The sequence below is a fragment of the Neomonachus schauinslandi genome, chromosome 12 (genome assembly GCF_002201575.2).
Source record: "Neomonachus schauinslandi chromosome 12, ASM220157v2, whole genome shotgun sequence".
NCBI lineage: Eukaryota > Metazoa > Chordata > Mammalia > Carnivora > Phocidae > Neomonachus > Neomonachus schauinslandi.
Window position 1 is genome coordinate 96,012,749 of NC_058414.1, and position 72,089 is coordinate 96,084,837.

The following is a 72,089-nucleotide window of genomic DNA, read 5'->3' on the forward strand; positions in this document are numbered from 1 at the left end:
GGGGGAGATGAACCATGAGAGACTATGGACTCTGAGAAACAAATTGAGGATTCTAGAGGGGAGGGGGCTGGGGGGCTGGGTTAGCCTGGTGATGGGTATTAAAGAGTGCATGTATTGAATGGAGTACCGGCTGTTATACGTTAACAATGAATCATGGAACACTACATCAAAAGCTAGTGATGTAATGTATGGTGATTAACATAACATAATAAACAAAAGAATATTTATAATAGAAAAAATATATCGAAAACAAAATAAGGTCCATCAACAGAAAAATAAATTGTCGTATATTCAAGTAATGGAATTATAAATAGCAGTTTGTTACAAGGGTAAATCCCAAGTGTTGTCACCATAAACGACAGAAAGGAAAGAAAGAAAGAAGGAAGGGGTAACTATGAGAAGTGATGGTAATATTAATTAGCTTGACTGTGGTGAGCATTGCACATATATATGCATGTTGTGCAATTCATGTTTATGAATGTCAAACCATGAAGTTGTACACCTTAAAATATATACAATTTTTATTAATTATACCTCAGTAAAACTGAAAAAAAAAAACAGCAGTAATAAAGTGAATCAACTACATAATTACATGTCAACATAATGGAGCTCAAGATTTTTTAATTTTGAAGGAAAAGAGCAAATAAAGCTATTTAAATATTGCATTTATATAAAGTTCAAAATTAAGGAAAATATGAACATTGTAGTCTTTAGTCTTTCATATGTGTTTGTACCACAAAGAAAAGCAAGGAAAATGTCACAGGGAAAGAGCATGTGCTATGCTCTATTTTTAAAACTGTTGAGTGATGTTATCAAGATGGTGATGCACGTTCCTCCAGACTTCAGTCCTCCACTCAAGAAGACCAACTAGCAGCTATCCATGGACAAAACACCGGAATGAAAATCTGAGAACACAGGTGTGGGACTGAACACCCCCTGCCCAACAAGACTGAGAAGCACCACAATGGATGGAGGAAATTGGGACACATAGATACACTCAGAAGACAATGTGAAGACACATGGGGAGAAGATGGCCCCTACAAGGCAAGAAGAGAAGTCTGGAAGAGATTCTCCCTCACAGCCCTCAGAATTCAACAACCTTGATCTCAGACTTCTATTCTCCAGAACTGTGAAAAACCCTGCATGTAGTATCCATGAGGGTATATTGTTAATCTTTCTAACATGTTAGACATACCATTTTAAAACATTCAATATTTCATGGAACATTTTAGATCAATTGTATATAGGAGGAAAAAAATAAAGAGAAAATATTCCTCCAGCATGGGTTCAAGGAAGTCCTATATCAGCATTCTGTGTTAACCCCCAAAAGCAGAATAGTTTTGAACCTACAATTCTAGAGTAGGACATGCAACAATATGTCATTGCTAGACAAAAGGAGACATGTGAGCAAATAAAATTAGCCTCCAAAGGCTGAGGGAAATTTTTTAGCTCATTACTCAATCTTTTTTGTGGAATATTTGTCAATGGGTAACCTCCTTACTTAGCATTCAAGAAGTAATTCAAAACAAGAAATAACTCTAAACATCTCTACTGATGTCTCTTCATCTCTGAAGAACAAGCATCATGTATGATCTCTGTGTTTACATTAAATTAAAACCAGCATATATAAGTGGAGTTAAATAAATGTTTTGATTCTTCACATTATCTTTTTTCAAACTATGTATAGCCACCTACTATAAATATCTGTAAAAACTTTGTAAATTCTAAATTCAATTTTGCTCCCTCTTTTTCTAAGCCTACATCAACACTGCTCTTGGGCATCTACTTGAAAAACTACAAATTTAAATCCCTATTTTGAGCAAATAAAAATGCTCCCCATAAAGTCCATAAAAATTCTCCATCATAGTATGTATTAATTATATCTAAGTGATAGCATTTTTGTAGATGTAAAAGTTGGCTCTTATGTCCATTCTTCAAATTTTGAAAGCTTCTTAAAAGTTTATCTCAAATACCTGTAATCTTTCTGTTTGAGCATTGGTTCAGAGATAGTTCTCTTCTCTTCAAACAACTCCAACACTGATTTTGAAATAAAAGGTTCCCAATGGGACTCAGAAGGTTTTACAGTGACTCAGTGTGAAGCAATAAACCTAACATTTTAGGAATTTATTTTATAACCTTGAGGTGTCTTAGACATACATGCTTGTAACCCTGGTTGATAGATCCTGTTGACATTGAAGCATTCAATTTATCTTTTTTCTTTAGGGGACCAACCTGATTCACCCCGAGAAACAAGTTTATTTGATTTAGCTGGATCTTATTGCACCTTATATTTACAGGTCCAAACACACACAAGCAAGTGCCTTTTATTTTTATGTTTTGCTTTTATTTTTTAAATTTTTTATTGTTATGTTAATCATCATACATTACATTATTTGTTTTTGACGTAGTGTTCCATGATTCATTGTTTGTGCATAACACCCAGTGCTCCATGCAGAGCATGCCCTCTTTAATACCCATCACCAGGCTAACCCATCCTACCCCCCCTCCCCTCTAGAACCCTCAGTTTGTTTTTCAGAGTCCATCATCTCTCATGGTTCGTCTCCCACTCTGATTCCCCCCCTTCATTCTTCCTCTCCTGCTATCTTTTTTTTTTTTTTCTTAACATATATTGCATTATTTGTTTCAGAGGTACAGGTCTATGATTCAACAGTCTTGCACAGTTCACAGTGCTCACAATAGCGCATACCCTCCCCAATGTCTATCACCCAGCCACCCCAACCCTCCCACCCCCGCCCCACTCCAGCAGCCCTCAGAACTGGAGGGTGTTATGCTGAGCAAAATAAGTCAATCAGAGAAAGACATGTATCATATGACCTCACTGATATGAGGAATTCTTAATCTCAGGAAGCAAATGCCTTTTAAATAATTGTGACCTTTCAGACAATTCATCTTGGTCTCAATTGCTTTAACAATTTAAGCCTATAAGAAAATAACTATCTCAACAATCATCAAGAAGATGAACCAGACTAAATAAATCCATCAAGATACATTGGAGATGCCACCATTGGCCTCGGTAACAATTCAGGACTTTACATGCCCTTCTAATGCCACAAGGTTATAAACATTTTCCCTGTAGCTCAGAGAGAGGGATAAAAGGAACGATTATTAAGAGGGGACAGTATCTCTTAGAGTAAGTTTAAATTTTAAATTGACTAAGTTTAAATGCAATACTGATTGAGAAATTAACCTTAAGAGACTGTTTTAACTTGAATGGCATAGGGTTTCCTTAAAGAGGCCAGATTCTATTTTCCTGCATTGAGTGGAAATGAGAGTTTAGGAACGAGTTGATTGCAATTATAGGGAAAAAAGTAAGAAAATTGCAGTTCTGCACATCAGAATAGTAGTGTATAAATTTAAAACACATGGTTCATGTAAAAAGTGGAAAGTGAGCACTTGGTATGGAAACTTGCTTTTTGAGTTTAACTGAATGTGAGATTTGGTTAACAAATCAAGAAGGGGAGCTTAGATAAGCTAGTCAGAATAAATTATAAAAGACATATGTTATATGGTAGAATGTGGATTTCATTCTTTGGGCAATGGAGAATCGTTTAGGATTTTAAAGAGTGGAATAACCACATTATTTAAGAGTCAAGTTTATTGAGATATAATTTCCATAACACCACATTTTACTTTTACTGTACAGTTGTATGAGTTTGTACAAATGGATAGAGTCAGACATACCACCAGTCAAAATACAGAAGAATCCCATCCCCCAAGAAGTCCCTTGTCCTCTCCTCCATCCCCAGGTCTTAGTACCCAATGACCCATTTTCTATAGCTATAATTTTGCCTTTTCCAAAATATTTTATTAATGGACTCACACACTATGTAGCCTATTTAATCAGGCTGCTTTCACTCAGCCTGACACATTCGAAATTCATCCATGTTGCTGTGTATCACTAGTCTGTTTCTTTTTCTGCCGAGTAACACTCGATTACATTAATACACCACCAGTGAAAGGCACTAGCTTGTTTCTAGTTTTTGATACAATGGATATAACTATAAACATGTGTGTGAACCTAAGTTTTCATGTCTCTTGATTAAATATATAAGATTGGGACTGCTGGATCATATGTCAATTATATGTTTAGTAGCAACTGCCAAAATATTTTCCAAAGTGGCTATGTCATTTTGCATCTGCACCAGAAATATATGAGAGTTCCAGTAGTCCTGGATCCATGCTATTTGAATGTGTTTTTGATTTTAGGTATTCTAATAGGTTTGTAGAGGTATTTTATTGTGGTTTAATCTGTATTTTCCTAAAGACTAGTGATATCAAGCATCTTTATTTTGTTATTATATTCCTTTCCTGTATAGTGTCAATATTATTAATATTATTAATGTAGATGCTATTATATGCCATCCATATATGGTTTTGCTGAAGTGTCTTCACACCTTTTGCATATTGTATTGGGCTATTTGCTTGTCCTGTTATTGAGTTTTTAGAGAATCTTTTTTTTTTTTAAAGATTTTATTTATTTATTTGACAGAGAGAGACACAGTGAGAGAGGGAATACAAGCAGGGGGAATAGGAGAGGGAGAAGCAGGCTTCCCGCGGAGCAGGGAGCCCGATGCGGGGCTCGATCCCAGGACCCTGGGATCATGACCTGAGCCGAAGGCAGACGCTTAACGACTGAGCCACCCAGGCGCCCCGAGTTTTTAGAGAATCTTATATATTCCAGATGCAAATCCTTTTTCCTCTTTGTCTTTAACCAAAATTTTCTCCAAGTTTGTGACTTGTCTTTTCATATCAGATATGTGTTTGAAAGAGCCTGGCTTTGGGCGCCTGGGTGGCTCAGTTGGTTAAGCGACTGCCTTCGGCTCAGGTCATGATCCTGGAGTCCCAGGATCGAGTCCCGCATCGGGCTCCTTGCTCAGCAGGGAGTCTGCTTCTCCCTCTGACCCTCCCCCCTCTCATGCTCTCTCTCGCTATCTCATTCTCTCTCAAATAAATAAATAAAATCTTTAAAAAAAAAAAAAAAAAAAAGAGCCTGGCTTCAAGTTTTACAATCAACTAAAATGGACAACACTGGAGGCAGGAAGACTACATGGTTGCATTTAATTGGAAAAACTGAACAGAATAAAATGATATTAAAGAGAGAGAATAGAAGCTGTTAATTTGGACTTCCTGGGAGATAAAGGAGGAATAAAAATATAAACTAAGCCTTTTTCCCCAAGCAAATGGAAAGAAAATTTATGAACTTAATAAACATATCCCAAAAAAGACATTTTTTTCATTTCTTTATTCTATTTTCATTTTTTAAAATGCAAGCTATTATATGAGCATTCATTTACTAGTGTCTAACTTTATTTTTACCATGATGCTTGATATGGTCAAATTTTTACCTGCACCATGGTTATTATCCTATTCTAGAATGTGAAAACTCCCCAGTCAATAAAATGTAATTTTCTTGATAGTCAGTCTTATTTGTGCATTTCACCTCAGTGTGCCAGTTCCTAGAAGAATACTTAGCATATTGGAGGTACTATGTGATTAATGAAAAAAATGTGAATCTATGATTAATGTCATGTATTGATAGGTTTCCACTCTTGACCATGTCCTGATCAATATTCTGATATCTACATCAATCCCAGCTAATTCCATGTACATCCCCTATCCTATTTCTTCAACTTGGCTTAAATTTACATAATCCTTGTTCTTCTTTCCAATGCCACTAGATCTATATAGTGTCCTAAACTAATACTCATTGTTTCTCCTAAAATTTGCTTTTATGGATGTTAAATACAATTATAAATCTATCTGAGATGAATTTTTATCAGTTTCTGAATATGTTAGTCACTTCACCTATAGCAAACTTCATCTAGTATCCAAAAATCAACTCACTTTGGACAGAATACAAAAATTAAAAAAAGAAAAACAAAGAGAAAATCTCTAAGACTGTTTAATGTATTACCATGTGTTTCTGTCTTATCAGAAAAAAAACAGTCATTATATTTCATTCATGTCAAAGGAGCTTATGTTACAAGGTAAGAATTATGGCCTACTCTACATTTTAAAGAGTTGATTGAAATATATTTGCAATATTTTTTTCACCAAATTATCAGTGCATACTCTATTTGAATGGCACATGTTTTGAGAATTGTATATAAAGAAGTTTTAAAACAAATCTGAAGTCACAAAAACATCCCCTGAAAACACTAAAATTTTAACTCAAGATCAAGTGCTTACAGAACTTTCCTTAAATTCCAATCTCTTAAGTTAGTTCTTTGGTCTATTTGATCAAACTATAAACTATAATATTCAGGAACACATGGCAAAATCAAATTAGCCAAGTAAATTCAATGGAGATTAGGGACATAAACATACTTAATAAGTAGCACAGATTAAAACAAATATGAGTATCTTAGAATCAAGGCATAATTACAATTTATTCTGTTTAGTCTTGTGTCTGTAGCCTAATCCATACTGTGAAATATTATTGACACATTTAACATTAAAAGAGAAAGGAAAACACATAAATATTCTGTTGAATTATCCCACTATTTTAACTTGATGGATTTGATAAATGTTTCCCGTTAAAACTGTAAAATTGTGTTTATTCAGCTTTCCAGTCAAAATAAATGTTGTTCTCAAACTTACAGGTTCAGTGAAGCTTAGGGAAATCAAACAAAATCCTGCCTGCTTCATAAATTATAACCAAAACCTGTGAGGTAATGGAAACCGTATCTTATTCTGGAATGATTCGTGGTGGCAATGTGAAATGCCCATGCAAACAGAAGTTGAAAAAGAGCACAGTCTTATTTTCATAAACTAGGTGGGCCCTCTCAGGGTAAGGATAACCTTACCCTGTATTAACAGAGTATCAAAGTCAGGAGTGGAGCTATCTTTAATCATTTGTTCAAACCTTTTTCACATAATCTGCTCTGATACTTTGGAAGTGCATCTGCATTACATTCATAAATTTTTTAGTTCATAAAGATACAATGACTTTTATCCTCAATATTCTAGAATACACCATAAAGAACATGAATGCCAGAGTTATTTATTTTTTAATACATTACCAGCCTCTGGAACTGTGTCTGGTGGATAGGTGTTAAATAATCATGTGATAATGAATGAATGAGTTTTATCTCTGATTGAGGAATCTTAAGAAAATCTCCCTATTTTTTAATTACACATCATGCAATTATCATTAATTAATTTACTATGTTAGGGTAAATTTTTTAACCTTTGATTACTTTTTTATCAAAAAGGCAAAACTCAGGTGCCTGGGTAGCTCAGTTGGTTAAGTGTCTGCCTTTGGCTCAGGTCATGATCCCATGGTCCTGGGATCGGTTCCCGCGTCAGACTCCCTTCTCCACAAGGAGTCTGCTTCTCTCTCTGCCCCTCTCCCCACTCGTTTTCTCAATCTCTCTCTCAAATAAATAAATAAAATCTTAAAAAGAAAAAAGCAAAGCTCAGTTATCAATGAAAATGCCCACTACTACCTGGCACAGCAAAAATACAAACTCCTAAGTATATTCACTTAGGGGCTTATTTATATCCATGTCCATAACATATATGCAGCTATGCAAGTACAATTTCTTTTTTATTTATTTATTTTTGTTTGTTTCAAAGTTTCACAAGATCATAATTGTCTCAGATAAATTAGCAAGTGAAAATAAGAATTGAAGCTGAATATTGAGCAAAATTCACTCCTGGTGTTGATTCCTACTAAAATGTCTAGCACGGATTAGAGGAAAAAAAGAAAGATAACTATATGAATAATTAATGTACTTTTTAATATAAGCAATAGATACTTGAACAACTAACTAGAAAACAGCATTTCATGGGCAAGAATGGATGAACAACCAAACTTCAGAATTTATGCAGCTTAATTAATTTGCACCAATTGATTAATTTGTGCTGAGTAACGTATCTGGGAGAAGAAATATAAGAGAGGGTTCCATGCAAAAGTTTAGGCCTTAGCAAAATTGTAAAGATAAATAAGATAGAAACACAATGGTATTATTAAGTTTGGAAAATTAGATACTATGCAATATTGCTAGGAAATAAGAGTATAAATGGAAGTAGTATGAAATTGCCCTGGAGTCTAGGTAGTGGTAAGATGATGGAGAAAGTTACGTATCTCGTTACAAAATATGGATTTTCAATATGGATATTTCATTTTCAAAAACTAAACATAAAAACAACTATATAGTATGCTAGAATGAGATGAATGCCATTGAACGTGTTTTTATGAAAGGAGAGCAAAGGGAAGGTAGATGGATAACACTAATGGTTACAATGTCCCTGCACAGATTAAAATTTTAAGAAGGTTGATTAGAGCAGGGTTTTTTGACAAGGTGACATTTGACCACTGATAGGAAGTGAGGTGGTTAGCTATGAAAATGCTGCTGAAACAGTATTCCAGAAAGAAAGAACAAGTGCATAGTGCAAAAAACTCAAGTTCAAACTCCCTAATGTCACATGTGCCTGGTATTTTTAGGGATAGCAAGGAGGCTTGGGTAACTGGAGGAAATTGAGTAGGGAGTATTAAATAATCTGGTTTTACTAGGAACAATGAAGCCAGATCATATGGGATCTTGTAAACCATAGTAGATATTTAGGAATTTATTCTAAATTAAATAGGGAACTATTACAGGTTTTTAGTAGAGAATGTTTAGCTTTTGATTTAAAAGAACTGTTCTGATATGTTAAGAACCAACTGTACAGAAGCAACTCTAAAAGCAGAGAGGCCAGTTAGGAGGTCTTTGCAGAAAATCAGGGGAGATGATGGTCTCTTTGAACTAAGGTGTCAGCAGTGGAGATGGGAAGAAATGTGCAGATTCTGTTATATTCTGAAGGTAGAACCAGAAATATTTTCTTACAGATTGGATGTGGTGTGTTAGGCACTAAAAAGAGTCCAATTTGAGTACAAGGTTTTTAAGCCCCTCCAAATGAATGGATGGAATTGCCTCAATTGAGTATAAAATGTCTGCAAGTAGAATGCACTTTGAGTTAGAATATCAATGTGGGGCATGTTATGTTGCAAAGACCTCTTAGACATGTAATTAGAAATGCTGAATAGGCACTTGAATATATATGCTGGAGGTCCATAGAAATATGGCCTGGAGATAGAAATTTCTGGGTTATTTGTATATGGATGATAAGGCTGATGATATTACCAAAGAAGTACATAAATATGTGAATACTATCAAGGTCTGAATACAGAGCACTTCAACATGAAGAGGTCGTGGAACAGAGGAAAATCCAGTAAAGAGGTCTGAAATGGAGTAAGAGGAAGAGAAATACAAGAGTGTGGTATTCTGGAAGTCAACTATAGAATGTGTATGAGGGAGAACAAAGTGTTTAACTGGGTCAAATGCTGCTGATAGGTCAAACTAGAAAAGGACTGGACCCTGAGAGTTGGACTTAGCAGATGAAAGTCATTTGTCCCTCTGGCAATGCATGTTTGGTGGAATCCTATGAGTGAAATATTACTGATTTGGATTTAAGAAAAAAAGAGATATTTCCCCTTCCCTTCCTGAAATCATTAGGAGGGGCTTGACAAGGTAAGTATCTACATTGGTAGGAAGATAGTTACAATGGCTGAGATCAGGGTGGCAGATCCTGATCAAGGTGGAAGAGGTGTTTTGTGAGAAAAGGGTCTAGGGTACTGGAGCATGTGTAGCGTTTTGAGGGCATCCCTGGGAAAAGGCATCCAGCACTAAGTGTCAGCCTAAGGGTGGAATGAGGAAAACAGTTATATATTTGACAGTAGAAATAGCCTAGGGAGGGTGTTAAAGCCAAGTGGCATGAGGAGGGCATATATGCAGGGGAGGAAACAATGATGGTTAGGAGAGATAGGACACATACAAGGGGACTGCTAAAAAAATACTTTAACATTCATGGGAACCAGGTTCCTCACCATCAGAAAATGAGTAACAAATAACCCTAGAATAAACCCTGGTATTAGATTGAAATTGTAGGTATTAGTGTGAACTCACAGTTTTCAATATACAGCAACAGATATATAGAGAAATAAAAAAAGCATAAAAAGGTGTACACATATGCACATGCACACACATTCCAGTTCTATCTGCTGAAGGGGCTTGGACAGAAACACCCGTATAAAAATGAGGAGACCTAGCACCTGGATCTTGGTCTCCTAACATTTTCTACTAAAAAACAAAGAGACAGCTTGAGGAAATAGGTAATTTAAGGGCTGAAGCAGTTAAATGATAAGATGAGCCTGGAACATCTTGTTCTGGAAAAGAAGCCCTCAAAGAAGGAAGGGACCATGTGAAAAGGACACAGAAGCCAAATCGAATGCACACTCATTGGCTGATTTTGGACAATTTGAGATTAAAGATAAATAATGATAGTAACAAATTGTAATCATTTTTTTAAAAAATAGGAACCCATAGGCCAGTTTGAATATATTGAATTGAATATATTGAACATTTGTAAGGGACAAGATATTTATACAGTCTCAAGGTAGTTACCCACAAAATACTTACTGACTGACAAGTAAGAAGTCTAACAACTGAGAACTCTGACAAGGGATTAGTTAGTGTAACCAATAAGGGAACCAGGAAATTAAAGAAGAAATAAAAAACACATGGAAGCAAATGAAAATGAAAACATGACAGACCAAAACCTTTGGAATGCAGCAAAGGCAGTCCTAAGAGAGAAATATATTGTAATACAGGCCTACCTCCAGAAGCAAGAAAAGTCTCAAATACACAGCCTAACCTTACACCTAAAAGAGCTAGAAAAGGAACAGGAAATAGAACCTAAAACCAGCAGAAGAGAAATAATAAAGATTAGAGCAGAAATAAAAGATATAGAAATAAAACAAACAGTAGAACAGATCAATGAAACTAAAAGCTGGTTCTCTGAAAGAATTAATAAAATTGATAAATGTCTAGCCAGACTTATCAAAAAGAAATGGGAAAGGACCCAAATAAATAAAATCATGAATGCAAGAGGAGCGATCACAACCACCACAGAAATACAAACAATTATAAGAAAATATTATGAAAAATTATATGCCAACAAGCTGAGCATTCTGGGAGAAATGGACAAATTCCTAGAAATATACAAACTGCTAAAGCTGAAAGAGGAAGAACTAGAAAATTTGAACAGACCCACAAGAAGCAAAATGTTGAATCGGTAATCAAAAATCTCCCAACAAACAAAAGTCCAGGGCCAGATAGTTTCCCAGGGGATTCTACCAAACATTTAAAGAGGAGTTAATACCTATTCTTCTCAAACTGTTCCAAAAAATAGAAAAGGAAGGAAAACTTCCAAACTCTGTCTACAAGGCCAGGGTTACCTTGATTCCAAAACCAAAGACCCCATTAAAAAGGAGAATTATAGGCCGATATCTCTGATGAGCATGGATGCAAAAATTCTCAACAAAATACTGGTAAATTGATTCCAACAGTACCTTAAAGGAATTATTCACCATAATCAAGTGGGATTTATTCCTGGGCTGAAAGTATGGTTCAATATTTGCAAATCAATGTGATATACCACATTAATAAAAGGATAAGAACCATATGATGCTCTCAATAGATGCAGAAAAAGCATTTGACAAAATTCAGCATCCATTCTTGATAAAAACCCTCAACAAAGTAAGGATAGATGGAACATATTTCAACATCATAAAGGCCATATGTGAAAAACCCACAGCTAATATCATCCTCAATGGGGAAAAACTGAGAGCTTTTCCTCTATGGTCAGGAACAAGACAGAGATGTCCACTCTCATTATTACTATTTAACATAGTACTGGAAGCAATCAGATAACAAAAAGAAGTAAAAGTCATCCAAATTGTCAAGAAGAAGTCAAACTTCCACCCATTTGCAGATGACATGATACTCTATGTAGAAAATCTGAAAGACTCCACCAAAAAATTGCTATAACTGATACATGAACTCAGTAAAGTCACAGGATATAAAATCAATGTAAAGAAATCTGTTGCATTTCTATACACCAACAATGAATCAGCATAAAAAGAAATCAAGGAATCGATCTCATTTGCAATTGCACTAAAACCATAAGATATCTAAGAATAAACCTAGCCAAAGAGGTAAAAGATCTATACTCTGAAAACTATAGAACACTTATGAAAGCAATTGGAGATGATACAAAGAAATGGAAAAACATTCCATGCTCATGGATTGGAAGAACAAACATTGTTAAAATGTCTATACTCCCCAAGGCAATCTACACATTTAATGCAATCCCTATCCAAGAGCCACCAGCATTTTTCACAGAGATAGAACAAACAATCCTAAAATTTGTATGGGACCACAAAAGATTCCAGATAGCCAAAACAATCTTGAAAAAGAAAAGCAAAACTGGAGGCACCACAATTCTGGACTTTAAGCTATATGAAAATACAAGACTGTAATCATCAGGACAGCATGGTACTGGCTCAAGAACAGGCACATAGATCAATGGAAAATAATAGAAAACCCAGAAATGGACCCACAATTAATGATCAACTAATCTTTAACAAAGCAGGAAAGAATATCCACAGTCTCTTCAATAAATGATATTGGGAAAACTGGACAGCAACAAGCAGAAGAATAAAACTGGACCACTTTCTTACACCATACGCAAAAATAAACTCAAAATGGATGAAACACTTAAATGTGAGGCAGGAATCCATCAAAATCCTAGAGGAGAACATAGGCAGCAACCTTTTGACCTCAGTCATAGCAAATTCTTACTAGACACATCTGGGAGGCAAGGGAAACAAAAGTAAAAATGAACTATTTCTATCAAGATAAAAAGCTTCTGCGTAGCAAAGGAAAGAACAAAACTAAAAGGCAATCTGCAGAATGGGAGAAGATATTTGCAAATGACACATCTGAGAAAGGGTTATTATCCAAAATCTATAAAGAACTTTTCAAACTCAACACCCCAAAAACCAAATAATCCATTAAGAAATGGGCAGAAGACATGAATAGACATTTCTCCAAAGATGATGTCCAGATGGCTAAGAGACACATGAAAGATGCTCAACATCACTCATCATCAGGAAAAACAAATCAAAACCATGATGAGATACCACCTCACACCTGTCAGAATGGCTAAAATTAACACCACAAGAAACAACAGGTGCTGGCGAGGATGTGGAGAAGGGGAACCCTCTTACACTGTTGGTGAGAATGCAAACTGGGGCAGTCACTCCAGAAAACAGTTTCCTCAAAAGTCAAAAAATAGAGTTTCCTCAAAAAGTCAAAACTAGAACTACCCTATAACCCTGCAATTGCACTACTAGGTATTTATTCAAAGAATACAAAAATACAGATTCAAAGGGGTATGTACAACCCCAATGATTATAGCGCATTATCAAGAATAGCCAAACTATGGAAAGAGCCCAAATGTCCATGGGCTGATGAATGGATAAAGAAGATGCAATAGACAGACGGACAGACAGACACACACACACACACACACACACACACACAATGGAATATTACTCAGCCATCAAAAAGAATGAAATCTTGCCATTTGCAATGTTGTGGATGAAGCTAGTGTGTATTATGCGAAGCAAAATAAGTCAGAGAAAGATAAATACCATATGATTTCATTCATATGTGGAATTTAAGAAACAGATGAACATATAGGAAGAGATAAAAAGGGGAAAAAAAGAGGGAAGCAAACCATAAGAGACTCTTAACAACAGAGAACAAACTAAGGGATGATAGAGGGAGGTGGACAGGGGGTCAGGCTAGATGGGCAATGGGGATTAGGAGGGCACTTGTGATGAGCACTGGGTGTTATATGTAAGTGGTGAATCACTAAATTCCGCACCTGAAAACAATATTACTCTCTATGTTAACTATCTAGAATTTAAATAAAAATTTGGGGAAAAAAGCAGAGTATCACTTTCACAGTGGAAGAAACCAACTTAAAGGAATGCAACTGGAAACTAACCATGAGAAACCTCACACAAGCACAAGTTGAAAAAACATTCTGTAAAATTGGTCTGTGTATTTACGAGTGTCTAGGTTGTAAAAGTTAAAGAAAGACTGAACAACTGACCCAGACTGGAGAAAACTAGAGACATGAACACTCAGTAGTACTTGCAGTTCTGAATTAGGTATTTTTGCTATAAGAACTTGAATGGGATCTGAAGATTAGAGGGTAATAATGCACCATGGTAAACTTCCTGATTTTCATGGTTTTACTGCAGTTATGCATAAAAATACCCTGGTCTGTAAGAAGTACACATTAAACTATATGGAGGTGATAGTGTATCATTTCAGCTGCTTACTCTCAAATGGTTCTGGGAAAAAAAAATTCTTTGTATTACACCTGCAACTCTGTGGTAAGTTTAAGATTCTTTCAATAAAAATAGAAATAAAAAATGGAAAGAAGAAATTAGAAATAGCAAGTATAGATACTTATTGAAAGAGTTTCTACCAGCATGTAAAAATAAGGACAATCATACTTAGGGGGTGAAAATAATAAACCTCATTCATGATGATGTTGAAGACCAGATAGAGATGCTTGAGGTAACTTAGGAGAGATTTCTGGATTAAAAGATACAAATTTTGAAGTTAGGAAAATATAGTAATTAGAAATATGGAGTGGCTGAGAGTAATTTTATTGATGACTGTGACCTGTCAAGAAAAAGTAATAATTTATTGATTTTCTAAGGTAGGTATACATAAGAGGTAAGGCAGTAGTAGAGAGAGAGTTCCAGGTCTAGGTCATGTTTCTGGTTTTTAATCCTGGCTTCACCCATCTAGGTGTGATATATGACAAGGTTCATAACCAGTCTGTGCCCCAGTTTTTACATCAGTAAAACAGAGATAAGAATAATTTGAGTTTTCTGAAGATGAAATTAGTTAATTACATGGAAAACCTTTAGGTACTGTAACTGACATCATGTGAGCCCTCAGTGTTATCTTTACCATAGTTGTTACTCTTATAATTAACAAGACTAACAAAAATCCTCTTCTTGTAATTAGTGAATCAATTTTAAAATATATTTTGTGGTGGGAACATAAGGAATAGCATGGAGGACATTAGGAGAAGGAAGGGAAAAATGAAGGGGGGGAAATTGGAGGGGTAGACGAACCATGAGAGACTATGGACTCTGAGAAACAAACTGAGGGTTCTAGAGGGGAGGGGAGTGGGGGGATGGGCTAGCCCGGTGATGGGTATTAAGGAGGGCACGTACTGCATGGAGCACTGGGTGTTATATGAAAACAATGAATCACGGATCACTACATCAAAAACTAATGATGTATTGTATGGTGACTAACAACATAATAAAAAAATAAAATTAAAAAAAATAACAGAAATTTTGTAAGATCAAATTGGTTATATTTTCTATTTATCTGCAACTCCTTAGAGAAATCTGATGTTATTTCTCTTTACAGAAATATAGCCAGTAGGTCTTGTTTGCTTAAACTGAAAATTAGCAAGCATATAGTGATAGCAAAGGATTGTTGCTTCCATCTTTTTCAGTAGGCTTCTGCTGAAGGAAATGATGAAAAAATACTTCATTTTGGAATCTGAGCAGTAATCACGTCAGGTGTATCTTCAAGTAAGCACAGGAGTATGAAGATCTCCAGATGTATTTTCACCAGTACATCTGGGACAGTTTAAATATTGGAAAAATTGAGAGGACTACAGACTTAATTTGAATAAGCAAGAGCTGAGAATTCTAATAGTGCATATCACATAAATATGGTGATTGATTTTGTGTTCCATTTGTGTTGGTTTAATTTTGAAAACATATTGTATTTTACTGGTAAAATGTCCATTTCTATGTATCAGCTGTATTTGCTAAATTTATCAGTACATTTAAAGTACACATGACATTTTTATTTAAATAAGAAAAATTTCAGAATTCTTACATCTTCTGTATTTCCAAGTATTAGTATAAAATGAATATTCATATTTCAATTTTCTTTTCATATAACATCAATAATATATAACATGCTAAATCAATATAATTGTTCTTTGAAAATGTTTTAACCTAACTAGGAAAATTGTAATTAATAGCAATTAATACAGTTCTGATTATAAAGGGGAACATAAAAAATATGCATTAGTTAACTTTTCTACCTAGATCATATGTAAAATAAATGAGTTGCATTTTCTTGAGAATGCCTTAGAATGTTGAGGTTCTACTCCTAGCCATCGTGTAATAGAAGACAAACTTACCCTCCTACCAACAACAGCAACAAAACCAGACAAAAATATATGAAATAGGGGGTTTCAGGACAGCAGACAACAGTCAGTGAATAACACTAATCCCTAACAGATAGGAAACAAAGGAGGTTAGTTCTACTGTTGTCCCAGTTCATGGATTTTAGAGAATTTTAAGGCAGCAAGGACAGAAAGGAAAGGCAACAAAAAATATTTGAAGAAACAGTGATCAAAACATTTTCAAAATTGATGTAAACTACAACCTCATAGATCCAAAAATCTTAATGGATTCTAAACTCAAGAAATGTGAAGAAAACGACACCAACACACATTGTAACCAAATTTCTCAAAATAAAGTGATAAGGTCTTGAAATCAGGCAGAAACAAAAAGGCATGCCACTTATATAGAACAAATGGAAGAATAATAGCAGATTTCTCACTGGAAACAATGCAAGTGAGAAGAGTATATTAAAATCTCTAAAGTACTGAAAGAAAAAAATTCTCAACATACAATTCTCCATTCAGAAAAAAATGTATTTCAAAAATGAAAGCAGAAACTTTTTTAAATGTACAAAAGCTGACAATTTATTTCTAACAGATCTGCACTACACAAAAGCTTAAAAGAAATCCTTTACGCAGAGGAAAAATGATACCAGATGGAAATAGGAATCTTCAAAAAAGAATAGAATTCACTGGAAATGCTATGTATAAGGTTATGGTTCTATCTGGTTAAATTTTGGTTAAATTTTAGGTTTCTTATTTATATTTCTTTTAAATATGACTATATAAACAAATATTATGTGTTCTACAATATATGTAAAAATAAAATGTATGAAAACAATTGCACAAGAATTGAGAAAATACGAATGGAATTGTGTTTGATGTAAGGTAGAGTACAAAGCTTATTTTTCTTTCTATATGGATATTTATTTCTCTTATTTTTAAAATATTTTTAAAAATATTTGTTTGCCTAAGTGGACACAAAATGTTACATTTCTTTCAGGTGTAAGACATAGTGATTAAACTTCTCAGTAAGTTATGCTATGCTCACCACAAGTGTTGTTACCATCTGTCACCATACAACGTTATAACAGTATCATTGACTATACTCCTCATGCTATGCCCTTTATTCCTTTGACTTATTCATTCCATAACTGGAAACCTGTTATCTCCCACTTCCCTCACCCATTTTGACTTCCCCCTCTACCCCCTTCCCTTCTGGTAACCATCAGTTTGTTCTCTTTTTATAGGTCTGATTTTGCTTTTAGTCAGTCTTTTATTTTGGAAATACAGAGTGGGCTTTGTCCATAGTTAGAAAATAACACTTTCACTTCCATGAAATATACCAATGAATTCTGAGGAGAAAATAAAATCACATGATTATATCCATAGATGCTGAAAAGTGTTTGAAAAAATTCAGTATTTTTAAAATCAAGAATACTGAATTTTTTCAAACACTTTTCAGCATCTATTTTTAGTTTATTCATTTATTTTCTTTTTTAGATTCCACATGAATGAAACCATTTGGTATTTGTCTTTCTCAGTCTGACTTATTGTTTCTCCCCTTTAACCATTTCACCTATCGCCCACCCACTTCCGGACTTATTTTTAAAAATTATTTTCCATAATATTTAAAGCGGTGATATATACTCCATATACTAAATTTAAGATATATTTATGATTTTTCACATAATTTTTTCCATGAGTATGTTTTCTAGATGGCCAAGATACGCCAGACCTTTCGCAGTCTGGAAAAGCCGCCACCATGCTCTGGCACTGACTAAAGCATGCTTTGTAGAAGAAAGGACATAGGCTTGATGTTCCTGAAGAAACCAAATTTTGGTTTTGCTCTTTTATAAATGCATAAATGAGGGCAGTTAACTTAATCACTATATGCTGCAATTTCCTAAGGTAGTAACAAGAGGAGCAAATACATTATGTTATCATTATAGTCGTCTCATTACTATGGTCATTACTATGGTTACTACGTTTTAGTTATCCCTTTGAGTCTGCCTCCAGTTATTCAAGCCTGCATTTTGTGTTTTTAAAAATTTTCTGTTCTTCTTTCTTAAAAAATCCTATGACAGACTTTTGACAGAAAGCGCTTTCACAAAAATTGACAAACTGTGTCTAAATAGAAAGTTCACAGTTACAACATCTGGCTTTGTTTGTATTTCTTTGAGCTAAGTAGGAAGATTCAGCCACCCAGAGGGTTGTCTGCCTAGTCAGCAGAACAGCAGGAGCCAAAGGCAGAGAGAGGAAGGCAAGGTGTGAGGGAAGAGACAGACTGTCAATCATCCAGAGAGCACAGCACTGGAGAAAGAGTGGTTGTAGCAACGTGACAACATGAGGAAGGGTGACACAGGCAGGCTTCTCTGGTACTTTGTGTACCGAGAGACTTTAGGACTATAGAGAAGTCCGGGCATTACACCTTTGGGTTTTAAAATCCTCTAAAATCATGCACACACATGCTCATACACACACACACACACACACACACACACACACACACTCCTGTTGTTCTACTCATGTTTTTCTTGTCTCATGTTTCAAACTTAGCTTTTGAATTGCATTTCCTGTATCCCTGTAAGCTGCTGTTCTTCCAGCAGCAAAATAGCAGTTACCTGACTTTCTAAAATCTTGGAGTAAATTACTTATGAATAAACTAATAATCACAGATACAGGAAATCTGCTAAAAATATGTGGAAGAGCTTACATTATGACCCAACTTGCATTGCTCATGGAGGATTAAAAGTTATTTTTTTGTATATGAACTTGATAAGTAGGTAAATATGGGTTTTAGAGTTCTTTAAAAGGTTGTTTTTTTCCATTGGTCCCCTGAATTGGCTACAGTAATTTCAGACAAGCTAACAGACCTTATTCCAATTGAATCAACATTTTCCTCCTGAAAGGAAAAAAGAAATGTTTATCTTTAGATGGATTAGTAGAACGAACCCATCTAAATAGATAGTGGTGCCTACTGTCTGTCCCCTCTAAATTCCCATTCTTAAAACCAAGACAAGTATTTAATTTAATTCCTTAACCACTGTATCTGGCAGTGGACATTGGCCCCTTGGCTTAATCACTCATAGGTTTCCATCTTTGGTTGTTGGGGCAGAGGCGGAAGCCAAAGAGTTCAGCTGTAGCTCGATAAATATGTTATGAAATCAGGCAGGCTGGGTACCACAGCAGTCTCCCAAGACCAGGAATCAATTCTCATTCAGCATTTCTCCTACCCTTCCCTGCTCCCTTTGCTCCAAGATCGTTAACATAAGAGATGCGGCTTTATGTTTACATGGGCTTACTTCCACCTAAGTTCAAGTCATTAAAAATAGCTGCCTAATTCTCACTAACTCAACCACTTTAATTTGCTGAGACAATATTCACTAATCCTTGGATTAATGATGCTCAGTACAACATGATTATTGTTTGCTAACCAGAACTTTTATGTAAAAACGGAAAACTGACATTTGCTCTTGTGCCTTTCCTCACCCCTGTACCAGAGTGTTTACTGGAAACTCAAGGAAATATCCTTCAAAACTGAGGGAGAAATAAAGACTTTCAGACAGACAAAAACTGAGTGAATTGATTGCCAGTAGATTTGCCCCAAAATAAATGTTAAGGGAGACTTTCAGGCTGATGTAATATAACACTTGACAGAAACAAGGATCCACACAAAAATATGGAAATGGAAGAAATAAAAATAAAACATATTCCATTAATTATACCTGTTATAAAACTATTTAAAGCAAAAGAGTAGCAGTGTACTATGTGTTTGTAGCACATGTAAAAATAAAATACGTGACAAAAAATGTATAAAGGATGGAAAGAGCCATTGGGAATGTACTATTGTAAGGTCCTTACATGACATATGGAGTGGTGTAATACTATTTGAAGATAGATTCTTATTATTTAAAGATGTATACCATAAGCCCTAGAACAATATTTAAAATATTTGCAAACTAAAAATAAATCAACAGTATAGATAAAAATGAATTTTTAAAAATCTCATTGGGGAGGGTATGTGCTATGGTGAGGGCTGTGAATTGTGTAAGACTGTTGAATCACAGACCTGTACCTCTGAAACAAATCATACATTATATGTTAAAAAAAAAAAAAAAAGAAGATAGCAGGAAGGGAAAAATGAAGAGGGGGAAATCGGAGGGGGAGATGAACCATGAGAGACTATGGACTCTGAGAAACAAACTGAGGGTTTTAAAGGGGAGGGGAGTGGGGGGATGGGTTAGCCTGGTGATGGGTATTAAAGAGGGCACGTTCTGCATGGAGCACTGGGTGTTATACGCAAACAATGAATCATGGAACACTACATCAAAAGCTAATGATGTAATGTATGATGATTAACATAACAATAAAAAATTTAAAAAAACCTGATGATGTAACATATGGTGATTAACATAACATAATAAATTTAAAAATAAATAAATAAATAAACAATACCTGGACCCACATGTCAGGGAAAAGTCAGAAAGAAAAAGAAAAAAACAAAACAAAACAAGAATCTTCATTTTCAGGGCGCCTGGGTGGCTCAGTTGGTTAAGCGACTGCCTTCGGCTCAGGTCATGATCCTGGAGTCCCGGGATCGAGTCCCACATTAGGTTCCCTGCTCAGCAGGGAGTCTGCTTCTCCCTCTGACCCTCCCCCCTCTCATGCTCTCTCTCTATCTCATTCTCTCTCTCAAATAAATAAATAAATAAATCTTAAAAAAAAACAAGAATCTTCATTTTCACAGGGCAGTGTACTGAATGACACAGTAGGCAACCTTTGGTGTTGGATGTATTCATTACGGAGCCTCCAGGAGGAGCTGGGGGAGGGCTCTAGCACCACCTCCCATAGACAAGGATCACTAGTTCTTCTAGACTAGAAGATACTAGTCTTCTCGTTCTTATGTAAAGTGTGAACAGAAGCAGTATTACAAAATCATTACTGCTTTTATTGACATATCATTTAAATACTAACCTTATGCTTTTCTATATAGCAACTTCAAAAAAAAAAAAATCTCATTAACCAAAAATGGCAGAAAAGGAAAGAGAAACAAAGAACAGATAGAAAAAAATGGGAAACAGCTATCAAAATGGTATTTTAACCCAATCTTATCAATAATATTAAACAATATAGTACCAATTAAAATACAGAGATTGTCGTGTTGAGATGAATGAGCAATATCCAACTGTAGGCGGTCTATAAGAAAGTTACTTTAAAAAATAAAGGCATGAATTGGTTAAAAGAAAAATGATAGAGAAGATCTAACATGTAAATTCCTTTTTTTAAAAAAAAAGGAACTAAAACTGTTATATTAAATCAGACAAAATAGACTTCAGAACAAGGAATTTACCAGGACTAAAAAGGGATATTATGCAGTCATAAAGGGGTCAGCTCTCCAAGAAACTTAAAGACTCTAAACTGTATGGACTAATCAGAGCTTCAAAATAAATGCAGCAAAATTTGCTAGAACTGAAAGGAGAAATATACCTGTCCACAATTACAGTTGGAGACATCAACCTCTCTCTGTCTCGCTCTCTCAGTAATTGTTGGAATATGTACACCAAAACTCTGCCAGTAAAGATTTCCTATTATTTACTCAGACATAAAATCTCCTATCATCTTTAATTTCTACCTTTCCAAAATCTCATCTCTACACAACATTTATATACTGTATGAGCCCACTCCTACTCACTCAAGGAATAGGTGTAATCTCTAAGAATCATATAAAGTTGGAAAGCCAGACCTATGTATCATATCTGTTAAAGATTAACAACCAACGGATGTATTAAGTAGCAATTATTAGAAAACAAGTTTATAACTTGGGGAAAAAAAGCACATTTCTCTCAATCTGTTTCATCAAAATGATCATGAAGAGAGTCAAGCATATGAAAATATTACTAAGTCTTCCTCATGGAACAATTGCTGGTGTCATGGGAAAACTTCATGGAAACTCACTAATACTAAAACTGGAAGTATTCTAGGTATTGTATTCTAGTATTCTAGGTCACTTTGAACTGTTCTACTGACATCAAGAATGTGTTCACATTAGAAATGTAAGCCTCCTCAGCTATCTGTAATAGCTTGTCCGTAAGACAAGAACACAGTCACTTTATTTTTCTTAGCTGTGTACACCAGAAGGAATGGAAGGAGAAGTTTAGATTGCGGTGTTTTGATTTAAACACTTCAGTGATGACTCATTATTCTAAAGGTTTGTTTTTGGTTTTTTTGTTTGCTTTTGCCTTTTGGAAACAAACTAGCAACATAATTTCATTATGACAATATGATTTCTTCACCATTAAAGCAAAGTGATGAATAAAGGTAACAAATCTCTCTGAACTTATTTGTAACTAAAATAATTCTAAAGAAAATCTTGACAAATGAAATTTTTAAAAAGTCCTTACAACATTTTTGGGATCTTTAAGAATAGTTTACTTCCGAAAGCAGAGGTATACAGAGTTCACACAGAGATCTGTAAGAATAGTTTACTTCTGAAAGCAGAAGTATAGAATGGCTAAAGAAGAGGAGAGTTCATAAAACCCAAGTCTATTGTTAACCTGGGTAGTAGGTTGACAATGGGCTAGGTCTTATCATGAGGCGACTGAAGCTAGAGCAGTTCCATGCATCAGGAAGAGTGCAGGGCAGCCAAGTAAAGCAATAAAACCCAGGCAGATGACAGACAAATTTGACTCTCCAAATCTACTACGCAATTTTCGAATAATTTAACTGAGTTGAGCATGTGTTTGCTGGCACAGCCCGATTGAGGGATGGAACTGACTACATAAAGATGGAGCTTTTCAAGGGACTAATACAGAATACTCTTCTCTATCACATATACTCCTGAGTTGGCTGCACCTGGCAGTGGGGGATAGTATTGAGTTTTGTAATATAAGAAACAAATTTTTACTAAAAAAATATAAAGCTATCTGTGATTTCACCTCTCTCTCTCTTCATATACTTACTTCACTCTCCAATTCTCTCCGGGTTGACTCAAACCCTGAGCTCCAACTCTTCCGCTTATTCAGTGTTGTTATATATTAACTTTTCAGCACTCCAATTGAGATTCTCATCCCCTACATGCTCCCACTGATCTCACTGAAAACTTCATAGTCAGTGGTTGCACGCTTTTAATAAAGCATTTAGGATAATCTGTCACACTTGTTTATGGACGTGTCAAAATCGGCTCTTTTTAAATTTTTTTTAAAGATTTTATTGATTTGAGAGCGAGAGAGAGAGCCAGAGAGAGAGAGAGAAAAGGAATAGGGGGAGGGGCAGAGGGAGAGAGAGAAGGAGACTCTCCGCTGAGCAGGGAGCCCCACATGAGGCTTGATCCCAGGACTCTGGGATCATGACCTGAGCCGAAGGCAGACGCTTAACCAACTGAACCACCCAGGTGCCCTGTTCTATTTAAAATTTAAACCCTTTAAAGTGTCGAGTTCTTTCATTTGTGTATTCTCTTGTTCTGGAACAATACCTGGCATATAGTAAGTACTTAACTAATATCTGTTGAATGCAGTTACATGTAGTCAAATGATGAAGGAGGACTGTTGCTTGGAAACAAGTATTCTGAGACAGAATACAGGGTCTTGGAGTACAAAGGAGGTACCAATTGCCTCGATTTCATTGCAAAATGGAGGGGTTGGCAGATATTTGGAGCTCTGATGTTTTATATCTGTATGTGTTTCCTTATACACATATTTAAATATGCACCTGGTAATTTGAATTTACAAATCGAAAAAAAAAAGTCATAATTTTTAAAAGAACAATATAAACATACAAAATCAATATATATAATAAAAATACTTGGCAGTTTTACATTTATAACACAAATTCTGTTTTATGTTAAAATTAAGTTGAATTTTATTCCATTCAATAAACTCTTCCTTTTACTCAGAAAAGAGTGCTAGCCATAAAATAACTTTTAACTTTTGCCCACATCTGTGATGATGTCTAGTTTTATGAGTAAAATAATCATAGTGCTATTTAAATATTATTTCCATAGAGTGAAAGTAATGTTTAAATTTAATGATATTTTATACCATGATATATGAAAGGTTTACATCTCACATTATTATCACCACTATATGGTTCTCAGTCTCTATTATATAATGTTTTAAATCCATGCGATTACTTAAAATAATAGGCTGGAGTTCCCTTGCCTCAAGTTTTGCATTATAAAGTTTATCTAACATATCATATTTTTAACTACCAGTGTCATATATCTTATCTAAGCCTCAAGAGATATTATCCACACATTACCACATTCATGTTCATAAAATAGAAAATGTTCAAGGACAACCTTTTATATGTATATGTGTGTTTGAGTGAGCGCTGGCTATTAAGAAAGCTAATGTGGGAAGGTAAGGTAGAAACTATTGTGTTGTTCTGTTGTAATCTTGTAAATTGTGGCTATCCAGAAATTTCAGTCAATAGACGAACCATGAGAGACTATGGACTCTGAGAAACAAACTGAGGGTTCTAGAGGGCAGGGCGTGGGGGGATGGGTTAGCCTGGTGATGGGTATTAAGGAGGGCACGTACTGCATGGAGCACTGGGTGTTATATGCAAACAATGAATCATGGAACACTACATCAAAAACTAATGATGTAATGTATGGTGATTAACATAACATAATAATAATAAAAAAAAGAAATTTCAGTCAATAGAAAGCTTCCCTTGGAGTAACAAAAGTTTTCTTTTGGCATTTTCATACCTAAATATTAACACCCTCAGTTGTTTTAGAAGCAGTTTCAGAGACATTGTGACCCTTGGGAAATTATGGAAATGGGTCCGATATTATAATATTCCAATCTTTTTGCCTTTTGTTTTTTAGCCCTCCTTCAATTTAAACTCTCCAATATCTATTTTAAATTTTGAAAATTCTGGCTGCACATGATACTGAACACAATTATTTTGTCATTTTTGTGAAATGCTTATCTATCCTCATTTTGTTTTTCATAATTTTAAAACTATCATTTCCAGTGGTAGTGATAGTTTCAAAACTACAATAGCAACTTTTTCATTTAGAAATTACTCTAAATGATTAAGAGACTGCCTGCCATTATATAACTTTTTTTTTATTAAAAAAAGACTTTATTTCTAATAATAATGACAATAATAACACATACTATGAGTAGGTGCTCTTCTAAGTACTTTCTATATTTTTCACAATTTCTGCTTCATAAAAACTCTATGAGGTATATACTATTATCAGCTCCATTTCACCTGTATGGAAACTGAGGCACAGAGAAGTTAAATGACCTAAGAGTGAGATCACCCAGGTGCAGACCCATTATCTATCCTCATTGAAATTTAAGATATAAAAGGTTGACAGCCATATAGAAAATTTTTTAATACTTAAATATTTCCCCAAGTTATGTTTTATGGGTCAGCTTAATTTTACAACCATCATTTATTTCTCATCCAGAACTATCTTTATTTGTCTATGTATGACAAGTTTTTTGTTGGGTCTCTGTGATGGTTGATTGTATGCATTGACTTAGCTAGGCTCTGGCACAGCTGTTCGGTCAAATATTAGTCTTGATGTTGCTGTGAAGGTATTTTGTCTAAGTGATAAACATTTATAATCCAATTACATTTAAGAGGATTACTCTCCTGTGAATGGGACTTATCCAATCAGTTGAAGGATCCTGAGAGCAAAAATTGATATTTCTTGGGGAAAAAAAGGAATTCTGTCTCAAGACTCTAACAGAGATCTTTTCTGAGTTTCTAGCCTGCGGTCCTGCCCTACAAATTTCAGATGTACAGCCCTCAAAAGTCGCCCAAAATCTCTCTGAAAAACCCTAACCTGGAACCCTTGCTTGCCCATACATATAATCAATCTTCAATCATTATTGAGTAAATATTACCTTTTTGACCAATTTTAGAGTTAAAGCAATATATCATGAAGATGTAATGTGAATGTTACCATATATGTACTTAGAAATTCTATAAAGTATCAAAATGAAACCTTCCTCATTTTTGTTTATTTTTTATTTTGTTTTTAAGTAATCTCTACACCCAACATGGGGCTCAAACTCACAACCCCGAGCTCAATAGTCACATGCTCTACCCACTGAGCCAGCCAGGTGACCCTCATTCCTCATTTTTAAATCTTGAATTAGTTTTACCATTATAGTTCTTTTATAAGGCTAGAAAAATTGGTTAAATATTGGAAAATAATGATACACTAAGAAAATTTAATTGTGAAATCTATTTTCTTTGATACAGGTTCATGTGAATGACTTTATTTTTTTTCCTATTTATTTCCTCTGCTTGTGATTCTTTATGAAAGTGATGAGAAAAGGAAGCCAGGATGGCAGCCAACAAATTGGGTTCCAGACTGTCTCCTCATTCTTCTTTTGTTCTCATCATTATCATCACTAGGAGGTAAGTTTGACTTCCCTTTCTGGCTTGATTATCTTTTTCCTTTATATAAATAGCATTTGTGTGAGAATTGAAAGTTTTATTATTGGAAAAAAATCTAGGATGTAAAAGATAAGCATAGCTGACCATATTGGTCCGCTAATAACGTTTTATTAGATCTACAGGCTCAGCCTGTTAAAATGAATGGAGTTTCCCTTAACAGGGAGCATTTCAAATTTTTGTGCCCTCATTTTTCTTTTTCTGACCATGAAGAGAGATTTTAAGTCTAGTATGGAAAAATTTAAATTCTTTCTAATAATGTAAGTCTACTTAGTGTGCATTAATTTTAGGGGACACTAGCATTAGTGTTCTCATAGGGTTGAGTATTCTCTACTTTCCATAAATGAGCTATCCAAAAATTCACTCAAGCAGAGGTATTGTTATATGCATACATGATAACGTAGGTATTTTAAGCCATTAAATGTGTGTTGTAGCTAAAGTAGAAAAAAAAAAAAAACTTAAACATATTGTCACTGTCCTAAGAATAGCCAGTAATTTTAAACTGACTTATTGGCCCATGATTTCAAATACATACTACATATGGAAAACAAACACAAAAATGTCTTGAGATGTTACAAGGGTATATAGCAAAAGTGTTTATTCAAAAAAAGAAGTTTATGTATACTTATTAAAAAGAGTTTAAAAGAAATCATGATCCTACATGACCGTTAGAAAAACTAGAGAGAGAAGTTCAAGAACGGTGTCTCTGAAGATGTGGATAGTTGCTGCCCAAAGTCAGATACACCCACGTGTGGGTCTTGGACCAAAGCACAGGAATGCAGGTTGCAAAGGGAGTTTGTGGGGAAATCTGCAGTGCTCACCACAAAGGCAGACTGGAAGCTAGGGGGTAGGTCCCAGAAGCATCTGCGTTTGCCACATGGGAGTGTGTGAAGTAAACAGCAAAGTCGACAAACTGATGAAGCCTCTAGGAAATCACTCATGACCTCCCAGTGGTTATTGTCTCACTTCTGCTTTGTGAATCTGAAGGAAATTCCCATCACTGGACATCTCTAAGAACTACACAGAAACAGTGCCCAGGCAGGGACGGAAGTGTTGGTCACAGTGCCAACTTGACCATGGATAGCCAGTTACAAATAATCTAGCTTATATATATATATATATATATATATATATAATGTATATATACATATATAATATATATACATTATATATACGTAATATATAAAATATATATATTGCAATAACTCTAGGAGAACCAAAGTTAAGAAAAGTCTAACACAAAATATGAAACCTGAATAATTACACCAAGCAGACTTGGAGGTAAGACTAATTGGGAAATCACAATTAAAGTCCCTATAGAGGAGGTTTTTTTTTTTTTTCTTTTGTTTTTACAATAAGAATTAATGAAGCTGAAACCAAGAGAAGCAGATGTGAGAAACCAGGTTATGCAGAAGGAAAGGAAAAGAATAGGATTAGTGTCTCATGAGACTTGACTGGGAATTGTGCTCTGGGACCAGATAAACTTTGTTAGACCCTTTGGCACATTTTTCTCCTTGTTTTATCTGGTAAATGTAGATTTTTGGTACTTGCAAAAAAAAGTACCAAAGGTACAAAACTTTTTTGACTGAGGAAATATCCTGGCTAACTCATGTTCATTTTCTATCATGCAATTGACATCACTGTTCTGTTTGTAAAAGGAGCTGATAAATCAGCATAGACTGTAAATAGACAAACCATTGAGATGGACTATATGGATTAACATTCCAACTCTGCCACTTAGCAGAGTGACTCAGGGAGAGTTACCTACTTACCTTACCTATCTCTGCCTAAGTTTCTCATTTATCAATTGAGGATACCATTACTGGAAGGTAGTAAGAGGCTCAAATGATTCACTATTCGTACAGTTCTTGTAAGAGCGCCTGATGATCTGTAAATAATTTTTGAGCTAATATAGATTCAGATATGGGCCATGAACTCATTTTTTAAAAAAGTGCCATCTCCAAACACACCAGAGACCAGGATCCTTATCAAAAGTATTCCAGAAAAGTCAATCAAAACAAAATAATGAACAGTGGGAGACCTCACAGTCACTATCTATGATTCTTAGCCATCTTGGTTGATGTGTCTTTCGAGTGTGACATGTACGTCACTTAGAAACAGGCCCCTGAAAGAGACCTCAGCCAACAAGCTTCCTACCCTCCTTGAATCACTATGGACTACCAGTGCTACAGGTTATCAAACAACAAAATTGATCTCAACATCAGAAATCTGGGTACTTAAAGATATTAGAGAGAATAAAATAGATTTTGTGGACTCCTATGTTTCATAATAGATCATTCTTTTAGAATGTTATTTCTCATGAAGCTCTAGATTCTAACTGAATAATGCCATCTATGAAATCTTAAGCATGTGCTGATTAACACTAAAAAAATTAGTACAGATATGAAATTATGAACAATTAATCAACATATTAATATGTCCTTGATACAATGCACATGCACAGGTTCAGTAAATGGTACAATTAAGACCTTACATTTTCACTAGGTTATCAAAGTTTTTTCGAAAAATTATTTTTCAAATGTTTCATATAGGATATCTGGTGGAAGTAGAAGGACCCACTCTTGTACCTTACTTATCAGAAATGGAATCATTTACTTTCTGTTTCTTTTCCCTCTCCTTTTTTCTTCCTGATTTATAAGATTGTCAAACAGATAAATTCAACTTTTCCAAATTATTTGTAAACTTGCCAGTGTATTCTAATAAAATACTTTTCACTTTATAAGTTGATTCTATCTTGTTAGTTGATTTGCTTATAAGTACATGACTGATCTATCATTTTTCGTGGAGTGTTTGAACTTTTTCTGTTATTCTTTTACTTAAATACTATTCTTCACCTTAGATTTTATATTATGATTTATACTGGCTTTCTTTATTTTCTCCAATTTCAGATTTTTAATTCTTACTCTTTTTATGTATTTTTTTTAAATTTGGCCCCTGTAAAGACCACAAAGCTATTTTTTTTTCCTCCTTTAGAAATCTAACCTGAGGATTTCTCATTTTCAGTGAGCTGGTTTATATTCGATATCCCAGATTGCACAGGGCCGGCGCTGCCAGGACAGTGTGGAGTACTGAAGAGAATACTAAGAAATTAGGGGCTTATCCTTTGGTTATTTACCAAAATTATTCCATTCATACTCAATCTGTCTTAGTTCTCTCACCTTCTTTACTTCTGTCTCAAATAGAACAAATCTTTTTTGCACCTCCTATGTATATTAAGAATATGAGCCTAATGCACATTCATTTTTTTTTTTTTTGGTACTTTTTTTTGAGTATGGTTGACACAATGTTATATTAATATCAGGTGTACAACACAGTGATTCAACAAGTTTATACATTATTGTATGCTCACCACAAGTGTAGCGACCATCTGTCTCCATACATCACTATCGCCATACTATTGAGTATATTTCTTATGCTGTGCCTTTTATTCCCGTGGCTTAGTCCTTCCATTAACTTCTTTTCTCCAAAAAACATCTCCACCTATTTATTATGGGCCTATGTGTATGTTAGCATATTAAGAAAAACTTCCTGGAGTTCCAGACTAGGGGAAGAAAACGAAAATAAATAAATTGCTACAATTTGGGATACATCCTGCAATAAAAGAAGCTTCAAGTTATTTTCAGCATCAGAAAAAAAGAAAAGGTAGCTATGGTCTCTATGCTGCAGGGAAATTTAATGAGGTGGGAGGTAAAATGGGTAGAGAAGACTTCACAAAGCAGGCATTACCTTTGTTGATTTGTAAATAATTAGTGCAGTTCTAGTGGACAGATGAAAGGGGCTCTCCCAGGGAAAAGGCCAGTATATGCAAACAACATGAAAGAAACCAGGGAAAGATGTATGAACTGCAACTGGAGACTCGGAAGTTAGATTAAGGATGGTCTAATGGGGATGGAATCTGTCCAGTGATGTGCTTATATCAGTTTGCATATATATCTTGTGTATATCTTTGTCTTTCCAACTTGATTTTCAGTTAGGCCAGGCTGGTAGCTTGAAATAGGCTATAGTTTGAACAGTTATAACATTGAAATTGGCAAACACTACCCACCGGGGCTTTTTATCCCAGAGATCTAGTTGTTAAACATTCACTAACACACTACTGACTTAAAGTGTAATGAGGAATCACTAGAAGATTTTAAATTAGGGTGTGCCATCTAGTTTCCTATGGCTACTATAAGAACTTCCCACAAACTTGGTAGTTTGAAACAGCATCTATAATCATACAGTTCCGGAAGTCAGAAATCCAAAGTGGATTTCAATTAGTTAAAATCAAGATATCTGCAGGTCGCTTTCCTTTTGGAGGCTTGAGGAAAATACTGGTTTCCAGCTTCTAGAGTTTGACCACATCCCTTGGTTCATGTCCCCTTTCTTATTCAAAACCATCAAGGTCTGGAAGAGTCTTTCTTATATGACATCTCTCTGACATTCTATCCTGCCTCCCTGTTCCACCTTTAAGAACCCTGTGATAACTTTGGACCTGCCTGGATAATCCAGATTAACCTAAACATATCAAGATCAGCTGACTAGCAAACTTAATTCCACTTGCAACCTTCACTCCCTCTTGCCATGTAACATATTTATAGGCTCTGGAGACTGAGACATGGACATCTTTGGGGAACCATTCTATACCTACTGTTACACTCAATACAGTTTGTTCTGGAAGTGGTATGGAAGATGGACTACATGCTAGTAAGAAGGGTGGGACAATACCTCAGTGAGATAAGATGAGAGCTTGAATTAAGTTAGTGGAAGTTAGAATAAAAATATTGAGGGTAATTGATGACTTCTTTGTTGGACATAATGGAATAGGGGAAATAAAAGAACCCAAAGCTTTAACATAATGCAAAACTGTATCAACAATGAATGATATTGTTTCCATTCCCATTGCAAATAAAAGTTATCAAATAGAATTTATATTTTGGTAAAATTGCATATTTTGTATTAGATTGCAACCCAAAACAGCACTGTGATAGAAACTGTGTGCACTTTATCAAATCCTAGCAACTAAAATGCAGTTACCTTGATTCTTCAAATTTTTCTTCTCTTTCCTATTGTTCTATAACATTCTGCCTACAGCTTTGAAATAAGTAACAATGGATTGGAGAAAAAAATATTGTTTACTTCTTTATATATTTATACTCTAAATTCCACTCTTGAGGAACTCACAATAACTTTAAGTGGTTCCTAGAGCTGGCATATAGGTTTTGCTTCTCCAACACATTAGCACAAACTACCTATGAAACAGTTACAGAAATGAAATATTTGCCACTAATAGAAGAAGGCACAATTATATTTATTCTTAAAATAGTAAGATAAAATAATTTAGCTTATGTTGGGGAAAAGAAGAAAGACTTCTAACTTGTGTCTGGCTCTTACCAGTTATCTGAGGGAAGGATTGATTAGGTAATGCCTATTGCTTATAAGCTTAGATGAGTTAAAAACAAAAAAATCTTTTTATGATAAAAAAATTGCCAGTTGTGGTATTCCTAAATCTTTTAAAAGTGACTAAAAAGGACTATGATGGCAGCCCAAAGTATATGTTTAACAAGTATTTCCTGAAGACATAAATTAACATAAAGCAAAAGAAGTCTCTCTCAAAAATCTTTAAAGCTCCAGAAATATGCACTGATATCTGTTATAATACCATATATTAATATTTGTGGGCTTTGAAATTTGGCCAGAGAACACTAATCCAAGTCACTGTCATATCTACAAGTTTCACACTGTCCCCAAATTTTCTCCTTGCTGCTATTCTTGAACCCCTTAAACCACATATGTGTAACATCATTATTGGTAAAATCAAAATATAATCGTAACCCTCCTGCATGAAACCCTCTAGTGGCTTCCCATTTCACTGGGAACAAAATTCCTAACCCTTGCTCTCCAGGGCTTATCATGGCTGTCAGCTATTTAGACAGTGGACCTGAAACCTGCTTGCAACATGCTATCCCCAGATCTTTGTCATCTCTGAAGAAAAACTCTCCCTAACCACCTTATCTAAAGTAATCCCCCTTCTCATCCTGTCAAGTTATCACCTCATTTCATAATATTCATGGATCTTAAATATCTTAAACATATCAGATTAAATCTATTACTATTTATCTACATTTATCTTATTACCTTATCTTAGTTTTACTGCCTCCTCCCCGCCCCCGCCCGCCATTAAAATCTAAGTGCCATGACAGCAAATTGTTCGTGTTTTTGTTCATTGCTCTATCTCCAGGTAAGCCCTCACCAAATATTTTTGTATGATTTAATGCATGTATTACCTTTAAGTGCAATATATACAATCTTATATAAGCATCGATTCATATGATTCATATTATTTGATGAATTTAGAACTGACATCATCCCATATATCCACCTCCCTTAAAATTTTACATAAATGAAACTCCTATTCACCGTTTGTTCAGGCAAGAAATATATAAAACATGTTTTTGCTCATTTAATTCTCTGTCTTCACAGCATCTTAACCTTCAGCAAATTCTGTTGGCTTTGTCTTCAAAATATATCCAGAATGTGATCAGACTCCCCCTATGCCTCTAGTAACTTAATCCAAGGATAATCAATTCTTATATAGACTCTCATTAAAAAAATAGTCAATTTTAGCTGTGTGAAGTTTAAGAGGACATTCACATATACATATCAGGTAGGTAGAGAGTTATATAAGACTGAAGTTTAGCGGAAAATATATTAAAATTATAAAATTTGGAGTTTTTATTCTGACAGGTATAAGGTGATTTTTCATTATGGTTTTGATTTGCATTTCACTGATGGTAAGTGATGTTGAGCATCTTTTCATGTGTCTGTTGGCCATCTGTCTATCTTTTTTGGAAAAATGTCTATTCATCTCTTCTCATTTTTTAATTGGATTGTTTTGTTTTTTTGGTGTTGAGTTGTATAAGAATCAAAAAGACAAGAAATAACAAGTGTTGGGATGGATATGGGGAAAAAGGAATGCATTTGCACTGTTGAAGGGAATATAAATTGGTGAAACCACTATGGAAAACAGTATGGAGGTTACTCACAAAGTTAAACATAGAAATACCATATGATCTAGTAATTCCACTGCTGGGTATTTACCCAAAGAAAATGAAAATACTAATTCAAAAAGATATATGCACCTCTATGTTTATTACAGTATTATTTACAATAGTCAAGATATAGAACAATCCAAGTGTCCATTGATAGATGAATGGATAAAGAAGATGGGTTGTATGTATAGGGAATCGAATATTACTCAGCCATAAAAAAGAATGAATTCTTCTTATTTGCAACAAGATGGATGGATCTAAAGAGTATACCGCTAAGTGAAATAAGACAGACAAAGAAAGACAAATACCATGTGATTTCACTTATATGTGGAATCTAAAAAACAAAAAAATGAACAAAGAAACAAACAAAAAAAACAGACTCAAATACAAAGAACTGGTGGTCATCAGAGGGGATGGCAAAACAGATAAAGGGGATTAAGAGGTACAAATTTCTACTTATAAAATAGTAAGTGATAGAGATGAAAAGTACAGCATAAAGAATATAGTCTATAATATTGTAATAATGTTTGGCGGTAGATGGTGACTATACTTATCATGGTGAGCACTGAGCAATGCCTAGAATTGTCCAATTGCTACATTGTACAATTGAAACTTATATAATACTGTATGTTAATTTTATTTCAATAAAAGAATTGGGATTTTTCAGCATACACATTGTGTTAAAGCCATGAGTCTCTCACTTAAGAGTTTTAGTTTAGAATGAATGAAATGCTACTACACCTAGAATTTGAAAAGAAGAGGAAGTCCCAGAAAAAGAGATTACGTAGTCAGTCAGTGAGATTTATGAAACACCAATAAAATGTATTCACCTAGAATCAAAATTAGCAAGAGTTTCAAGAAGAAGCAACTAATCAACTGTATTACATGCACTGACAGACCAATTAAGAGGAGGGCTGAGAGTTGAACATTGAATTTAGCAACTCTGACAAAAATAATTTCAGTTTGGTGATCAGAATCAAAGCTTGGGTAGAGTGAATTCAACAGCTTAGTCATCTTGTGTAACTGACAATTTACATCAATTGAACAGCAACTCCCCATTTCCCACTTCCTCCAGCCCCTGGCAATCACCATTCTATCTCTTCATGATCCTGATTCCAATTTTTCTGAATATATATCCTGAACAAGTTCTAAAGATCTGTTATATAAAATAGTATTTATAGTTAACAATACTACATTTGCACTTAAAAAATTTTTAAGCGAATAGGTCCTATGTTAAGTGTTAAGCAAACAAAAACAAAATCAAAAGGCTATAAAGAAACTTTTGGATGTGATGGGTCTAGTACTTTGCTTGTGGTAACAGTTCCACCAGTATATGCATATGTCCAAACTCATCAAATTGTATACATTAAATATATGCAAGTTTTATCAATTATATCTCAATAAAGTGAGGGGTGGGGGAGAACATTATAGGAGAGAAAATTTAACAGGTTATATAGAAAAATCTTCTAAGCACCTTTGCCATAAATGAGGTTGTATTTACTCTGCTTTCGCCATTTTTCACAATGAATGGAGAATGGTTTTAATCAGCTTTCAAGTAAGGGTGAAATATTTGGAATTTCAATCTTTGCCCCTTTTCTTAAAATGTAAAAGCAGTTAGTTGACTATAGAACACCCATTCCCATTCTTTGAAAGTTCCTTAAAGTGCTGTCAATCCTGAACTCATCAGATAATATTAATGCATGTAAATAAGACTGTATATCTCGTGCTCATATGTAAAAGTAAGATTTTTTTGTTTGAACAATAAAAAATGCAGTTGCTAAGAATAATTTGATGTCCCATTTTCTTTTTTAGTATAACAATAAGCTAATTGTTTTCTCATTCAGCTGCTGTTCCATATTCATTGGAAGAAAACCCACATTTTTCCCTACTTGTTTTTTTTTTTTTAACTTTTTGAAAATATAGTGCTTAGTCATATAGCTACTAAGATACGTCCTTCTGGGGTGCCTCGGTGGCGTTGTCAGTTAAGCACCTGACTCTTGGTTTTGGTTCAGGTCCTGATCTCAGGGTTGTAGGATTGAGCCCCGTGTTGGGCTCCCAACTCAGTGTGGAGTCAGCTTGAGATTCTCTCTCCCTCTCCCTTTGCCCCTCTCCCCACCCCCCATGCTCTTTCTTGCTCTCTAAAATGGATAAATTAAATTTTGAAAAAAAGATGTGTCTTTCCTCCCTACCAAAAAAAAAAAATCATAAAACTTTCAATAAATTTATTCTTAACTATTTTTTAAGAGTAAATCTATTTCAATAGTAAACTCATCTTGCATGTTATTGAATTCAAGGGACTGATAACCAGGAAATGATTGTTTGATCTTACCAAGAAAAGCTCAAAGTTAAATAACTTATGATTAGTATTTATCCAAGTATTTTTCCTTCCTCCTATAGGTCAGAAGATGAGCTGGATTAGATCTGGTGTCTTGTGAAGCTTTTCTATAACATAGTTACAGTTACGTGTCCAAGGCATTTATTTTCTTGATGCTCTCAATCTTGTTATTAATATTCAATGAAAAGCACTACATTTTTTAACACATACTAAATGTAAGATGCAATGCCAGGTGCTGACTATACAAATAACTATGTAAACTCATGGGTAATCAAGATATATTCGTGTTTATATGCTAACTATAATTTGTAATACACTAACAGTATTCTGAATATGTAAAAATTGGCTCAAACTAATGATGTCTACCATATTTTAAAATTGAAAACTACTAAGTCATGAAGTATGACATTCTCATCAGTAATAATCATTTTCATAATTCTAAATTACATTAAAATGGGGTAAATTAGACAAATTTTATATCTTACTATTTTTAAAAATAAATATCAATTCACCTAATTGTTTTTCCTGATGGGCTGGGCTGTTTCCCCTGCCTCTTGTAGGTGGGAAGATGTCCTGAGGTTTTTCTTTAATGTGGTCACAGCCATGTGTCCAAGCTATTTATTTTCTTTATGATCTGCAACATATTTTCATGAAGACTTGCTTAAAATTATATGTTATACTGATTAGGAAGAGATGTTGGCAAATAGGTTCTGTTACTGCTAATAGTCCCTACATCCTGAAAATTAGCAGCCAAAGACTAAGGAGAAAAAATTAGTTTGCATCTACTCATCAATGAAAACTTACACTGAGTCTCAGAAGAATAGAAAAAGGCAAGAGAAGCACTAACTTTCAGAAATGTTGACAAAGTGAGGAAGGTGAAGGTCTCAGTCCCAGAAATACTTAGGTCTTGATTAGAATTCATTTCAGAATGACTCTTGATTGGCCCACCCAGCAAAGTGTCCTCCGTAAGGACTTATTAATGTTTCTTGTTGGTGATTGGTATGATTTTGCAGTCATTTTTTTTTTTAAAAAAACATTTTTAAGATTTTATTTATTTATTCATCAGAAAGAGAGAGAACACAAGCAGGGAGAGCAGCAGATGGAGAAGCAGGCTCCCCGTTGAGCAAGGAGCCCGATGCAGGACTCGATCCCAGGACTCCGGGATCATGACCTGAGCTGAAGGCAGACACTTAACTGACTCACCCACCCAGGTGTCCCTGCAATCATCTTTTATAGCAACGAATAATATTTTACATTGTTATGAATAAGGGCTATGTAAGATAATTTAGATTAAAAATAATTCAACTCTCTCTGACCTCTTGTCTGCATCACTATCATCAAAATGGGAATCAGTACTGCAATAGATCTAAACAGGATTCCAATCTATTATATTTGGTGTTTTATCTTCTCTTTATGGTGATAGGACATTATAATATAGAAGATATCTTCACTGTTATCTTCCCCAGTTGACTAATCATATAATAATTCTATAATTCCCTCATCTACTCAGTCCATCTGTGCTTTATGCATTTAATACCCTCAAGTTTAACAGTTCTTGCTTTCCTTGAGTATTATGGTTTAAGTAGCCAGTTAAAAAGTTTCATATTGCTCTCTCAATATTGGTAACAGTAGAAGGACAAAAATTGCTTTTCTCATAGTCCAGAACAATTTGGTAAAATTCAATTAACCAGCAATACCATCACCTCAAATTTAAGATTTGTATTAGTTACTTTTAATAATTTATCCTAGCAAAAAATTTTCTGTAGTTATTACTGGATGTAACTGTGCTACAAAGAACGTTTATATCATCATCCAATAATTTAACCAAGGGGTTAGTAAATTCTGTTGTATAAAAAGCTTTCTAAAGTGAACCTGAGCCCTACTGCAAGATACTTCTGATTTAGGACAAAATTCTCTTCATAATGAGGACTCTATATTAGTTGAGACAAGTTAGACTGCAGTTGACAGTGTGGTAGATTGCAAAAGTAGCCATAATTCTCCACCACTCTTCAGATTATGCTCCTTCAAATTGTGATTTTGCAGTTCTTTCCATCAAGAATTGGAATTTAGGGCACTGGGTGGTTCAGTCAGTTTAGTGTATGACTCTTGATCTCAGCTCAGTTCTTGATCTCAAGGTCGTGAGTTCAAGCACAGCATTGGGCTCCATGCTGGGTATGGAGGGTACTTAATTAAAAAAAAAAAAGAGCTGGAATTTATTTCTCCATCCCTTGAATCTGGGTTGGCTTTGTGACTTCCTTTGTCAAGAGAATGGTGGCAGATGGAACAGTGTAAGAGTCCCAAGCCTATACTTTAGGTGGCCCTGCTCTCTTCCTTTCCTTCTCCTGGAGACCTGCCAGCTGCCATTTGAACAAGCCTGGACCAGCTTTCTGGACATAGAGAAACCATGTGGTGCACAGAAAAGGCATCCACCAGAAGTCGTCCTAATCTAACTAGGCATTAGCTGGTCTGTTACATGACTACAAAGATGTGGAAGCAAGTGCAGACATCAGTGTGCCTACCTAATGTTAAATCAGCAGACTTGCCCAGCTGACTCATGGACTCTTAAGCAATAATAAAATGTTGTTTTAAGACAGTACATTTTGTGGTGCTTGTTAAGCAGCAAAAGCTAACTGACTCAGGTAGAAAGAAACCCAAGAAAAGGGGAGAAATTATTATAACCTTAGTGAGATACAATAGGACAGCTACAGAATGTTAGTGATGAAGACCCTTAGGAACTACTAGAACCAGGTGTCAGATGTTCTTAGGACTCTTCTGTGTATCCACCAACTAAGGCTAGGGTTACATTTCACAAAAGGACAGCTCCTTGGGCGCCTAGGTGGCTCAGTCGTTAAGCGTCTGCCTTCGGCTCAGGTCATGATCCCAGGGTCCTGGGATCGAGTCCTACATCGGGCTCCCTGCTCGGCAGGAAGCCTGCTTCTCCCTCTCCCACTCCCCCTGCTTGTGTTCCTGCTCTCGCTGTCTCTCTCTCTGTCAAAGAAATAAATAAAATCTTAAAAAAAAAAAAAAAAAAAAAAAGGACAGCTCCTTGGGAACACTACTGAGAATACTGCCAGAAAAAGAGGTTTAGGAAAGATAGTCATCATCACAAAATCTTGTTCAGGTGTGAGAAGACCTGTGGTTTTAGTCACAGATAGTACATTATCCATTAATACCCATCCCTGCTATTATACAGACCACCCATGGTTCCTGATATATATATATTCTGTTATACCATCCTCTTATGTGAACCTGCTTGTGCATCTGAATTTCCTCTTTCATCTAGCTCTATACTTTAAATACCCTTGTAATGCCCAGCTGATTTTGGCAAAAGAAAGTTTCTCATACCATATGTGATATTCTTTCATGGGAGCAAAGTCTAGAAAATAGAAGGATCCCTTTTTAATATTCAAGAGTCTAGAATCCATGGGACTCAAGGAAATAAAATTACCTACTATGTGCAAGGTAGCCAGCCTATGCAAACATGCACATTCTTTGAATGCTGTGTCAATTTATGGTCTGCTCAATAACCTTATGATTAATTTTCCCCGAGCATATGTTCATAAAATTCATATAAATCCAGGAAAAAATAAAGACAATTATTTTAAGTCTAAGACCTGAATCACTGACTACATTTTTGTTGAAAATGAGTGAGTGATCTAGCTTGCAGAGGTATGACCTAAAAAGTATGTTAAAATGTTTTATTACAAAATATATTTGTTATGCAAAACTAAGCAAGAATAGAAAGACATTTTTAAAATTCTCATTATTCATGAATTTTAGGTTTGAAAAATTTTAGATTAAAAACAATTAAATTTATCTCTAAACTTAAACACAAAATCAAACCTATGAATCTATTATGTTTTTGAAAGGGTATGAATAAAGATTGCATTTTTGGTGGCTCTATCAATGATAATGAATGGTAATCACTCTTGTGCAAATCGAGGACGGTAATCAATTTTCAAAAGAGCAAAATTTTACTAGATTTGGTGGTTCTGTAAAGATACATGTTGTGTGTTTTGGGTTTCAATTTGGAATTTTCTAGACTGATTAATCAGTCTAGAAAATCATAAAACCAAGTATATATTCTATATATACTTGTACTCTGGAGGGTTCATTTCATTTTTTTTTTTTTAAGATTTTATTTATTTGACAGAGAGAGACACAGTGAAAGAGGGAACACAAGCAGGGGGAGTGGGAGAGGGAGAAGCAGACTTCCCGCAGAGCAGGGAGCCCGATGCAGGGCTCGATCCCAGGACCCTGGGACCATGACCTGAGCTGAAGGCAGATGCTTAACGACTGAGCCACCCAAGGCGCCCCTTCATATTATTTTCAAATGATGTTTCATCTAATGTCTTTCTTTTTTTACAAGATGAATTTTATAATGTATGGTAATTTCAAATTGCTTGAAGATAAGATGCTGAGAAGTTTGTAACAAAAATTTAATGTATTATATATGTTGTAAAATGCTACTTCCAGCTTAAGCATATACATTTACAAAATAAATGGACACAATATTACTTAATATTGCTTTCTTCTTTGTGAATACTTTATGTCTGTTATCAGTCCATTTAGAAAGAAATTATTAATTATACATCAAAACATATATCGTCCGAGCAATTTCCATCACCTCACAAAACATTTTTTTTACTTTTTTTTTTTTTTTGGTGAGAGCACTTCATATCTACCCTCTTAGCAAATTTCAAGTAGACAATATAGTACTGTTAACTGTAGTCACCATGCTGTATATTAGATTTCATCTCCAGACCTATTATTCATCTTTCATAACTGCAACTTTGTCCCATTAAATAAACGTCTCCCCATTTTCCTCATCCCCATTCTGCTGGCAACTACCATGGGGCTCAGTGCTTCTAGGAGTTCAACTATTTTAATTCTACATATAAGTGAAATCATGCAGTATTTGTCTTTTTGAGTCTGACTTATTTCACCTAGTGTAATACCCTCCAGGTTCATGTAGGATTCCAGTTGCAGTTTGATATTGCCTAATAGCTTTTGGATATTCTGGATTTTGTTGTTGTTCTCTTTTCATTTTGTGTCATTTCCGAGGTTGTTTCAAGTCTACTGACAAGCCTGCCAAAACCATTGTGTCTTTCTGCCTGTTGTCTTTATTATTTTTGTTAGTGTTTCCATTGATTCCTTCTTGTACTTTCCATCTCACTCCTGATATTTATGAAGAACATCCATCTTTTACACTAGACAACTTTACATATTAAGCATTGTTATTTTAACACCCTTATCTGATAGTGTCAACAGCTGGCTCTTTGAATATATGTTTATTGTTCTGTCTCCTGACAGTGTGTTGTTTGTTCTCTTGTTTTTGTGTTTGTCTCAAATTTTTTATTAAGTTCTGGTCATCACGTGAAAAACAGGAAGACTGAATTATATAGCATTTGTGCCTGAAAATGAACATACCTGTTCCTGTGCCTCATTTTTAGTTTGTTTTTTAATCAACCTCTCACAGAGTTGTTCTGGTTTTGATATTTGTTGTTAATACAGTTAACTTCTATGCATCCACTCCAAGTTTTTTCCAGCATTGCCTGTGGTTAGGATGGCAGCTTGGTTGCTGTAGGGATTTTCTTCAATGTTCAAGTTTCAAACTTCCTGTTCACTGGTCCCCCTCAGAGGGAAGCTCCATATATGTGTCCCTCTCCCGGTGGCAGACTGTGGCTGTTTATTACTCAGTGTTTTGTTACCATGACAGTGGAGTCTAGATTGGGTCTCAGGCATGTGGTTTTCATGGTGATACTACTCTTACTCTCATGGGAGCCAAACTCTGCTTTTGGCAGTTCTTATGCAGGAGAGGATTTCTTATCTTTTCTTCAGAAGTAGGGAACCTCTACATTTTCCTCCCCTCAGCCAGTGGCAAACATTTTTTGGATTTTGTTTTGTCTTTAGTTCCTCTCCTCTAGCCACATGAGATCTTCACATGTGCTCACAGACATTGTGACCTTCTCCAGTAGCTTAAAATGTTTGTTCTGTGGAGTATAATTGTCCTTCTGAGCCATTTTTCTTCCTTCAGTGTCAGCAACTTTTATCCTTCAGGTCTGTACCATTGAGGGAGGCTTTCTTCAATGCCTGCCTCATCCCTAACCATCATCTTAAGTAGCCAGTAGAGATCTATGAAGAAAGCGGGCAAATGCATCCTAACTCCCTTTGTGTCTGAAGCTCACAGGGGTTCTATTCTCTCCCCCTAGCCCACACTCAATGTTTAGCACCTTTTTAAGTATTGTGGCTACATTATTTTCATCCAATCATGTGGTGTTGGTGTCTATTTGGCTCATGCTCTGCCAAGGTGATCCAGTGTTGGTGTTCCATTTCTCTTTGGAGGAGCAAGTTTTTTCCAAAGAATTCAGGCTACTTGCTTGCTCTGAAACCTCTGCTCTTCAATAATCTGAAGAAAATTTATAATTTTTAATCCAGCTTTTTCTTGTTGTGAGGACAGCAGTGACTGGTCTTACCAGCTTTCCACATCATTTGTGAAAGTAACCCCAGGAAGACAATTTTGAGACTTATTCCACAAAGCTTCTTAGAGGACCCCAGTAAGATTAAACCCCTATTGCCCACAGCATTATACCTACTCTTCAATGACCCTTTGCTGATTTTTTAGACTTTCCTGTTGCTTTCTCCTGCTTTCTCTACTCCTCACATCTTTATGGGATTTCCTCCTACATAAAAAAATACTATCACTGGTGGGTGGAAAGGACTTGGCTTAATATCAGCAGTAAATTAATAAGCTATCTTTCTAACACAGTTCTAAAATCATTTGTTGTATATATTGCCCTGCCCTCCATAATCCTGAACCTGTGTACTATTTCTTACAAATTCTGTCATAAATTATATTCTCTTTTATTTAAAATTTTACATATATAAAGACCTATAGAGATGATGTTTCTGAGTTAAATAAGAATTTCATTTAACTATAAGCACACACTTTAAAAACATCCCATTCCACCAAATTCACTTATAAATAGCTAGATCAGAAAAAGGCTATGCACTAGGAAAAATATATAACATTTTCTATAAATTTCATGGATTATGGAGCAAGCACATAAATTTGAGTTTTGGCATTGGGTTTTTAGACAAGAGGCTCAGAGCTCAACTCTTTATCTGAAGTTCTCTGGCCTTGAAAATATAGTCCTATTTTGTGAGAAAAGAACTTCTCAGAATGTTGTAAATGCATTTTGGCTTGAGGTAGGTCTGAAAAGGTTCAGGAATAGATTGTTTGGGCTTTAGAATTCTATCCTTAAACTTAGATAAAATAAAGAATGAGAAACAAAAAAACTTTTTTTAGATTTCCAAAAAAGATTTTTGGGTAAATTATCTCTTATATCTTAATGTAGAACTTTATATAAAACTAAGATTTATTTAGAATGAATGTTTTGAGATTCAGAAAATATCCCATTGATTTCTAATTTTAAATAGTTATGACTACAATAATTTATTAAAAATCTGACCAAATTATGGCTATACCTTTCATCTGAATTCTGCCAGAAATCAAGATATCATTTTAATACATTCATTTATAAGAGATTTAAGAAGAGTATTTCATTTCATTTTGTTTGGCTTAGTTTAGAAAGCAAAGCAAATTTTTAAGTAGAAGAATATTTTATCGCTTATATAATCAGGCATTTCCACAATGACCAAATATATTCAAAGTCATAGGGAGAACCGGCAGTTGATAATTCGGGGAGGAAGGGGTGGATCTCACTTCCTTTATAATTTAACTTTCTGTGATTTAAAAAACTAATAAATTTCCTGATTTTTAGAGAAAATTAACTTTTTTTGGTACAACAAACACTGACTATTTGCATCAACTTTTCAGTTGGAAAATTTTAAAAACTTTTTAAGGACTTAGAAGATAATTAATAAATATATTTATTTTCTTAAATATGGCTTATTAGTTTTCCTCCTAGTGTACATCCCATTTTACATAATTTAAATATATTATCCAACCATAGGTTAATCTTTCCCTTGAGACTAATGATGAAATCTGGATTGACACTGAGCATTCTGCTACCAATAAAAGAAAATCACAGTAGAAGGGCAAAAATAAATGGCAAAAACATAGATGTTTTTCATCCTCTATGTTGTTATTCCTCATCTGAAAACAGATTTTGTGATGTGATTTACTGTCTTGTCAAAATGGAATATAAAATATATTTAATATTATTAATATAAGTTTCTCATCTTAGAGTAATGGAGATTTAATTTTGCCTTCATTATCCATACAAAATTATTGTACTGGTTTTTACCATTTTCATAATGAGCTTTACACTGAGGATGAAAAGGATAGCACTAATAATGGTGACAGTGCAGCATAAAGAAGTAGAAACATATAGAGAAATAAATTGAAATGGTTATGAAAATTACTGTCGATTACCTGTATACATTAAAAAATGAATGACTGAAAAATAATTTACCCTAATCTTACAAAAGCTCCCGTATTACATTCTGAAAATCATTTTCTGTAATTAAGTGAGTTCATGCTCCCAGAGTACTTACGAAGCAGGACAAGTTACATGAAACAAAATGAAACAAAAAACCACTTCGGGTATTACATAAAAAGGGTTTGATTTAGAATTAACTAAAAACAAAAACAAATGATACATCCAATTTTGTATCTCTTCTGTCAATAAGCAAAGAGAAGTTTCTGTATTACTTTTGTGTTTCACAGCAAAATGATTTAATAGGAAAGAGAAGACTGGCTGAGCCCAAGAATCAAGCACTGAAAGGTTATACACACATAAACACATGAACACACACCAGAACACACAGAGACCCACACACAAAATATTATCTTGGGATTTAGGTATTAAACCGGTTTGCTAATTGCATAATGATCATCTGTATCATAATATCTAAAACAGATGTTCTTTAAAGTTATACATCAAAAATTAGCTATATTTAATATTTTTCACATAGTAACATGTATCTCTCCATAGCACCTGTCACACCTATAATTTTAAAATAGTTTTTTGTAACTATTTACCTAATATCTCTTTATCCATAAAACCACTGGTGATATAGATCACAGTCATGTTTGTCCATCATAACCTCAGTGTGTAGCCCAGTGCCTACAACATGTAGACACTTAATAGATATCTATTGAATAAATGTGAATGTTTAAAGAAATGAAAGGATATGTTCTTGAATGTGTCATAGTTCTCCAAACAGCGATAGAAATATGAATAATTTTTCTTGGTATAAGATCAGCACTGAGCTCTAGGTTAAAATTCCAGATGTTCAATAGATATTTCTATCAGAATACCTCACAACTGAAAACAGTGAAGTAAATAAAGTCTTTGGATTATGTTTATGATGTTTATGACTCAAGAAAAATGAACAATTACAATTACCTTTCTACTTATACAGTATAAAAACCAAATATTGCTACCAAAACAGCATGAGTTTTTATAAGTACTAGGTATCATTCTCCTTTAAGGAAATCTTATTACACTTTATATATATATACTGGTTGAATTGTTCAGCTATTGATTAACTTGACTGTGTGTGTGTGTATGTATGTGTGTGTATGTATGTGTGTGTATGTATGTGTGTGTGTGTGTGTGTGTATGTATATATTTATATATGGCATCTACCATTTGCTTACGGCAACTTAATATTCAGTGACCAAAACAGAAATCCTCAAAGAATGAAGTCTGACTTTGAGCAGTAGGCAGACAATGACCAGTAAACATAATTAATTAGTTAAGCTGTATGTCAGAGGATGTCAAGTACTATAAAAAAGTAGAATAGGACTGAGGGTTCAGTATTAGGGGAGACAGGATGCAATTTTTAAAAATATAGTGAGACAACTTCAAGAAGGTTCATTTGGACACAAACTTATAGGCAGTGTGGGTGTTAGCCATGTGGGTAACCAGGAGAATAAGCCAAGTACAGGGAAAAGTCAGTGCAAATGCCCTGTGGTAAAAGCAACCATGATGTAAACAGGGAAGATCAAGGAAGCCTATGTGGCTGGAATTGGGTGAGTCAGGGCAATCATGTAGGAACTTCTCTATTTTTTAAATCTTCTGATATCTTTTCCTTAGTTGTCAAGACATTGATGAAAACATTTTAGTGTGTAACAATCAAAACTATATATTTTCTTTTAAATTATTTTTCAATTTTGTTTGTATGTCTTATACAGCTTATAAAACACCAACAGTGTTCTAAAAGAACCTATTTCTGATGTTTTTTTCCATAAGTGATAGAAGTTAATATGATTTTCTTTCACAGCATCATGTCTCTTAACTGATATTATCTTAAATCAAACTTACATTCTCCTCTCCCAACCCAAATTTGTTTCAGTTTCCTATTTGGTGATGGTCACGTAAGAACAGAACAGCATAGTTGTCATTTGCTTTTCTGTCTCCCTAACTCCTCTTACCTATTTAATCAAGACTTGCTTATATTTTCTCTAAAAACAGTCTTTTCCATTCTCAGTTCTAATTTTTATCCCATATAACTCTATCATAACAGCCTTCATCTAGCCTCCCAGCTTCTAGTTCCCAACCTACTTTTCACACCACTTTCACATTCATTGTGTTGAGTGTATGATCCTCTGCTGAACTATTCTAATAGGACAAATTTGTAACTGGTGGATGGGGTTACAGCAGCTCTTGAATTTCATCATCCATCAGCCCCCCCTCCTTGTCTGTCCCATATTAATTAGGTAGTAATTTATTTTATTTATTTATTTGAGAGTGAGAGAGAGATCATGAGCGGGGGGGGGAGGGGAAGGGTAGAGGGAGAAGCAGAGAGCCCGATGTGGGGTTCCATCCCAGGACCCTGGGATCATGACCTGAGCCAAAGGCAGATGCTTAACCTACTGAGCCACCCAAGCTCCCTGGCTTTTCAATATTCTTAAGCCAAAATGCTCACTTCTAGTGCTGACTGAAGCAGGGGAAAAAGTAATGAGAAACCTGATTTATGACGATATTTAAGAGACAAGATTTTAAAGGTGAGGATAATTGTGGGGTGGGAAATTTGCAGGATAAATGGAGTTAGGGAGTAAAGGTTGATGCAACACCCTAAAAGATGACAACATCATCTCCCAGGGAAATCAAAGAAAAGCAAGGTGGCCAGGTGCTTCAGAAGAAAAGACATCTTTTTCTAACAAAGATTGGATTACCTTTGTTTGCAGTGATTTTATGAATAAAGTATATAAAACATCCCATAGCTTGAAATGTCAGAGATATAAAAATATCAAATCTCTGAAAAGGAACAGGTATAGTGTGCCATTATCATATTCCATCAAAATTTAACTGAACTTGGATTAAATGTCTAAAGAAAAGGTTGAAATGAGAACTAGAACTTAGACACAGACAGACTTACTTTCCATTCACATAAAAGAGAAATCAGGTTCCAACAAGTGGATGATGTTTCTTAACATGACATTTTTTTGCCCCAAATATTCACCCATTCTGTATCCTAAAACTTAACACAGGATTTATAACCCTCAAATAATTTGTGCTATATAACCACAGTTATAAAGTTGAATGACTTGGTGAGCTAGCATAATGTCACAAAAGACAAGGCTGAGCCCCATGGCCTAGATTTGAGATTCAAGTAAATATAATTTTAGATAAGACATTTTATCTCGATAGGTTTCACTGATTTACATTTGAAATGATTATGTTGGCTTGTTGATCTCTAGGGCCCAGCCCTGAAGAAAGAGTGGCCTTGAGAACAAAGAAAGAAAGAAAGAAAGAAAAAAAAATATATATATATATATCTTCCCCATCTTTCAATCAAAGAGCCACATAATTCAATTGGAAAGTAAAGCACAGCTCACTTATTTCAATTATTTCTATTAAATCAACGATTTGTGGATATGTGGTCAGAGCAATTCTCCCAAGGTCACTCTTACATGTAATGTTCACTTTATGTGAAACCAAAACAGTAATTTAAGGAGCTCCAAAGTATTTGAGTCCATACAAAAATCTACTTGGTTGCATTTATTAGAATTAAGAAGGAGAAAAAGTTAATGCTTCCTGCAGAACTTCAGTTTCTGAAAATGCTAAATACACACATACATCTGTTCTTTTTCCTATCCTATCAACATGGTCATAATTAAGTTACTGCCTTAAATTCAATATGGCCTGCATATTCATGAAAGTGATCTAAGTCTCCTCAACAGGACATAATATATATCTTAGCATTTTTTGTCAATTATTAAGTTAAATACATTAACAATAGACATGTATATACAGAAAGTTTTTATAACTGGGGTAAAAACTATGTGCAAAAATACTGTATTATATTCTTGACTATATTACAAAGTTAAAATACAGAATTTAAAAAGATTATCTTAATATAATTTTAATGATTTTAGGAAGCATGTGGTCTGTACCTCTCTCTCAGCTCTCTATGGGGAAGTTTCAAACAAAAGGCATGAAGAAAATCTAAAACAAGAAACATAGATAAAAACAATCCATATGGTGTTACTTGAGTCATATGGAAGGCCTAGATTCTACCCCCACCCAACAGTAATAAAACATCCCTCTTGTCCCCTACTGGGGTGATATCAAGGAGGCTGACTGAAAAGGTGGGACTTTCCCCACATTTTGGAAGTAATGATCCCCATTCACACAACATCAGTGGAAGCAGTGTCAAGAGCAGTAACAAAGGAGTGGTATTGAGAGAGGCCTAGTGGGGGGTCTCAACTATTACTTCTGGCTCAGCAGTAATGATGGTCCTCTGCCCAACACCTCAGGATATCAGTGGAAGCTGAGTAGGAAACCTGGACTTCCATTTACATGTGAAAGTAATGGGCATTCTTTTTTTCTTGAAATAACTATTAAAAATTAGAGTGTCTCATAAAATAAATAGAAAGCCTTATTAAAGAAATAGAAGATATAAACAAGAACCAAATGGAAATTAAAGGACAGAAAACTACAGTAAGAAAAATTTTAAAACCCAGTGGATGGATTTCACACAATGAATAGAACAGAAGAAATAATTATTAGATTGGAAGATAGAATAGAAATTACCTGACCTAAACAACAGAGAGAAAATACACTTTAAAACAAAACAATCAAAACAAAAATAAAGAAGAACAGAGCCTGAGGGACATGTGGGACTATAACAAAAGATCTAAAATCCCAGGAAGAAAGGAGAAATAAGATGGGGCTCAAAACCCGTTCAACAAAATAATGGTTAAAAACTACTTAAATTTGGCAAAAAACATAACCTATGGATTTAAGAAGCTGAGCAAACTCTAATAAGGATAAATCATAGCATGATGCATTATAATTAAACTGCTGAAAAATTAAAGACAGAAAAGAAACCTTGAAAGTAGCCAGAGGAAAAAAAAATACCTTATCTCCATGGGAAAATTAATTCTAATGAAAACAGATTTCTTTCTTTTTTTTTTTAAGATTTTATTTATTTATTTGACAGAGAGATAGAAGAGCACAAGCAGAGGGAGTGGCAGAGGGAGAGGGAGAAGCAGGCTCTGCACTGAGCAGGGAACCCGATGTGGGACTCGATCCCAGGACCCTGAGATCATGACCTGAGCCGAAGGCAGACGCTCAACCATCTGAGCCACCCAGGCGCCCGAAAACAGATTTCTTATTAGAAGAATAAGTGAAGGACAGGAAAATAAGAGGCACTGTATTTCCAAGTTATGAACAAAAGAACTATCAATTCAGAATCTTATATTCAGTGAAAACACCCTTTAGTAAAGAAGGGGAAATCAAGATATAATCAGATGAAGGAAAACTAGAATTTGTCATATAGATAGATATATAGACATATAGGCAGAGATATATGTCAAACACACACACACACACACAAAGAGAATGACTAAAGAAAATTCTCTCAACAGAAAGGAAATGATGAAAGAATGAAACTTAAAACATCAAAAATGAAAGAACATGAAAAACATGGTAAATAAATATATGGATAAATGCAACAGATTTTCTAAGTCTTGATATTTCTAATTTATACTTGAAAAATATACTATATATTTATATATTAATAGATTAAATAGGTATGTGTATGTAACACCTAGAGCAATTACTAAAAGAGCTACACAAAGAAATACACTCAAAAACAATAGTGATTAAAAGGGAACTATAAATTTGTTCAAGGAACCCAAAGAAAGGCAGAAACAAAACAGAAACAGACAAACAAAAAACATCAGCAACAGAAAACAAAAAAATAAAATGGTGTACTTAAGTCCTAAAATTATCAGTTATTATATTATATATAGATGGTCTAAATACAGAAGGTAAAAGAGAATTGCAGAGTGGTTAATGACATGACCCTAACTAAATGTTACCTATTTAAGAAACTCAGTTCCAAAAAATGATACAGGGAGGTTAAAAGTAAAACTATGGAAAAGGATAGATCATGAACATATTAATGAAAAGGAAGGACGAATGACTATATTAATGTCACATAAAGTAGAATTCAGAACAAAGAAAATTCTCAGAGAAAGAGAGGGACATTACATAATGATAAAAGAATCTATTTACCAAGAAAATACAGCAATCCTAAATGTATATGCACCAAACAAAAGTGCTGCAAAATATGTGAAGCAATAGCTGATAAACAGAAAGGAGAAGTAGAAAAATGCACAATTATAGCTGGAGACTTCACCACTCCTCTCAAGAAATGTTAGGAAAACCAGAGAGAAAATCAGTAAGGATATAGAACACAACAATATCATCAACCAACAGGATATCATATACATTACAGAAAACTCCACCCAACAACACCAGAACACATTCTTTTCAAGTTCCTATACAACAAATACCAAAAAATACCATACCCTGGACCATAAGACAAACCTCAATATATCTGAAATAATTGAAATAATTCAGGATATATACAACTACAATGGAATCAGTCTAGAAATCAATTGAGACTGATAACAGAAAAGTTCCCAAACACTTGGCCATTAAACAACATACTTCTAAATAACCCATTGGTCAAAGAGCAAATCTCAGGAAATTTCTAAAAATGCATCAGTGAATGAAAGTGAAAATACAACCTATCCAAATTTTTAAGACATAGATAAAGCAGTGCTGCAAGGGAAATTTATAGCACTAACTGCTTGCATTAAAAAAAAAAAAAGTCAAGTCTCTAAATAATAATCTAAACTTTCATCTAAGGAAATAGATGAAATATAAAAAGAACAAAAACTTTAAAACAAGCAGAAGGATTGGAACAAGCCCAAATCAATGAAATTGAAAAAACAAAAAGTAATTGAGAAAAATCAACAAAACAAAGAGCTGATTCTTTGTAACGATCAATAAAATTAACAAACCTCTAACAATACTGTTACAAAGAAGAGAGGGAAGACAGAAATTAGCAATATCAACAATGAAACGGGATATCACTACAGACCCTTGAATATTAAAAGCACAAGGAAAAAATAAAAACAACACTACATAGATTGGACAACTAAGATGAAGTGAACTAATTCCTTAAAAAAAAAAAAAGTTGTTACCCATTATGAAATAAATATTTTGAAAAGCTTATAACTACTAAAGAAATTAGATTCATAATTTAAAAAATCCTGAAAAATAAATTTCCAGGTCCAGATAATTTCCCCAAAGAATTCTACCAAAATGTTAACACTAATTCTACTCAATCTTTTGCAAACAACAGAATTGAGAACACTTCCCAATTCACTTTGAGTGAATATTACCTTAATACCCAAATCAGCCAAAGAAGAAAAGAAGAAAACTATGGACCAATATCCCTCCTTAATATAGATGCAAAAGCCTCTAACAGAACATTATCAAATAGATTTCAGCAATCCATAAAAATAATTACATACAATGTCACATGAGGTTTATCCCAGGGATACAAGGATAGTTCAATATCTGAAAAACAATCATTGTAATCCACTCACCACATTATTGGGGTAAAGAAAAAATAAAAAGACCATATTAACTGAGGCAGAAAAAGTATTTCATAATATTCAACACCTATTCATGAAAAAAAAATAGAAAATGAGAATAGCCAGGAATTTCTTCAACTTGATAAAAAAATATCAACAATCCTATAGTTAACAGCATACTTAATGATGAAAGACTAAATGCCACCAAACTACTTCCCACAGTGGTTCCATCATTCATCATCATTTCCCCATTCATCATTGTCAACACTTATTTTCCACTTTTTTTTTCTACTTTTTACTAGTCTTCATTTTCTATTTTTTTACTACTCATCAAAAAGTGCTATCTTGTGGTTTTGATTTTCATTTACTTAATGGCTAATGATGTTGAGCAGCTTTTCATATTCTTATTAATCCTTTGTATATCCTCTTTGGAGAAATGTCTATTCAAGTTCTTCGTCTATATTCAGCTGAATTTTTTGTTGTTATCGTTATTTAGGTACAAAAAGGAATGAAGCACTGATACATGCTACAACATGGATGGACCTCAAAAATGCACGCTAAGTAAAAGAAGAAAGGCACAAAAGGTCATGCAGTATATAATTCCATTTATATGAAATATCCAGAAGAAGTAAATCCATAGTGACTAGAAGAGTTTAGTGGTTACTAGAGGCTGGAGTCTTCTTTTGAGGTGATAAGAATGTTTTGGCATTTGATAAAGGTGACTTTACAACATTGTAGATGTACTAAATACCACAGTCTTACATATTTTAAATGCCTAATTACATGTTATATAAGTTTCACCTCAATTTTAAAAAGTGGAAAAAAATAGTAGTAGCTAAACTTGAGAGGTGGCAGAGACCGAAAGGGAGTATCAGAAGGGCTTTTTGGGCGTCAGTGAATGCTCCGTTTCTTAGATTGGGTAACTGGTTTTCAGAGGAGACAATTTCTGAAATGCTCTATATTAATGATAGGTATACTTTTATATAAATGTCATACTTTATTTTTTTTAAAAGATTTTATTTATTTATTTGAGAGAGAGAGAGAATGAGAGAGAGCACATGAGAGGGGGGAGGGTCAGAGGGAGAAGCAGACTCCCCAGCGAGCAGGGAGCCCGATGCGGGACTCGATCCCGGGACTCCAGGATCATGACCTGAGCCGAAGGCAGTCGCTTAACCAACTGAGCCACCCAGGCGCCCTAAATGTCATACTTTAAAAGTCCATTGAAAAAAGAAAATATTCCAAGGAAGTTATGACTACTTTTATTTTTTAAATATTGAAATAACATTGTAGAGCCTCATACTACCAGTAAATGTAGCACAGAAATTCTGATATAATTCCTAAACTCTCACCATTGCATTGCTCTAGAGCTCAAAACAGATTCCTGTGGCTATTTTATCATCTGTAAATTTTATACTGAGTATTCTTGTTAGGATGGTACTCAAAAACTAAAGTAGTTTTGTTTTTACAATTTTCAAGTTACTAGTAAGTTTTGCCTATGAAAAATATTGTATGAAGATACTTCCAAGTGTAGGTGAACACCAAGTATTACGGATGTTAAAAAGAAGAATATTAATTGATCTTAAGATAACTTAAACTAGAATATTGACTGGTGAATTTAATGTATTAATTGATCTTTTATCCATTGTTTCAACAGAGTTAGAGAATGTTAAATTTCTTTCCATAATGGATTATCACCTGGCTTCAAATACCTTAAATTTTTTTCTGGTAGTTCAATTATTCTATTATTTTTGTTTGGTTTTTAGGGAACAGAATTGAACAGTTTAGCGAATTAAAAATCTAAATGCAAAAAAAATATCTCCCCAAAAGTACACCACCACTCTTCTGACTGAGCACTCTACTTTCTCATTAATGCAGTTGTTTAGATGAAAGTGCTATTGTATTAGCAGAATCCTCTTTGTTTCCTTTTTGTCGATTCCCACAACCCTATCTTAGTTGGTAATTTCTCTTTTTCCCCTAAGGCTGCTCAGAAAAAAGTAAGAACAGCTGACAACTTTCTTGAATTATTTGTATTAAATCCATCTTTTCGCATTTCATCTGTCATGTATCTGCCTGAAGGAATGCAATTGCAGCTCTCTTGAAATGCTCTGCCTTAAGCCAGCATTTGTGTGGTGATGAGGGGAGCGTACCCCAAGAAAAGTGATAGTTACTAAGTCTCTAATTTTTGTGCTTATACAATCAGATTGTGGGACACACACAAACACATACTCATGCAGAGGTGTATACACGTGTGTCTGTGACTACAAAATCTATCATCTGTTTTTAGGAATATCTGTACTTTTAAATGGTATAGAAGCTCTTGTAGATTTCTACAGTGTTCTTGACTTTGTATAAATGTTCTTACCTGTGTTGCCCACAAATACTACCCACAAAGATTTGCATGTGGATTTTAAGCTATTAAATACCATGTCAGTATTATGATAAATAATTCACATGTAAGACTAAAAATGTTTTAGTAGTATACAAACAAGATTGCAAGATCTACTTGATCAATTTTACCTGGAATTGCAGCAATAAAAACTGTTCATCCTATATGCAAGAGTACAATCATTTGGATTTTCAAGGACTCAGCAATCTAAATCCTTGAGGACAGAGATTTTTTTTTTTCCTTTTACTTAACAGCATATTCCAAGAACTTGGAACAAAGCTTGGAACATATTTGTTCAATGAATAAGTGAATACACACAAGAGTTGAAGCAAGTATGAAGTGAAAATTGTTTTTATCATTAAGTTATAGGTTTATAGTTTACTACTCCTATACACAAATAAAAATAAATAAAACATAATATTAAAAGGAATTCTAAATGTTGATTCAATTATATATAAATATACATGTAATTCATTTATACGATTACACTTTTAAATTTAAATTATATATTATAAATACATAATTGATTGATTTTGTAAAAATACCACTGGTGTTTAATGCCCATGTCTCATTGTTAACTCTTGAAAGAGTCTTGAAAATCTTTAACACCCAGTAAGTAGACGGCTCAAAGATAGGATCCAAGTGTACAAATTAGTCCCATCTTTACTTCACTTAGGGCCACGCAAATATGCCTGGGTTCTTCAGTCTGAGATATAAAAACTGGGGTGGGAGTTTCTATAACTGTTTATATCACCAATGAAATTTAGATAGGTAAAAGAAGGATCAAAGACAAAGAAACCAAATTATATTTAAGTGAAAACTATATATATATCTAATGTTTTCTCACATGTAGCTATAATTGAATCCCAACACTGTAAGAGAAAACAGATGTGTTTTATTTTATACTTTTATTTAATCTTCAGATCCCTCAATAGAGTGATTTTCATAGTGAATTTTATTCATGGAAAACATACATATAAAATTCAGTATCTATGAATGACTCACTCCATTCGTTCAGCCATATTAACTGAAGACAGCACCAAGAACAGTATTACCCACAGTAGATTTACTGTCAGTTCAATTTAATAAAAGTGTTATGAAACTTTAAACATTCTCCTGGATGTTTAAATACTTGACATGGTTCATGACATGACAAGTTACAATATTGTGAGGAAACAAAAAATGGATACAAAACAAATAGTTGACATTGTTCCTCCCTGCAAGAAGTTACAGTCTTTGGACAAAGATGACATGTTAGGCACTTTTAAATTAGGGAATAATGCAAAAATACAGGAAGAAAGTGCTAAATTGAATATAATGAAATGCTAAAAGAAATCACATAATCCAAAGAACTGCTACAAGGAATGTAAATGCTGCCTCTTGTTATGGGAGGAAGCCTCCTGAAGGAGGTAGAAAACTGATGAGTTGTTTTTTTTTTTTAAAGATTTTATTTATTTATTTGACAGAGAGAGACATAGCGAGAGCAGGAACACAAGCAGGGGGAGTGGGAGAGGGAGAAGCAGGCTTCCCGCCGAGCAGGGAGCCCGATGTGGGGCTCGATCCCAGGACCCTGGGATCATGACCTGAGCCGGAGGCAGACGCTTAACGACTGAGCCACCCAGGCGCCCCTCTGATGAGTTTTAAAGAGGTTGAAGAATAGAGACAGAGCTGTAAATCCTGTGCCAAGGGAGAAGATGAGTATTTTTAAGCTGTGAGAAACAATCTTTTCAAACAAACTTACTTTTTGAAACCCGATTAATTAGCAGTCCCTGTTGAGACTCTTATCTCCTCAAACACTGACTTATCTGCTCAAACACTGACTGCAATCCACCCTGGAAAACCAAGTCCTCAACTACCCAACCTTGCTCAGTCATTCATTGGCAGTGTTATCAGCAAAATGAGATTTCCGTTTGTAATGGCTGAAGCAAAACTTAAAACAGTTAACAGCTGGGGACTATCAGCTAACCCCTCCCTTCTCACAGCTGTCTTAATATAAATATTAAATATTTCCATAAATTTTAATAATCCTTTATTTGTAAACAAAAAAGCCATCCATTAAATACGTATTTCAATAACAGTAAAAAAATCCTTTCACTTTTCTTAAGTAATTCAGAATAACTCATCCTTCATTTTAGTTTATACATTCATCCTTTGAAGTCCTATTCTATTATTCTTTTATTCATTCTCTTTATTTTATTTTTTGTAAGATTTTATTTATTTATTTGACAGAGAGAGAGACAGCGAGAGAGGGAACACAAGTAGGGGGAGTGGGAGAAGGAGAAGCAGGCTTCCCGCCCAGCAGGTAGCCCGATGCAGGGCTTGATCCCAAGACCCTGGGATCATAACCTGAGCAGAAGGCAGACGCTTAATGACTGAAATACCCAGGTGCCCCTATTCTCTTTCTTTAAGAATGCAACTATTTTAGATTAATAAAAACAAAGAGGAGGTGACTGAGAAAAAAAAATCTTGGAGCACCTAGATGGCTCAGTTGGTTAAGGGTCCGCCTCTTGATTTTGGCTCAGCGTTGTGAGATGGAGCCCTGAATGGGGCTCTGTACTGGGCATGGAGCCTGCTTAAGATTCTCTCTCTCCCTCTCCCTCTGCTCCTCCCCACCCACTCACTCACTTTCTCTCTCTCCCCCCCTAAAAAAAAAAAAAGCCATCTAGCATACTCAAAAAAAAAATTGATGCATGTAAGATACTTTGAGCAGTGCACTGCCTTTAATTATAGAAAAGATGTGAAACTATTTTAAGAATAATTACGTCAATCACCAGGGAAGAAAACATGATCAAAATTGACATATATGTGAGTGATGGTTGTAACAAAGTTTTCCATTTTTTCTACTGGGAATGTCATCGCAAATTGGCATGATCATTTCAAGAAAGCTCAGAAACTCAACAGTATCTTCAAAGGTAAGCATGTTGTTAACATTGACTCTTCTATTTTCTATGAATGGGCAATAATATTCTCCATAAAACTAGCCCTTGGAAATTAAGTATCTTTTATTGAAAACATACAAATCTGTCAAAATTCTATGCTTTTCATTAAGAAGACTGCTAATCAAACAGGATCACCACACCCCCCTACCAGCCTTCATAAATATGCCACTAAACCAATTGAGAGATGTTAAATTTAACCTCTGATAAAGTATCACAAGGACTACTAAAAAAGGAACTGATTTACTTACAAGGAAATACAGGGAATGTACTACGTTTTGGACATTAGCATGTTGAATACTATTTTGAAACAATTTAATAAAATATATGAAAAATTCCAGTGGAATATTTATAAATAAAAATTCAAAGGGGAATTCCTTGCTGTGAGTCACAGTTACATGCAAACTATACTACTCAAAGTTTCCTGCATGAACCCTATTTAGGGAAAATTACATAATGGAAGAGGCAGTAATATAAGATACCAGTACACAATAGGATTGGGAAAAAGTTTGAAAAGCAAACATTTTTATATACGTAGAGTTCAAAGAATTGTTAATGTGTTATCTGTAGGTACCATGCAAGCCACTCTAAGGAAAAGAACACTGGTTCTGTTCCTAAACTGTCATTTCTCATTGTTCTATTTGTATATATTTGTGCCAAATCACACTGTATATATTAGTGATGCTTTAGAGTTGGTCTTGGTATCTGGTAAACCCTTCTTCAAGATCATCATGTTTCCATATGAATTTTGCAATTAGTTTTTCAATTTCCAAAAAAGACTGGCTTAAATTTTGATTGAGATTTTATTGAATTTATAGGTAATAATATTGGGGAGAATCGGTATCTTTATATCTTGTAGGTTTTTTAACTCAAGAACATAGCATCTCATATAAATTGTATTATTTTCTTCAATTTACAGTTTTACACTCATGGCCTGTAAATTTAATATTTATTCCTTAGCATTTGGATTTTCTTATTCTAAACGGTATCCCCACAGACTGGAAGAAAACTATCTGCAACACATACAACTAATAATAGTTATATTTTATGGTATATATAAAAAAACTCCTATAAATCAATAACTAAAAAGTAGCTGAGCCACTGGGGGAAAAATGGGCAAGTTATTCAAACAAGAAATATTTTTTAAAAAATATTTTAAATATCCCAATAAGCATATGAAAAGGTATTCACCCTCATTAGTCTTAATATAAATAAAAATTAAAATTAAAACCCAAAAGAGATATGACTACACATTTGCCAGGATGAGTAAAGTCAGGAAGATACATGGTGGCAAATATTTGCAAGGTTATAGAGTAATGGGAACTGAAATACACCACTAGTCAGAGTATAAATTTGTACAACCACTTCAGAGAATTACCTGGCCTAACATACTAAGTTGAATTTATACATATGGTTTGTTAGCATCTCACTTCCCATTGGCAAAGAACCCAGCACTATGCTCAGGCACACAAACGTTACTAAACTAATTCTAAAATACCATATTTTAGGGTTTATCTCCTGAGACCTTCCCCATACCTATCCCATATCATGTAGAATCCAGTTAGGACACAAACCACACCAGTAATCTGAATATGAAAAAATTCCTACAAAACACAATATTAATTATGAATGGGGGATAGCCTACTAAGGGAGAATAAAAGAGAATTTTGGAGAAGAGCCTAGGCCTGAGAAAGCATGGGCAAGGAAGCAGCAAAGAAGGAAAGGGGCTCCCTCCCCAAGGCTAAGATTCAAGCCTTCTTGGACAGGGTGTGGCTACAGCCCATTGATGCTAGAGAAAGTTACTGAGCTGCCAAGGCAAGTTAGTCCACAGAGGGGCCAAGTGGGGCCAAGGTTGACAAGTAAGAAACCAAGTAGATGGTGAAGATGGTGTCCAGGCTGTCCCCTGTTAGAACTGGCCCACAGGGACTAAATAAAGCCTGATGAGCTGGAAGCTTCCTGCCAGACTGCTGGTTGGCTGAGGCTGGTGAGCAGGAAATCACAGGACAGGATTGCTGGAGGACAAGCACTCCCCTTGTAGGCACGCTGCTGGCTCAAAGGCTGGCTTGGTATACACTGCCAGAGCTTGAAGGGAAAAAAGCACACCAGAACCAGGAGAATCCCCTTCCTCCTACAGGATCCCTCCAGCACTCTTACTGACTAGGCTTAACATCTCAGCTGGCCAAAAAGAGATGGTCACTGAGTCCAGCTCCAGTACCACAAAGCAAGGCAAGTAAGAGTGGATTGGGACAAAAAATTAATACCTGGCACCAAAAAAAAAAAAAAAAAGAATTAGGTTACTTACCATAAGAATTTCAGAAATAAATTAATAAAATTAGAAGAAACTAAGTAAACATGTATGGATGTCGATTTTGAGAAGCGCAGGCTACTGATGATCACATAGGACATGCTTAAAAATACTTAGACATGGATTGATTCATCTTAATAGCACTATGAAACAGCACAAAAAGGAAGGGTCAGAGAGAATGGTGACAGACCAGTAAAAGACAATGCAACAGAAGTGAGGGAGCAATAAATTTTGAAAGGAAAGGGACAGTAAAAGTATCAAAAACTCTAAAGACAACAAGGAGAATGAGGACTGAAGAAATGCTTCTGGTTTTGAACAGATATAAATCACTGAGGTCTCCTCAGTGTTAGCTGTGAATTCTGGCCAGATTTCAGGTGATTGAGAAAGAAATGATTGGATGCTTGGCACAGTGAAAAATAGGAGATGGCATGAAATTAGCATTTAGCATGCACCTCTTAGATCAGATGCTGTACAGACACTTTATTTACAATATATTTTTTAATCTCCTCAGTATCCTATAATAATAATTATTATTTCCATTTCATAGTTGAGAAAACTGAGGCTAAGAGCAATTAAGGAAATTGCTAAAGGTTTTGAAGTTCATATGTAACAGAACCAGGACTTAAACCCAAATTGATTAAATACCTGCCAGAGGGGATAAATGAATCAAATGAAAGTAAGGCTCATTTTTAACATATATCTGTCTGTGACTATTTGATTTGCAAGGGATGGATTTCATAAGAAAGATAATGAAGCTTCTAGGAGATGAAATGTATATTCTTATGATAAAAATATTAGTCTAAATAGTAAAAGATGAGCCTAGAGTTTATGGCAGATTACACAAACAGAAAGAAAGTAATTTATGTTCATTAAAATAAAAACTTTGGTGTTTGCTGAGTATGTATTGGTCTGTCTCTTACTATCTGTATAATATTAGGCAAATTACAAATCTGTGTCTCAGTCTCCCCATCTATACATTTATTTCATTTCAAAATTATGAAATTAAATAAATTAAATAAATTAATATACATTTACAAATGACTGTCACATAGAAAGTGCTATATATATTAGTTTTGTTATAACACAGAGACACAAGGATATATCATATACTCTTTCCTCATTTTCTTGCAAGGTTGGTACAATGAAGCTATTTTGAGAATATGTTCAAAGAGACAATTTATAATTATTATTGCTGAGTAAACTAGGGAATAGAAGAATCATAACACTCTCTAGTCCAGATTAAACGAAGAAACAAGATTTTTTAACTTCTAAGTATATTCTACTCTTGTCTTAGCATTCTTGCCAATAAATTAAAACAGTACAACCTCACTTTCTTCATCAATAGTCCCCTGGCCCTCATTCAAAGCTGGGTTAGCACTCTTCTATGATATTCATCAAAAACAGCTTTATATCATTTAGCTATTGCTACGTAACAAATGGTCTCCAAAGCTAACAACAATAAACACACACATTTTTTTTTTTTATTCTGTGGATCAGGAATCAGAGTTTAGCTGAGTCCCCTGGCTCTGGGTAACTTACAAGTAGCATTGCTAGATTTGGCAGATAAAATATACCCAAATAAATTTTTATTTCAAATAAACAACAAATAATTTTTAATGTATGTCCCAAGTATTGTATACCTACAAAAAATTCATTGTTTATCTGAACTTCGAGTTTAACTGAGCTTTTTAAATGGCAACTCTACAAGATTCAAACCATCTCAAGGTTCAACAGGAAAGATGTTTTCTAGACCACTCACAAGATTATTCAAAGGATTTAATTCCTCGTGTAGTGTTGTTTGGAGGCCTTAGCTCCTCATGAGCTGTTGACTAGAGGCCTCTTTCAATTCCTTGCCATTAGACCTCTCCACAGAGCATCTCACAATACAGCAGCTGGCTTTTACCAGAGCAAGTAAGCAGGAGAGCAAGAAAGAATTCCAGAAAGAGAGAAAGTACCAAGACAAAAGTCAGTCATTAGTAACATAATCACTGAAGTGACCCCTCATCACTTTTGCAATATTCTATTGGCTAGAAGCAATGAACTAGATCCAAACCACACTGAAGTGAAGGGTATTACACAGGGCATGAACCCCAGAAACTGGGGGATCCCCAGAGCCATGTTAGAAGCTGCCAACTACAACAATGGGTCTCCGTCTCTAAACCCATCCCTTTCTTTCCTCATCTCCCACTCTATCCCCACTGTCTACACTGCTCCAGTCCCCATGGTTACCCCACTGACTCCTTGAACATGCCAAGAATATCCCTGTCATGGGGTTTTCTACTCATTTTCTTCTGTCCAAAATGTTCTTCAGCCATGCCAACTCCATCACTTCATTCAAATCTTTTCTTAGATATATCCCTCTCAAGAAGCCCCGCTCTAACCACTCAATATAAAACAGTATCCCTCCTCACCTCTAAAATCTCAAGCACTACTCTTCTTCTTATCTTATGCACAGTTGTACCACATTGTAGCATATCATTTACTTATCAATTCCCATACTGTTTATTGTCTATCTCTGCTTGCAGTACAAGCTTCATCAAGGCAAGAATATTTGCTTTGTCAACCAATGTGTCTCTAATGCTTAGAAATGTTTGGCATAGGGAATGTATTTTATCAAAATAAACTGCTGAATAAATGATGAATAAATAAGTGATGTTGAATAAATGATGAACGCATAAATATTGCATTTCTTTTCTTACCTTATGAGATTTCAAACACACTAAGGGTAAGCTCTTGACCTTTAATTATTTGTATTCCTCTTAATACTTAGCATGGTGACATGAAAATGACTATAACTACAAAATCTTTTTTAAGATGATCTTTGCATATTAACCTAAATTTGCAAGCATTGCAGAATCACTTCTTTTTGCCTGTAATGATCCTATTGACTTCAAAGTTAGTTTCTCAAAGTAGTTCTATAATGGGAAAATTTGGGCTATCAAGTGTTTTTGGCATATCAGCTGGAAAAAGCCAATTTAGAAAGCCATTATAAAATGAATGAATAAAATTTGAAATTCAAAGTCATGGTTTATGAATTCAATTATTTAGGAAAGGAAATCTTTTGATTTATGCTTCAGTTCTGGTATGTTATCTAATGGCAGTCTTTGGTTTTATCATACCACTTAGTTCAAGCACTACCTTGATTCAAATATATAACATTTTTTCCATTAGAAAAATAATAAGCTTTAGCTTGGAAAAGAAAAATCACCAACTAGAAGTAAGCTTAAACAAAATGAATATATTTTTCATAGATTATCTCTTCCTCTTTCCCCCCTCCCCTGCCCTGTCTCCCTCCCTTTCCCTTTCCCTCTGCCTTCCTCTTGGAAATCTGCTCATGTTACAATACAAACAGTTGAATCTAGCTGGTGCAAATGTTTTACTTCTAGTACCCTCCCTAAAATTTAACTGTGTCTTGCAGAACACCCTGTTTGATATCAGAATTTTGGTTTAGTGAGATTATTCTGTCTCCTCATTGCTTTTCCCTATTTCACCTTCTTCCTTATGACAACATATACATCCTAGTGATCTTATCTTCACCATGCCTTGCAGTCATATAATTTCAATAATTTTTATCTAACTCATTCAAGGATAACACTGATTATGAGCTTAACTAATTTTTAAATGACATATATGTGGAAAGAATAGCAAAAACTAAAAATCCAATACAGATTGAAATAAGATGACATTTAATGGGGACATGAATATAAATGTCAAGTGCAAGCTGGTGAGGCATGACTTAACAGCATGATACATGGAACACAAAATGTAGGGAATTTAATTCTGTATATTAAATATGAGTCAAAATATTATGGAAATGATAAAAATAGAGTTTAGGCCACTTTTAAGATTATAATGTATACAAGAAAAATAATCATCCCTCTTCTTTGGACTACTTAGACAGTCTTTTAGTTAGTTTAGGCTTAGAGACCATACCTGTAAGAGCTGTTGACAAATATATAAGATTTAGACAAAGAAAGTGAGTTAATTTGTGTTTTTGAAATGACATAATTAAAAAATAGCTGAAAAATGGGAAATATTTATCTTGATAAAGGAATACTGGAAGGAACCAAAGAGCTCAAAAATACTTAAATCTTATTAACATGAGAAAAAAAGTAATATATTCTAGGTTGGCCCAGACAATAAAAGTAGACTCAATGAATTCAGGTTACAGGAAAACAAATATAGCTTAGTACAATGACCAAGTTAGGTCCTTAACACTTCAGATTGAAAATCTGTGAGCTAAAGTTCCTATCAGTTGGTTTCATCCACTGATGTATTAATAAAAGTTTAGATGGTCATTTGTTTAGGGGCAAATTTCTAAAATATGGTAAATGATTAGACAGTCCCATAAGAGCATTTCAACTCAAATATATTCTGATGCCGTGATCTCATACTGAAAACTTAACTTTAGCCAAAACCTCACCTTCTAAGTTTTCCACTCCTCTGAGACCATGACATGCACACTTTTCCAATCATCATGGATTCCTTTTTCTCTGCACCACTGCCGTTCCCTCCCTTCATCAGCTTTTTGCAATATTCGCATGCTTCTTTACGCAGCCTGGGCTAGATGATCAGAAACATACACTTTATTCTCACTAACTATGCTAGAATATTTACCCGTTTTAATTTTATTTTCTTTTGTTCTTTCCAATACCAATGACCTGTACTCTAACTCCAACAATGCAGATAAAAAAAAATTACGCTAAGAATAATGAAGATAGGGGCGCCTGGGTGGCTCCGTTGTTAAGCGTCTGCCTTCGGCTCAGGTCATGGTCCCAGGGTCCTGGGATCGAGCCCTGCATCGGGCTCCCTGCTCCTCGGGAGGCCTGCTTCTCCCTCTCCCACTCCCCCTGCTTGTGTTTCCTCTCTCGCTGTGTCTCTCTCTCTGTGTCAAATAAATAAATAAAATCTTTAAAAAAAAAACCAGAATAATGAAGATAGAATTTGTGAAAATATTTGGAGATTTTTAAAGACCACATGATTTTCCTCCATACTATGGTTGCAAACCATGTCTCGGACAAAGTTCAGTAAGGCTTTTATAAAGTTGTTTTTACTTCAAAATAAAAATAACTTTCTAAGTAACCTTGTGCAAAGTTCAGCCCTTTACAACATAACTCTTGAGCTTCTACCCTCAAGGGGGAGGACAGGTGGAAGGAATTTGATTGGATGCGGCAGCTTGATGCTGCCAGCAGAGTTCCTACCCTCCAAAGTAACTGGTCCACTCTAGTCTATATTCCATTTAGGCCACAATCACACTCTTCCTAGAGCTATGCCAACTCCTAAGACTCCTAAATATATTTATTGGATAGGGCAAAAACAATAAATGTGTGCAGTTCACATTTTACAAAAGCCAGAAAGTGGTCTAATCCTGTTTGTTCCTTAGGCTCATTGCTTTGGTTTTTAATCACCAGAAATTTTCTGTAATTCACACATATATTTTAAAAATATCTTATGCAGATGTGTGATAATTTGGAACTGTTCTGTTATTAAATACTCCCTGGCAGTTAAGTAAGAGGGGAAAATTATTTTACATTTTCTGGCCCTACCCAGTTTATTACTGTGAATTCTTTGACCAGAGACTTTTAAATGAGGAAAGCCTTTTATCTTATCTCTTTTGCATCAATCCTGCCAGTCTTTAGACCCTGGTAAATCTACTCGCTCCTATATCTTGCCTGCTTTGGGCTTCTGAGCTCTGAAAAATGTGCTATTCTAATGATACCAAATGTCTCCAATCACTCTAACATATTTTTACACCAAATAATCTCTAATTTTTCTCCCTGCTCTTAGTGAATATTAGTTTGCATACCCCACAGTTATTGATTTCTTGCTAATTCTGCATTGCTGTCATTCATGTAACAAATGTGCGTTCTCTTCCTATCAATTCCACCCACTCAAACTTACCTTAAGAAAACAAGGCTGTATTCAGGTAAGACTTCCTTCAGCTGCTCTCGAAGCAACACGCATCTACATCTCTCTCCTCCTTCCCTCATTAGCCCTCCTACCAAACAAAACACATTCACTTTTTAAATTCTTCAGACTTCAGGGATTTTCTTCTGGCATTGTTCTATGATCCTATTTTATTATAAGTCCCTGGATCCTGTCCCTGAATTTTAAGAAACAGGTCAAGTCTTACTCATGTTCAAATACACTTTCTCTTGGTCCTTTTTTTTTTTTTTTTTAAGATTTATTTGAGAAAGAGAGAGAGGAAAAAAGCAAGCGGGGGGGGAGGGGGGCGTGGAAGGGCAGAGGGAGAGAGAGCATCCAAGCAGACTCCCTGCTGAGCCACCAAGACCCTGAGATCATGACCTGAGCTGAAATCAAGAGTCAGACACCTAACCAACCGAGCCACCCAGGCACCCCAGTCTTGGTCCTTTTTATTTTCTTCTTTATGCTTCTTCCCTGCCCAGTTACAGAGTAGGAAAATGTGTATTTTTTGACTCCTGTTTAGTGCAATAATATAAGGAGCACAAGCTATATTGTTAAATTGTCTGTTCAATATTAACTCTAACACATATGTGTTCCTAAATACTTTAAATCACTGAACTGCCTTTTTACTTGTGAGATAGTAATAATATTTTGAAAATTAAATCAATATATATAAGAATCTTAAAACATTTGGAACATATTAAGGCTAATATTGTGTTAGCCACCATTAACTTTATTAGCACTGTTTTTAATGTTTTTTTAATTAAATCTTCTAACAGAAGTTAGTATGTATAATTGTAAATGTTAGCCTTTTCTTTCTAAAATCTAAATTCTAGGGAGAAATTCAGACAATGAGAAGTTTGGCTTTTTATCATACTTATTTCATCTTTAAAAAATATAATTCCTGATTATATAAAAGAAATATGTTAATTCTATAAAGCAAAATTCTATTTTGTGTGGCTAAAGTAATGGATATTATTTGAACATTGTTAAAGAATTTCCATTTAGGAACCAGGAGCAAAATATCAAAGAGCTCTTCGCTTTCTAGACATGTATCTCTTCATAGTTTTAATGTTTCTCTAGATCCCCCAAAATAATTTAAACTATAGCTAGGTAAGTTCATGGAAAGCAGAAAGTGGGTTCTCTAAGTATTTAAAATTTATACAACAAAGGAAATCATTTTTTTCATAACATAAAGGAAAAATCCAAAACCTAAATACACATAGACACACACATAAGCATATGTAAATATGTTGTTTTCTTCCATTTCATTTAGAAAATACAGTAACTGAGTTACACTTTCAAAATTATTTTAAAATGCATTAAAATTAAGAAACATCTATAACAAAATTAAGAAATAATAAATGAACATGCATATTTTCATATTGTTTACATTCAGTTTTTAGTAATTTTATAAGGCCATTTTAATCTTTGAAATCTAAGTGATTTAGCTGCACTGTAAATTTTTCCCCATGTGTTTTTTGTTAATATTTTCATTTCTAACTTTGTTTCTAATCCTTTTACATTAAAAAAAAAACACTTGTTTAAGTTATACTGATTTTCTGAAATGTGTTCACGTGTATATTTTTTCCCTGTATTTCAATTAGATACTGTCATTTTATATAGTCCCTTTTTAGGTTTTCCCACCATTTTTTCCCTCATTTTACCTTATATTTTTACTCCACATTTCCTTTTGAAATCTTTTTTTTTCTTCTTGAAGTAATTTTGGAATTTTAAATATTAATGTTCTAAATGTAATACTGTATTTTTGGGGGGGGGAGAGATTGAGAGAGAGCATGAGAGGGGAAAGAAGGGGGGCAAAAGGAAGGGAAAGAATCTCAAGCAGATTCCCCACTGAGCTTGGAGCCCAACAGGGCTCAATCTCAGTACCCTGAGATCATGACCTGAGTCATGATGCTTAACCAACTGTGCCACCAAGGTGCCGCTATAATACTAAGTTTTACTGTATATATTATTTGAGAATATTACTTCACAGTTATTCCTAAATGATTCTGCGGAGTTGAAAGCTATATTCTGTCAATACAATGTATTGGTAACATTCCATTTCCTCATGGCTTCATTTGTTCTCACTGCACAGTCTCCTGTCTGTCTGTAATTGTCAACTCTATGTACTTAATTGTACTTAACCTGCCTTTTCTCCCTACTCTGATTGTGTGTGTGTGTGTCTTTGTGTGATCTGAAGTTCCACTATTGAGTGTTTGAGTTTAGGTATGTGTTACTTTTTATAGTCCTTCCTCAGATTTTTTTTTTCCTGAATCTGAGGATTCAAGTTTTTATTACTTCTAGAATATTCTCAACCATGCTGTTCTTGAACTTGCTTTTATCCCATTCTTTTTTCTAAAAGTTCAATAAAGCTTTTATTTGTTCGATTATTACATAATTTTATGCTCCTTATGAATTTGACATTCTGCCATATTTTCAATCCAATTTTCCTTCTGTAATTCACTGTGAATAATTTCATGTGATCTACTTGCTACAACAATCATTTTTCCCCCCCCAGTGGGTCTACACTGTTGTTTATCTATCCCCCAAAATTTTAATGTCAAAGTTTTTTTCTTAAAGTTCTCTACTATTATTGTAACTATAGAAAACAAACTGATGGTTATCAGAGGGAGATGGGAGGGAATGAGTTAAATGTGTGATGGAGATTAGGGAGGGGACTTGTGATGATCACTGGGTGATGTATGGAAGTGTTGAATCACTATATTATATTCCTGAAACTAACATTACACTATATGTTAACTAACTGGAATTTAAATAAAAACTTTAAAAATTTTTTCTTGCTTTAAGTACTGTTTGAATCTTTTAAAATACACTTGCCTACCATGCCTTCATTTTCATTTAGTATACTCTTATTTATTTAGACATAATTAAAATACTTATTTTCTATTTCTCAATGAAAATTTTGGTATCCAAAATCTTTGAAGAATAATTCAGTTTTTTGTAGGCTTACTTTCACTCATAGAGGCTTACTTCCTCATGTACTGTGATTTTAAGTGTGTGTGTATGCGTGTGTGTGTGTTGTGTTACAAGTTCACCATATAAGCCCCAGAAGTTTATTTGGCTAAATTTCTTTATAACATGGTAGTAAGGTCTATCTAATCTAGAAGTGTAACTTATCAAAATACATTAAAAAGGCATTCAGGCAAGATGGTGGAGGAGTAGGAGACCTAAATTTCGTCTGGTCCCAGGAATTCAGCTAGATAGGGAACAAACCATTCTGAACACCTACAAACTCAACAGGAGATCGAAGAAAAGAATAGCAACAACTCTCTGAACAGAAGAGTGACCACTTTCTGGAAAGTAGGACGTGCAGAGAAGTGAATCCAAGGCGATATTAGATATTCGGGAAGATAGATGGCGGAGGGGAGGCCTCTGTCAGCTGCTACTGGCAAGTGATAGAGCAGCAGAGCACAAAATCTGAACTTTTAGAAGTCTGCTCTGCTGAAGGACGTCGCTACAGTGGCTAAGCAAGGGGTGGAACCCTCGCTGGGACAGTATGGTCTCAGGACCCTCGGGGTCACAGAAAGACTGGGGGTGCCTGAGTGCAGCAGAGCTCCCAGGTATCGGAGCAGGGAAGCCGGCTGCAGAGACAGAGCTGAGGAGCGGGCTCTCAGCTCAGGGTTGCCATAAACCGTGATCCGCGGCACAGTCGGGCCACTGCTCCTCCAGCAGGGACCCAACAAGCGGCATATCCAGGGAGACTCCCCTTCCTCCCCAGTAAGGAGTGGCGTGGGAGCGCACCACAGGGATCTGCTGGGTTTGGAGACTCCAGACGGGGTCGTGTGCCAGAGATAGAAACCCTCGGTCACAGGCCGGGTGAGCATGGAGTGTGGCCGGAGACTGGGGAGACAGGAGTGATTGACTGCTTTTCTCCGGGGGCTCACTGAGGAGCAGGGCCCTGAGTTCTGGGCTCCTCTGGGGCGGAGATTGGGAGGCTGCCATTTTCACTCTCATCCTCCAAACTGCACGGAACACTTGCAGGGAACAAAAGCTCCCGAGAGCAAACCTGAGTGATTACTTAGCCCTGACAGCAAGGGCGGGGAAATTCCACCTCCAGCAAAGACATTTGGGAACCATGGCAACAGGCCCCTCCCCGAGAAGATCAGCAAGAACAGCCAGCCAAGACTAAGTTTACCCATCAATGAGAACGGCAGAACTCCAGCGTTAGGGGAATACTGCACATAGAATTCATGGCTTTTTTACCATGATTCTTTAGTCTTTCAAAGTTAATTTTTTTAATTTTCTTTTTTTCCTTTTTTGGAAAGAATGTCCAATGGAAAAAAGACAGTCTCTTCAACAAATGCTGTTGGGAAAATTAGCCACATGCAGAAGAATGAAACTGGACCATTTCCTTACACCACACACAAAAATAGACTCCAAATGGTTGAAAGACCTCAATGTGAGACAGGAGTCCATCCAAATCCTAAAGGAGAACACAGGCAGCAACCTCTTCGACCTCAGCCGCAGCAACTTCTTCCTAGAAACATCACCAAAGGCAAGGGAAGCAAGAGCAAAAATTAACTATTGAGACTTCATCAAGTTAAAAAAGTTTTGCAGAGCAAAGGATACAGTCAACAAAACCAAAAGACAACCGACAGAATGGGAGAAGATATTTGCAAATGACATATCAGATAAAGGGCTAGTATCCAAAATCTATAAGGAACTTATCAAACTCAACACCCAAAGAACAAATGATCCAATCAAGAAATGGGCAGAAGACATGAACAGACATTTTTCCAAAGAAGACATCCAAATGGCCAACAGACACATGAAAAAGTGCTCAGCATCGCTCGGCATCAGGGAAATCCAAAACAAAACCTCAGTGAGAGACCACCTCACACCAATCAGAATGGCTAAAATTAACAAGTCAGGAAATGACAGATGTTGGCAGGGATGAGGAGAAAGGGGAACCCTCCTACACTGTTGGTGGGAATGCAAGCTGGTGCAGCCACTCTGGAAAACAGTATGGAGGTTCCTCAAAAAGTTGAAAATAAAGCTGCCCTACGACCCAGCAATTGCACTACTAGGTATTTACCCCAAAGATACAAATGTAGGGATCCGAAGGGGTACGTGCACCCCGATGTTTATAGCAGCAATGTCCACAATAGCCAAATTATGGAAAGAGCCAAGATGTCCATCGACAGATGAATGGATAAAGAAGATGTGGTGTATATATACACACACACACACACACACACACACACACATGCACACACACACACAATGGAATATTATGCAGCCATCAAAAGGAATGAAATCTTGCCATTTGCAACAATGTGGATGGAACTGGAGGGTATTATGCTGAGTGAAATAAGTCAATCAGAGAAAGACAGGTATCATATGTCCTCACCGATGTGAGGAATTCTTAATCTCAGGAATTAAACTGAGGGTTGCTGAAGTGATGGGGGGTTGGAGGCATGGGGTGGCTGGGTGATAAACATTGGGAAGGGTATGTGTTATGGTGAGCTCTGTGAATTATGTAAGACTTTTGAATCACAGACCTGTACCTCTGAAACAAATCATACATTATATGTTAAAAAAAGAAGATAGTAGGAAGGGAAGAATGAAGGGGGGGCAGATTGGAGGGGGAGATGAACCATGAAAGACTATGGACTCTGAGAAACAAACTGAGAGTCTAGAGGGTAGGGATGGGGGGATGGGTTAGCCTGGTGATGGGTATTAAAGAGGGCACATATTGAATGGAGCACTGGGTGTTATACGCAAACAATGAATCATGGAACACTACATCAAAGACCAATGATGTAATGTATGGTGATTAACATAACATAATAAAACGAACAAAATACATTAAAAAACTGCTTCACCAAAACAAACAAACAAACAAACAAACAAACAAAAACCATCTGGGAAGTCAAACTGAAATAAAGAAGGCATTTTCAACTTACATAAGAGACAAAGCATTAACATCCTTAAAATATAAAGAAATTAAAAAATCAAGAAGTAAAAAGCTTGTTAAAAATAAATGTATGAACAGATAGTCTAGAAGGTGTATATGCAAGTCCCTTAAATATAAAATATGCTCACCTTTAGAACAAAAATGCACATTAAGCTACATAGTATTTTTCATTACTTGACTAAAATACAAAAGTTTGATGATACATTTTGTTGACAAAATGAGTGGAAATACAAACACTGTTACATTGTTGGTGGGAGTAAAAAATAGTTATTTTCCCATATGGATAGAAATTTGGCAATACAGAGCTCAAATACTGATGCATATGCTCTTCCCTATGCATCAGTCAGGTATTATCACAACAGTACTGCTTCAGAAAATATTGCACAATTCATTATATTTTCTCATTGGTTTTTCATAAAAATAAAATGCATTGTGCATTGGCTGTGTACATTAACTGTGGTGTTCTAAGTTGTTGATTATCTCAGTTCAGCGCTAGGCTGTGAATTGCAGGTATTTCTGCTCTATGTATGTATCATTTTCCTTTAAGTACAACCTATCCAAGGCATATTCTCATTATAAATCAACAGATCACAATAAACAAGATGCACCATATGAATACATTTAAAGCTTCTGCTTGCATATCTGCTCATATTCCACTGACCACAACAAATCACATGGCTAGCCCCAAAGTAAGAGGGGCAGGAAAGTATACTTTGCTCTAAGGAAAGAAAAAAGAGAGAAAGAGATGAATGTATATTTGCTGG